Source organism: Triticum aestivum, chromosome 6D (assembly GCF_018294505.1).
Source record: "Triticum aestivum cultivar Chinese Spring chromosome 6D, IWGSC CS RefSeq v2.1, whole genome shotgun sequence".
Taxonomy (NCBI): domain Eukaryota; kingdom Viridiplantae; phylum Streptophyta; class Magnoliopsida; order Poales; family Poaceae; genus Triticum; species Triticum aestivum.
In genome coordinates this window covers 309,810,023-309,882,111 of record NC_057811.1, presented here as the reverse complement: position 1 = coordinate 309,882,111, position 72,089 = coordinate 309,810,023, and positions in this window count along the sequence as shown.

Sequence of the window (72,089 nt, the reverse complement as noted above, 5' to 3'; positions counted from 1 at the left end):
ACTGGATGTCATTTTAGGAATGGACTGGTTAACCACCAACAAAGGATTCATCGACTGTTTCAATCGGACAGTGATTCTCACTCACCATCACGGCAAGACAATAAGAGTTTCCGCTCAAGAAAGGCCACGATCACAGAAACCAAAACTGAACAAGATGGACATCGCAGAATTAAGAAAAGTGCCAGTGGTATGCGAGTTCCCTGATGTGTTCCCGGAAGAACTACCAGGTATGCCACCAGACCGAGAGATCGAATTCAGCATTGAATTAGCACCTGGCACCGCACCCATTTATAAGAAGCCGTATAGAATGGCACCCTCAGAATTGGTGGAGTTAAAGAAGCAGATAAAAGAATTATTGGACAAGGGGTTTATACGAGCCAGCTCCTCACCATGGGGTTCGCCCGTATTGTTCGCCAAGAAGAAGGATGGGACACTGAGACTATGCATAGACTATCGAGCCCTCAATATGGTCACCATCAAAAACAAATACCCGATGCCACGGATAAATGATTTGTTTGACCAGCTCGCACAAGCTAAAGTATTTTCAAAGATTGACTTGAGATCAGGATACCATCAACTGAAGGTACGAACAGAGGATATCCCCAAGACAGCATTCACTTCCAGATATGGGCTATACGAGTTCACAGTGATGCCTTTTGGTCTAACAAACGCCCCCGCATACTTCGTCCACCTCATGAACAAAGTGTTCATGAAATTCATGGACAAATTTGTGGTGGTATTCATTGACGATATTCTAGTTTACTCAAGGACACCCGAAGAGCATGCTGAGCACCTCAGAATTGTTTTGGGAGAATTGAGGAAACATCAGTTGTACGCCAAATTTAGCAAATGCGAATTTTGGCTAAGACAAGTTGGGTTCTTGGGCCATATTTTGAACCAAGAAGGCGTGGTCGTAGACCCAGAAAAAGTCAAGGCCATACTAGACTGGAAGCCACCCGCGAATGTTACAGATGTGCGGAGTTTCCTAGGAATGGCCGGGTATTACAGGAGGTTTATTGAAGGATTCTCCACTGTGGCAAAACCTATAACACAGTTACTCAAGAAGGACAAGAAATTTGTATGGACAGAAGCATGCGAGCAGAGCTTCCAAGAACTCAAGAAAAAGCTGACAACCGCACCAGTCTTAACTGTGCTAGACATACACAAGAGTTTTGAAGTATATTGTGACGCGTCCCGAAAAGGTCTCGGATGTGTACTAATGCAAGACGGCAAGGTTGTCGCATATGCCTCCGGGCAACTGCGAAAACACGAGGAAAATTACCCAACACATGACCTGGAGCTAGCAGCAGTTATACATGCACTCAAGGAGTGGAGGCACTTTCTGTTGGGAAATCGCTGTGAAATATATACGGACCATAAAAGCCTCAAATATATCTTCACACAGCCAGAGCTGAATTTACGCCAACGACGCTGGTTGGAACTGGTCAAAGACTATGACGTCGGCATCCACTACCACCCTGGAAAAGCAAATGTAGTAGCCGATGCCCTTAGTCGAAACCCCAGCCCGGACAGTGACGGTCAGCAAAACTTGAGGCCTGAGTTTCAGCGAGAGTTCACTCGGCTCAACATGATGTTAGTCTCCGAGGGCACCGTATCGAACCTGGAGATACAACCCACCCTAGTGGAACAAATCAAGAAGGCTCAACAGGGGCATCCCAGTATCGAAGGCATAAAGAAGAAAATGAACCGTAGTAAGACTTCAGAATTCGTCACGGACAGTGAAGGAACATTGTGGTACCGAAACAGACTTTGCGTACCTAACATTGAGGAACTCAAGCAACAGATCTTGACGGAAAGCCACACCGCTCCATACTCGATACATCCTGGAGGAACCAAAATGTACAAGGACATCCAGGAAAGATTTTGGTGGCACGGTATGAAAAGAGATATAGCCACATTTGTTGCTTGTTGCGATTCATGCCAGCGTATCAAGGCCGAGCATCAAAAGCCAGCAGGGCTACTCCAGCCAAACAGAATACCGGAGTGGAAATGGGATGAAATCGGAATGGACTTCATTGTCGGATTACCCCGATCACAGCGGGGAAATGACGCCATCTGGGTCATCACAGACCGACTAACCAAGGTTGCTCACTTCATTCCCGTAAAGACTACCTACTCCACACAAAGACTGGCAAAACTCTATCTCTCCCGTATAGTTTGCTTGCATGGAGTCCCGAAGACTATAATATCAGATCGAGGCACCCAATTCGTCTCCAAATTTTGGGAACACCTACAACAAGCTCTGGGCACACGACTGGCTTTCAGTACAGCATACCACCCTCAGACAGATGGACAAACAAAACGTGTAAACCAAATCCTAGAGGATATGCTAAGAGCCTGTGTGCTCACCTATGGATCCAGTTGGGAAGAGAGTTTGCCCTATGCCGAATTTGCGTACAACAACAGTTACCAAGCCAGCTTGCAAATGGCACCCTTTGAAGCATTGTACGGACGGAGGTGTCGTACCCCATTGAATTGGTCAGAAACAGGTGACAGCCGTATCTTCGGCCCAGATATGCTTAAGGAGGCCGAGGAAAAGGTTAAACAAATCAGGGACAGACTCAAGACAGCACAGAGCCGACAAAAGAGCTACTATGATCAGAAGCATCGTGAGGTCAGCTTTGAACCTGGTGATTCCGTATACCTCCGAGTATCTCCTATGAGGGGTCTGCAACGGTTCAAAATAAAGGGGAAACTAGCCCCAAGATTTATTGGACCATTTTGTGTGAAGGCACGAAGAGGCACGGTAGCCTACCAACTAGACCTGCCCAAAGAGCTGTCAGACGTCCATGACGTATTCCACGTCTCGCAGTTGAGGAAATGTGTGAGTAACCCGGAGAAACATGTACCTCATGAGGACATTGATATGCAACCAGATCTCACCTACAGAGAAAGGCCAGTAAAGATTTTAGAAGAGTCTGAACGGAGGACCCGTCAGAAAACGACAAAAATTTCAGGGTCCAGTGGAGCAACCACACTGAGGATGAAGCCACATGGGAAAGGGAGGATTTCCTCCGAGCAGAGTATCCATATCTATTTGAGGATCAGCAGAAATCTCGAGGACGAGATTTTTCCTAAGGGGGTAGGTGTTGTGACACCCAAGTTTTTATTGGATTTTTCAAAAGGTTTCATTTGACTTGAAGGGAGTGATTTAAAAATTTTCTTCAAGAGAACTCTCCCTCTCATATATTTTCTTTATGGCAAAAATTTTATTTGGATTCACCCAAGATCTGCCTTTGACCTTGGAGGTTCTTGCTCTCTTTTGGACTCAAGACAAAATGGTTTTTCATTTGGGAAAATAACCTTTGGTAAATCTTCTTGAATTATGCACTATGGCTTTTGGAAAGTCTTTTGCCACTTTCAACAATTCCTCCTTGCCATGGCATTAGTGCAAATGCTCTCTCCTAACCTTTCCCTCACCTTTGGACCATGATTTGCATCAAATCCAGCAAGTTGAACCTCCCCATGTGATCATTTCCATTCAAATTCTATTCAAATAAATTTCTGTCTTCTCTTCTAGCACTTGGAGGTTTACAAAGGAACTCCTCTTTCTGTTTTGATTTTTGGCCCCAAACTTCTTCCCCCTCCTAGTCCTTTGAACCCCCAACCTAGAACCATGAAGATCCACTGGTCTCCAGTTCAAAATTTTCAAACTACATCAGCTGCAAGTTTGGACCAGATTTGCCAAATTTGGTGAAATTCATTCAAAACCTTCTCCAAAAATTCCAAGTAAATTCATGCAGCCCCTGGGTGCTTTGAGTGATCATCTCACCAAGTTACAGCTCCAGAAAAATTTATCTCTTTACCAAAACCTACTGTCGAACACCTGCAGTGCATGGTCATGTCAAATTCAGATAAATTCAGAGATTCAGTTCAGTGGCTACTGTCGTTTTCTTCAGAACAGGGCATCGATCTCGCCAGTGCCATCGCGTCGCCTTGCTCCTCGTCCTCGCCCTCTTGTTCCTGCACCGCACGAGTGCCTGGCACCTTGCGGGCGTCGGCGACGAGCAGCAGAAGGTGCGCCGCCCCGTGACCGACGCCGGCGGCGGCTTTGCGGACGCCAGCGGGAGACACGGCGCCGCCGACTCCACCCAGCGCCGCCCAAACCACCGGAGCCCGCCGCGTGGCCGTCCACTCCCCCGAATGCGCTGCCGCACTCGTCGTGAACCCCAGGGCGCGGAGCGCGCTCTCTGCCGCCGTTGAGCCCGTGCGGTCACCTCACCGTGGACAGACGCCATTACACCCAGACCAGCCCCGTTCAGCTGCAAATCGAGTCCAGTAACAGCCACTGATGCTGCTCGACCGCTCAAACCCCCTGACAACCCACTGCTCCGCCGTAATCGCTCGCCGGAGATTCTCCGTTCACGGCCACCCCGTCGAGCTGCCTATAAATAGGGGCCCCGAGCTTCAACTCGAGCACCCACCAGCCCTACACTTCCCCTAGAGCACGCCCAGCCACTGGAAGAGCCGCGAGGGGGTCTCCTTCCTCGACTCCGGCCGCCGCGATCCGCCACGGGATCCAGCCCGATTCGCCCCCGTGTGTGCTCCGCAGTCTCCATTCTCTTGCCAGTAGCCTCTCCTTGCATCCCTCGTTCTGACCCGCGCCTCAATTCGTACTTTGCAGCCCTCCACCGGAGTTCCCCAACCTCACCCGAACCGCCGTCCGCCGGAGATAGTGTCGCCGTCGACGTGGTGCTCCCCGTTGGACGAGTCCACCACCCACCGACGCGGAAGAAGACACTGAAGCTCTTGGTACCCTCCGTTTCTCCTAACTCGCCGTGGTTCGACGCCGGCGTCCACCGCCGTCTTCGGGCGCCGGCGAGCTTTCAAACCTGACATGCGGGCCCCGCGTGTCAGCCTCTGTTTTATTTCCCCGAATCGTTTTCTGTTGGCGCCTTCGGGCAAAATACGTCTTCTCTCTTGCGCTTGCGCATTTCCAAACGAACCGTTTTCTGTTTTCTCAGTTAAAACCCTGGAACTTTTCTGTTTCATTACAGAAAGGTCCCTGGACAGAAACCTTTATAACTTTTTAATGAAAAGGTATTTTTGAGTGATTCTTTTTCTGTCAATCTCCAAATTTTGTCTAGTTTTTTATGGGATTTATTTGAAAAATATTTGGCAAAGTTTCTGTGCATGTGTTGGTTTTCACGTTAGTACCCCCGTTTCGTGATTGCCGTAGGTTCCGGGAGAGGGGACGGAGCCGCGAACTTCGCCGAGCTAGACTCCGACTTCTCCGAACCAGGCAAGCATGTTTGAACATTTGATATGGCAGATGTTTTGCATGTTCATGTGAAAGTTTGTGCGTGGCATGTGAGGGTCGATAAATACCTCGTTGCTTGTAAGGCAACGACCCGGTTGTTCCAAGGTTGCGATGACCTCTGATGAGAGGTGGCCTAATCATGTGGTGACATGAAGGGCAGCAAGGTGGTACTGTTGTAGCATGCCAGCCTTGCGTCATCCGACTTTCTTCGACGTTAACGTGGTTGGAGCCACGTTATCGATCTTTTCCCGCATGTTCCAAAGTTGCGATGACCTCTGATGAGAGGTGGCCTAATCATGTGGTGACATGAAGGGCAGCGAGGTGGTACTGTTGTAGCATGCCAGCCTTGTGTCATCCGACTTTCCCGACGTTAACATGGTTGGAGCCGTGTTATCGTCCCTTCCCCTTTCCGTGCTACCACATGTCTCATTGCCAGGATACGGTTTAGTAAGTTGGTAACCTCTTTCCGTGTACACACCAAACAGAGAGGCCGGGATGATGGTACCTTGGCCCAGGATTAAAGCCAGTCATTCGGTCAGGGGGCATGGGTGTTTCCGGTTGGGACCGAGAGGGGGGCACCCCCTTATAGCGCGCGTATAGAAATTTGATCCCATGCTACGCGAGGTTGTAGCCTCCCCGACTCAGGGTTTTTCCTGAATGTTGCCGAGGGTGATCCCTGGCTTCGGATGGTTGAATTGGGTGTGTACTGGTTAGACGTGTTCCTTCCAGAACACCGTAGACGGAACTAGTCCCCGTGACTACTGAAATCCGTTGGCAGTGGTTAAGTACAAACTCTGCAGAGTCAATTCTTTCCAAATCATCGTATCCATGATCAGTAATGTAGACTTTACATCCAAATCTATCCGTGTGAAAATCTTGCCCCCGGTAAACAAGCTCAAGCGGTAAAATCTCAGTTTTATTGTTATTCCAGTTGATGGACTAACTTTATTTTGTGTCTCATGCTTGTGATAAATTATGTCTCCGAGCTATTGTATTAATGAGTTGTGATATAAGCCCTTTAGGTGACGTCGCGCAGACGTCCGACTGTGGCGTGTACTCGTTTCTCACTTTCGATATAAGCCCTTTATGTGATGTCGCTCAGACGTCCGACTGCGGCATGCACTGTCTTTACTTTCTGTTATAAGCCCTTTATGTGGTGTCGCCCCGACGCCCGACTGCGGCATTGTATTTCCGCATTTTCCGCTCGAGGAGTCTTTCAGACACTCGTTTGGCACCTGTATTATTATTCCGCATTTTCCTCTCGAGGAGTCTTTCAGACACTCGTTTGGCACCAGTATTACTATTCTGCAGTTTCCGCTCGAGGCGTCATTCAGACCCTCGCTTGGCACCCAGTATTTATTATCTCTATGTCTGATCGCACTGGTTAACTTATTCATATGCTTCATGTTTACGTTTGTTATACCTTATGTCCGAACTGTCTTGCGAGTACTTCATAGTACTCACCTGGCTTGTTGATTTGGCCAGATGTTGACGAAGGCGATCTCTTGGATGAAGAGTTTGATAGCGCGTCCGACGCCTAGAGGAGTCCCAGTCAGTCCTGCGCGATCCCGGATATTGGTCACTTATGTTGTTTACGCTTCCGCCACCCGCAATAAGTCTTCTCGAGCCTCACTCCGACGCTCGAAGAGCTATAGTCTTCTGGAGTCATATCACTCGCCCTGCGGTGATATCTCCACCACCGTTTTTATCGTGAGTTAGTAGTTTGCCACCCTATCCGCCGTATTGTTTTATCGGCGTGCATGTAATAAATTGTTGGGCAGTCCCTGCTCAACCTTGTATTATATTTAGTACTCCTGGTATTTTTCTTCTGTGACCAATGTTTTGTCTATCAGTGAGAAGGAATTCTTCCTCACTGGTTCGTAAAAGGGATTGGTTTCTCAATAATTATTTTTATTGAAAAACCGGTCGTGACATGTATTTAAGTAGCCACCTTAAGTAAACCATTAATTAACAATCTCACATCTGTCATGGATGCACTCAAACCCAATCCACGTCTACTAGCATAGCATGGCAATATAAGCATAACGTAGAAGTAACTCCCAAGGGTTTGATAATAAAAGGGAAATAGGTTCTACCTCATCATCTACTTCCCAAACCCACATATTAAGCGATCCTACTCATGCAATGATTGAGGGGTGAAACTAATGCATAAAAACTGGGTATGAAAAGAGTATGATCAATGTGTTACTTGCTGACGATCTGAAACCCTAGAGACTCGTAGTAGCACGCTTCGCACTCCGGGAATTCTATCGCACACAAACAATAGCATGCATAAGCAATCAAGCAAAGATGCACAGGTAAAACTCGAATAAGGGGATCAAATCTGAAAGTTCAACTGAAGAGATTTGATCTGCAAAAAGAATCAATCAAATCGGAGCTACGGAAATGAAACTACGGTCAAAAGAACCTCAAATACAAATCTTGTTGAAACCAAACTTTAAATTGTCAAAACCTTGTTCAAGTTGATAAAACAGAAAGATGGGCTCGAGACGAAGATTTTGGCGTTGGTTTCAGTGGATTTGGACAAACGGTTTAGAAACGGCGAGGGTTTGAAGTCCAGGGGCTAATCTCTGATAAAAATAATCGCGGATAGGTCCCTGGCCGAATATAAAATAAAAAGAAAATACTAACGAACGAATGTTCACTGCCTGAACCTAACCGGCGAACAACGTTCGTTAAAACGAACGAACGGACGAATGCCCGCTAAATAAAATAAACCGACGAAAACCGATCTAAGAAATTAAACCGGAAAACTAAAAAAACAGGGTTAACCGAAGAAAAACCGACTGGTCAACGGGCGGGGTCAACGGCGGTGGTTCCGGCGAGATCCGGCGCGGCGGCGGCAACGCGAGGCGCGGGGCGGCGGGGTGGGATGGCGTCGGCGGCGTCAGCGGCGCGGGCGGCGGCGCGGCATGGGCGGCGGGAGGCTCGATAGCGGCGGCGGGAGGTGAAGCGGGCGGCGGCGGCTTCGGCTTGGGGTCCCAGGGGGCCCCGAGCTCGGCTTTTAAAGGGGAGGGGAGGCGGTGGCTTGTGGAAGGGGGCACTACCTCGGGAGGCGTGTCCGAGGTGGACACGGCCGGCGGCGGCGGCGGGGTGGACTCCCGCTGCGGGGGAAGGTGGTGGCGCGCATGGTTGGGCCGGCTCGGCTGGGCCTTCGTCCCAGTCGGGCGAAGAAACACTTTTTTTAAGATTCCGCCGAGGAAAAATCCTAAATAAATAAAAAATCTAAAAATGCTAAAACAAATTTTCACCGTCCAAATAAAATATTTAGAACTTAGTGAACATTTTCTTGGCCTAAAATGCAATTTTTGAAAAATGCATATTTTTCTACTTCAAATAAAATAACAATAAAATCCAGATGAAATTAGTTATTTGATTTTAACATTTTCCTCCAATATTTCATTTATTTTGGAGAAGTCATATTATCTCCTCTCATATATTTTTTAATATGAAATATTTTTGGAGAGAAAAATAATTAAAACCCAAAAATGATCCTTGTTTTGATAGTTGAGAAAATTCAAATATGAGAACGGTGAAATCCCCAAGTCTCCCCATGGGTCCTTGAGTTGCTTAGAATTTCGAGGATCGCAAAGCAAAAATGCAAATAAAATATGATATGCATATGATGACCTATGTATAACATTCCAAATTGGAAATTTGGGATGTTAGAAAAGTGAAATATTGCCTTCAATCAATATAAATAATAGTAGGAAAATATGATGCAAAATGGATGTATCAACTCCCCCAAGCTTAGACTTCGCTTGTCCTCAAGTGAATGCCGAACTCGATAATCATGATCACATGTTTATATAGAGTGGATCCTAAAAAAGAACAAATGTTGTTCATTTTTTGTAATAATGTGACATAAGGCTATAAAGATTGCAACATCAGATTTGTAATGGGTTGGAAAAGAGAGGAGAGGTGGGAGAAGATGAGTACGTTCTAGATTTGTAGCTAGCTAAAGTACATTTTCAAACAAATTTTGCAAGAGAATGGGTGGCCCAAACACTAATATGTATCTATGGTTAACTATTACTACTAGTAAGGTACATGTGCATTGCACGTGAGAACTTAGATAACTGAAGTACGAATATGCATCGCCATGCCACTTTATAACATGCAAAACATGTGCGTTTGGAGTCATATATACCTAACATATAAGATGTAGATTTAGTCCTCGTAATTCATCCCATCAAAACTCAAATTATAATTACAAAATATTTGGAAGGGAGGAGAAAATGACCACAAAAGGGATACCTTCAACAAGTGTCACACCAAGCTAGCAGGTTACGGGGAGTGTCATAGCGACGAGGGCGCCCCTAGCAGCGATCGGGCATGCACCGGACAACACCTGATCCCGGCAAGTCGGGGGCAGGTTCTGGGTGTTGCGGACGAGGAACCCGACTGAGATGATGAGGACGGCGACGGGCCATCACCGGAGTTTGCCGGCGTGGCCTCTCCGGTACCTTCCAACTTATTGTGCGAGTCCCTAGCAGTGGGCTACTTCGAGGAGGAAGTGGCGATGCTGGTGGAATAGATCATTACAGCCTCAGATCTAGCTAGAGACTGACTAGGAGAGGCGGATTAGGCGGAGGTTCTTCGTCAAGCGGCGGACTTCGTCAATGGCAATTCGACCATGGAAAGTGTACGTTTACCCAAGGTGAGTCTTCCTTCATGTACTCTTCATGATTTTGTTGGTACGGGGATCTGGAAGGTTGTAGCCCGAGGAATGAAGGCTTGACGTGTAGCGGCGCCGCTGGTGCCGGAGCCAGAGCGGATCTCGCCCCGAGCGGCGAGGAAAGGGCGTATGAGTTTTCTGTTGGGCCGAGATGAGCTGACACTACTGTAGGAATACCTAACACTAGCGGGTTTAAAAAGCCCAGCAGTGGCGGGCAAGCCTCTCAATGGTGTCTGCCACTGACTGCCCGCCACTGCTATTATGGCATCTGGCGGGCGTGCGCCCGCCACTGATCATATACTTGCTTGTGACAGGCGGCACCTGACGCCCGTCACTATTCTGATTCTTACCTGTGGTGGGCTTCACCTCGCGCCCGCCATAGTTGTATTATGGCAGCCAAATATTAAAAAAGTTGTCATGGCAGCGTTTTTATGTGTCGTGGCAACATTTTCGAGCTTAGCAATAATATTAGAAACCTAAAGACATAAATAGCACACTTCGAATACACACTTCAGTTCAACAACTCTCTAATGTTTAGTACCTACACACTACAATACAATAAGTCACTACTGCAGGATGCTGCTAACGCGACACTGCGATCAGAGACCCTTTGACGAAACTGTGTGCGATGTATTAATCGCAAACAGTGATGTAAAATGACCATAAAAAGATGTAAAACGTTTGCGATGAAGGATACATCAAACACGGTCCAGATTTTAGTTCCATGTGTGATGCCGAGCATACGGTTCAGTTCAATTATCTGTTTGCGATGAGGCAGAACAAAAGAAACGGGCAGGCAGATGAAGGCGTGTGCGATATATAGCATACAGTTCACTCAGATAAACTGTTTGTGATGAGGCGGAACAATAGAGATGAAGGTGTGTGCGATATAAGGCTTACAGTTCACTCGGATGAACTGTTTGCGTTGAGCCAAGAGAATAGAAACGATATAACTTAACAAGATGTGTGTGATACGTGGCAAACAGGTCTGTAATCGGAAATGTGTGGGAAGATCAATAACAACACAGACGATTCCTGTTAACAAGCCATGTGTGTTGTGAGCAAACGATTGCTGGTATACAATTGTGAGTGATTGATGAAAACATCACTGACGGGTTCCATTGTGTAGTCTGTGTGCGATGTGATTTTCTTTGTCCGCACAACATCTACACTCTGTCTATGGAGCATGAACATATATACTTAAAAAGGCAGCATTGCATAACAAAATTAAGCATACAATTACACCATAATAAAATTAAGCATACAATTACACAAGTGACTACACACCTAACATTTCCACACACCAAAGTAAGCAATTACATGCATACTAAACTAAAAGAAACGAGGATGTAATCATCTACTTCTTGTTGCGATGACGCTTGCCATTGCTCTGCTTCTGGCTAGAATCCTGGCTGTTTTGGGGAAGGAGGCACTTCCTCATGTCAATGATCCGCATGTACATGTCGTACCTTGTGTACGCCTCCTTGGCCGCGTACACGACGTGAGCTTTGTCGAGTTTCTCCATCCAGGCCAAGTGCCATGCACGCTTGTCCTTGTTGCAGGAATCCTTCATTTCTAAGTAGTAGGGGTCGATGATGGCCTCGGCGAGGTGAACCAGTGAGTCCTTCTCATGCTCCTTGTCGCCCCAGATCTTGTATTGGCCCTGGATGTCGACAAGATTCTGGCAGATGATGACCGAATTCTTGAGCACCTTTACATCGTTGGTGATGTCCACCGTAGCGAACATGTAGTGGGGGCTATTGACAAACCTGGCGAAATGCTCGCAGGGCCTTGTGGAAAGGTAGTAGTGATAGACGAGGACGTGGTTGCGCACGCACATCTGGGCGACGACAACCTTGGGACGAGACCCGACACGAGCGCGGGTGTACTCGAGGTCAAACCTGACCACCTTGTACTTCTCGGCAAGTAACACCTCCATGATGAGTGCTCCACCCAGACCGGGTTATTGGTGTACATCACCGAGAGGTCCATGAACTTTTTGTGGGTGTCCACTACGACATGCATGGCGAACTGCTGCTCGTCGTCGGCAGCCGCTCGGAGCGCCATTTGAGCCGCGTAGGATACCCTCTAAGAATTTTTCGTGGTGGGTGTGCTTCTTGCAATGGTAGGGCGCGATCGAAAGGTTGAAGAGACACAAGGGTTAAATGGCCGCTATAATAAATGGGGGCCGGCCGGCCTATAATCGTTACGTCTTGTCACGACGTTCATAGCGAAGGATTCCAGTGCACACTTGACAACACCGCACCGCACGCATTTCGTTCGACCACGCATGGGCTCGAAGAGGCGCCAAATGTATCGTCGGTGAGCATGTTCCTGCGCTACCGCGCAGTTTATCGTGCAAGCTTGCCGCCCGGCTAGTTTGGCCACACGTTAGCTAGAAGAGGGACAAATCATGGGCGTTTATTGGCAAAAAGCTTTGTAAAAACAAAGTGTGTGGAATGACTTTGGTCATAAGTTTACCCATGAGTGATGAGGTCAAAGTTACACAGAAGGGTGATGATGGACACTCGAGTGCGATAATGAATTCTATGCTCTCAAGGGCACACGGTTGAAGAAACCAAGTGCGTGCAATAATGTCGAAGATCGCAGTCGAGTTAGCTATATATATCGTGTGTTGTGAGATCGACAAGGTAAACAGATTCGAGAATGGTTAATAAGATCTAAGACCATTGCATATTAAGGTCAAAATGGCGCTACCAATATACGAGTCTCATACGATGCCATTTCAACGATTTTACCACCTCGGAATATTACAAGCTTCAAACTGATATTAGAAATGAAATTCAGTTCATCAGCTGCAAATGCTCGCGCTGACCCGTTGAACGTGGATATCAGAGAGGTTCAAACTAATATTACCACTTCTAAGTCTGGTTTCGAAACCTCATAATTTTTGCAAAGGGGTCGGCCACTGAGAAGTCATGTATGGGTTGACACGATGACTTCTCATTACTCTGCCATCTGAAGTTCCAAAATGAAATTCAGCATTTTCGGAGCCTATTCCATTCTACTGCAGGCGCCGGCACTAATCAAAAAACCATTCACTTTTGCGAAATAAATGTAGGGCAAACCTCATTACCTTCAGCACCCTTGCTCTGACAATAAAGAACGTGGCGAATATAATCTCCGGTTAGGTCCCTCGGTAGGAGTTCAAAGTAATTTATGAGAGATACAGATTTAGGCATTCGACGTGATTGTGATATTGTATCACATTATCCATCACTGGGCCTAATCTTATCTGCAAAAGAAGAAAACGTGTTAGTGCCTACATGCAGTTTTGAACACTACTACATGCCTATTTGGTTTGCAGGATTTGTAAAATGCACTAACATGCCATCTTCGAGCTGATATGATTAACATGGGCATTTGATTACATTCTAGAAAAATGTAGCCTGCTTCACAAGATGTTGGAGTGGATGAAAAGTTCCCTAAGAAAACTAGTACAGCTGAATCCAAAGGAGAAATGCTTATGGATTGTAACCATATGGATCAAGCAACCAATATGGGGGGAACATGTATGTACTGAAATTGTCCAAAAGAATCCTTCAGAAATCGTAGTACATTGTAATTGTAAACTTGGAAAAAGGTGTCACAAATTGAAATCCCTTATGGTTAACATTTAACAGTAAAGGAACATCACCTCGATATATAGCTTCTCCATGCATGGAAAGCATCTCAGGAAACTGACAACTTGCTACAGGTTGGGGCCGATAGATTCTAGTGCCAAGACCTTCACTGTGCGCCATTTCAGGGTCAAGATTGTCAGAATCATTTTATGGATGACAGAAAAACAAACATCTTCAAATAGAAATAATATTAATTTGTAGAAGGAGAGGTAGAAGGCGGCTGTTGTACCTGAACGGGTGTGGATCCAATAACAAGTTCGGAGTATTTGTCAGACGAGTAGCTCACCACTCTCAATTTCGGCGCAGAAATGACATTGATTCTTGTTGGACCTTCTTGATCAGCTACAAGTAATCTCTAGGGTGGAGGTTTGTCCTCAGTGACCGTACCATGGTACACATCTTGTGATGTCTTCCTGCCGCACCAGCAACACACATAAATAGTTTGGAGAGTCATGGAGGTGATGTGGAAGCTACTCAACCCATTGATTGCCTGAAGACGAAGGTACTCGAGTGAAGTACAACCACGGAGGAGGCGCTCCATGTCACCGTTTGGGAGGCAGATGGCGACGAGCTCGACGTGCTTCAGTCGTGGTAGAATAAGAGTGGGCGCGTCATTAAGGGGGGAATGGCAATTCCTGAACATGGTGACGCGCAGCGTGGGCGCGAGGTGGAGCGCGGACGTTCGTAGTGAGCGCATATGCCCATCATCGAAAGTGAGCTCCTCGGGCTGATCTAGGGCAGGGGATCGGAACCAGTCGTCAAGCTTGGCACGGTCCTTGTCGTTGGATTGGAACTTGCCCATTCTAAGGCCTCTGGTTGGGCCAAGGTGACCGCCCAGGATCTTGGAGAATGATACGTCCACGTCGTATCTACTTTTCCTAACGCTTTTCCTCTTGTTTTGTACTCTAATTTGCATGATTTGAATGAAACTAACCCAGACTGACACTGTTTTCGGTAGAACTACCATGGTATTACTTTTGTGCAGATATAAAAGTTCTCGGATTGGAACAAAACTTTGCGAGCTTTTTTTATACAATAAAAGAGAATTTCTGGAGCCGAGAACCACCGGAGGGGGCACCTGGGTGGGCACAACCCACCAGGGCGCGCCTGCACCCCTGGCGTGCCCAGGTGGGTTGTCCCCACCTGGTGGCCCCGCAGAGCCTGAAAACGACGCTATAAAATCCTATTTTTCCAGAAAAATTCAGGGAGAAAGAATTATCACGTTCCACGAGACGGAGCCGCCACCGTCTCCTGTTCTTCATTGGGAGGCGAGATTTGGACTCCGTTTTGGATCCGGAGAGGGGGATCTCCGATCTTCGTCATCACCAACCCTTCTCCATCGCCAATTCCATGATGCTCCCCACCGGGAGTGAGTAATTCCTTCATAGGCTCGCTGGTCGGTGAGGAGTTGGATGAGATTCATCATGTAATCTAGTTAGTTTTGTTAGGGCTTGATCCCTAGTATCCACTATGTTCTAAGATTGATGTTGCTATGACTTTGCCATGCTTAATGCTTGTCACTTTGGGCCCGGGTGCCATGATTTCAGATCGGAACCATTTATGTTATCACCATTATATCTATGTTCTAGATCCGGTCTTGCAAGTTATAGTCACCTACTACGTGTTATGATCTGGCAACCCCGGAGTGACAATAGTCGGGACCACTCTCGGTGATGACCGTAGTTTGAGGAGTTCATGTATTCACCGTGTGTTAATGCTTTGTTCTGGTTTTCTATTAAAAGGAGGCCTTAATATCCCTTAGTTTCCAATAGGACCCCGCTGCCATGGGAGGGTAGGACAAAAGATGTCATGCAAGTTCTTTCCATAAGCACGTATGACTATTTATGGAATACATGCCTACATTTTATTTATGAACTGGAGCTAGTGCCGTATCGCCCTAGGTTATGACTGTCACATGATGAATATCCTCCGACAAATCATTGATCCAATGCCTAGGATTTTCCTACATATTGATCTTGCTAAGTTACTATTGCTACCACTGTTACTTTTACTATTGTTGCTGCTACTACTATGAAAACCATCATATTACTTTGCTACTGATCACTTTGCTGAAGATAATTAATCTCCAGGTGTGGTTGAATTGACAACTCAGCTTCTAATACTTGCAAATATTCTTTGGCTCCCCTTGTGTCGAATCTATAAATTTGGGTTGAATACTCTACCCTCAAAAACTATTGCGATCCCCTATACTTGTGGGTTATCAAGACCTTTTTCTCGCGTCTTTGCCGGGGAGCATAGCTATTTTTGTCGAGTCACTTGGTATTATTATCAATTTATCACTATGAAGAATCTGAAGGATGCTAAGACTAAGATTTATCCCTCTAATATGAGGGGGGGTAAGGAACTGCCATCCAGCTCCGCTTTAGATTCACCTTCTGTTATAAGTAAACTTGCAACACCACCACATGCTATTAATCCTAATATGTCGCAAGTTATTGATGATGCTACTTCTGCTATGAATGATACTTATGATGATGCTAGTACCTTGCTTGATGATGGTGTGCCACTAGGTGAATTTCTTGATGAACAAATTGCTAGAGTAAGACAACATGGTATTGTTGAAACTGACGATGAGCTTGAAACTGAAAATCTTGAAACACCTACTAGAGCTAGCCCTCCTAGATATGAATTCCAAAAGTACCGGAAGGTTATGTTATGAATGAGGAGACAACTAGAGATATTCTTGCTTGTAAGGATAGAGATGATCTAGAGAAATTATTATGCAAGTAAAAAGAAAAATCTTTGAATGCTGAAATGAAATGTGATCCTAAGTTTGCTACTTCACCTATCTTAATTGATGATAAGGATTATGAATTATCTGTTGACCCAGAGTTAATTACTTTGGTTGAATCTAATCCCTTCCATGGTTATGAAACTGAAACTGTTGTGGCACATCTTCCTCAGTTGAATGATATAGCCACCCTTTTTGCTCATGATGAGAAAATTCGTTACAATTATATTCTCAAATTATTTCCGTTCTCATTAAAGGGTGATGCTAAAGCTTGGTACAATACTCTTGCTCCTGGTTGTGTGCGTAGTCCCCAGGATATGATTTATTACTTCTCTGAAAAATATGTTCCTGCTCATAAGAAACAAGCTGCCTTACAGGAAATATTTAACTTTGCCCAAATTGAAGAAGAGAGTCTCCCACAAGCTTGGGGGAGGCTTCTCCAATTGTTTAATGCTTTGCCTGATCATCCTCTTAAGAAAAATGAAATACTTGATATCTTCTATAATGGACTAACTGATGCTTCTAGGGATTTCCTAGATAGTTGTGTTGGTTGTGTTTTCATGGAACGAACTATTGGGCAAGCTAAAGAATTATTGAATAACATATTGAGAAATTATGATGATTGGACTCTTCCTGAACCACCGCTTAAACCCACTCAGAAGAAGAGGGGTATATTATATCTCAGTCCCGAAGATATGCAAGAGGCAAAGAAATCTATGAAGGAAAAAGGTATTAAAGCTGAGGATGTCAAACATTTACCTCCTATTGAACAAATACATGGGCTTGATAATCCACCACCACCTAAGGTGGTAGAGGTAAATTCTCTAATGAAATTCAATGATAATGATAATCCTCACAATATGCACCCTAGACAATGCCTTTATGAGTTTGAAAATTACATTAGAAAACAAGATCACTTCAATGCAAATGTTACGAAACAATTGAAATGTAATTCTGATATGATTGCTCGCTTGAGTAACTTGTTATTTAGAATTTCAAATGATGTTATAGGTGTGGGGAAGCATGCTTCTATGGTTCAAACTCAGTTAGAACAAGTTGCTAAATCTCAAAGAGAGTTGCTAGATGAAATGAACAATAATATCAATTATCATGTTGTTAGAGTAATGACTAGAGGAGGTAGAATGACTCAAGAACCACTTTATCCCGAGGGACAACCAAAAAGAATTGAACAAGACTCTCAAAGAGCTAACACTGATGCGCAGTCCTTCTAAAAAGAAAAAGAAGAAGAAAAAGATGGGACTTTGCATGCCTCCAGTGAACCTGCAGTAGAAAAACCTCCTAATAATGATAATGAAGTTTTTACCTCTGATGCTGAAACTCAATCTGGTAGTGAACACTCACCCTCTGATAATGAAAAAGATAATGATGAGGTTCATGAAAATACTCAAACAAATAATAAAAACCATACAATGATGTTGAGATAGAACCTACAGTTGATCTTGATAACCCACAACCCAAGAATAAAAGATATGATAAAAGAGACTTTGTTGCTAGAAAACACGATAAAGAAAGAGAACCATGGGTTCAAAATCCTATGCCTTTTCCACCTAACTCAACTAAAAAGAAAGACGATGAAGAATTTGAACGCTTTGCTGAAATGCTGAGGCCAGTCTTTTTGCGTACTCGCTTGACTGATATCCTTAAAATGCCTCCTTATGCAAAGTACATGAAAGACTTCATCACCAATAAGAGAAAAATACCGGAAGCTGAAATCTCCACCATGCTTGCTAATTATACTTTTAAAGATGGAGTACCTAAAAAACTTGGAGATCCGGGAATACCAACTATACCTTGCTCTATCAAAAGAAATTATGTGACAACTACTTTATGTGATTTGGGAGCTGGTGTTAGTGTTATGCCTTTCTATTTATATAAAAGACTTGATTTGAATATTCTCACACTTACTGAAATATCTTTGCAAATGGCTGACAAATCCACTGCCATACCTATCGGTATTTGTGAGAATGTGCCCGTTGTTGTTGCTAATGTTACTATTTTGACTGACTTTGTTATACTTGAGATGCCCGAGGACGATAACATGTCGATTATCCTTGGTATACCCTTCTTGAATAATACAGGGGATGTTATTGATTGCAATAAAAGCAAGGTCACTTTTCATATCAATGGTGATGAGAATATGGTGCACTTTCCGAAGAAACAATTCCAAGTGAATGGTATTAATGTTATTGAAAAATCTCCGACAATCACTATTGGAATTTTTCAACTACCTCTACCTACTGTTAAAAAGAAATACGAAATGCTTATTGTTGGGGACATGCATATCCCCGTTGAGGTAACTTAGTGATTTACGAAAGTTCTTTGGTTTCATGCCAATTGAAAGTGGTTGTTAATAAGACTCTATCAACCTTATTAATGGATCATTTTTTAGAGGTATGAAGTTGATAAATTTAGTGAGCACTACCTTCTGTCCCTACCATTTGTTTTCTGTTTTTATTAGTTAAATAAAATAAAATGCCATGTTTTGTCTGTTTTTGAATTTCCATGCAATAAAAAATGACCTAAAAAAGTTCTCAGAATGCTTTGAAAATTTAATACGATTGAATTTTTGGTGCAAATAATATCAGAGGGACGTGCACCAGGTGGGCACAACCCACCTAGGCGCGCCAGGACCCCCAGGCACGCCTTGGTGGGTTGTGGTCACCTAAAATTTTTCAGAAAATTGTACGCGAATATGATGAACCTCTTTGGAAGGAGTTCATCGAGGATGAGATCCTCAGAGGCATCTTCTAGTGACAGTTCGGTTCGCCGGTCTTATGTTGAACCAAGTGAAAGTTCCATATGAGATGCCGCCACCAAAACATGCTTATGGCGATGTGACGATTATATGGTGAGTGTGAGCATTAAGGAGGAATTTGAGCAATATGTTCACAATGCCGGCCACGGTGCCTACATTTTAGATAAGTGCAATCAACATCACACTCTCACTGAATCACTTGTCAAAGGATTTAAATCCCATCCCCGTGAGTCTAGGGTGTCATTTAAACTGTATGAAAACCCATTTACCATATCTTTAGAGAGATTTTCTCACCACTGCAAAATCCCATTCTGGGGTTCGCTTGATGAACCACCAAGATCTGAGTTCCAAACATTTTTCACTAGCCTATGCTATGGTGAGACTAGGGGAGTGACGCAAGGTAGAATAAAGAGCATTCATTTTCCAGCAATTCAGTACTTTGCATTATTTAATGGAAAATTTATTGTAGGCAAACAAGATTGTAGTACACTTTGTGCTCCAGACTTGAGCCTCATACGCACCGCTCTCACCGGTGACATAAGTTATAATCTTGGAGCGATTGTTGCACGCAGGCTGCAACACAACGCTAGTGGTGGTTATTTCTATGGTAGAAATTTATGCCACACGCTTAGCAAGAGAGCTGGGTGTTTCACCTTTGCCCTATGACCCTATTTTACCCACGCCGTATTTAGACTTTGATGCTATGAAACTTCATAAGATCGTTAAAGGTGATCCCCATAATTTCACATATAAATTGTTGTTTGATCAAAGTTCTGTGGTGTACACATATTTGCCTGCGCCTGCTCTCTTTGATTTTCACAGTAAGAGAAGATATTTTGTTCTTGAGAGCGAGGCCCGAGCTCATAACGCGGTGGTTATGGCCGCACGGCAGGCTAAGGCATCTGCATCGAGAGCCTCCGTGAGCTATCACCCCGACCACTATGCAGGCTACTGACTGATTACCAAGTTCAAAAGCCTAAGCTTGGGGGAGTACGTATTTCCACCGACATTACATTCATGTTTACACATTTCATTCCAGTTGTTGGCGTTCACACTTTTTCATTGTATTATCCATGCTAAATTTATTTTCGCGCTTTCTTCTTGTGTGTTTGAAAAACTTTGAGAAAATACGAAAATATTTCCTGTTTCTTTTTTATTTTTCTTTCTAGTGTAGTTAGCTGTAGTATCTAAAAAGCAAACCCAAAATTATTTCGTTGTTCTTCTTTTGCTTGTTAGGAGCTTTCCCATGTAAATAGTTTTTCTCGTTTTTGTTTTACCCCTTTTATTTGCTTTCTTTCAAGAAAACCAAAAACTCCAAAAGTATTTCAGTGTGTTTCTCTGAATTGCTTTTCTTTCTATTTGAGTCGTACCGAGGAGAAGACCACGATGAAAATGTTGAGTGGCTCTCATTTGCATAATTGTTGGTCTAACAAAGAGCCCATTTTACCTTGTCTTCCCCTGTTGAGTAAAATGTTTGTAGATTCCAGCTTAGTCCACGGCACTCTTGCACTATTATTATTTTCATATCGTTCGGTCGTGCAAGTGAAAGGCAATAATGACGATATTAGATGAACTGGCCGTGGCAGAGAGAAACGGGTATGAACTCGACTTGTTGTGTTTTTGTAAATATGTTTAACCTAGTATCCATGATTCAGCTCATTATGATTAAACATGTTTGCAATGACAATTAGATATTATAGTTTCTCATGCCATGCATATGTAGCTAGGAGTGGATAATAATTTATCTTGGATATCAACATTGCATTAAAATGATTGTGATATAGTATGATAATATGGTGTCCTCCTCTAAATGTTCGAGTGGCTTGACTTGGTACATGTTCATGCATGTAGTTGAATCGAAACCAACATAGCCTCTATGATATTTATGTTCATGGTGTTCATATCCTACTCATGCTAGTGTCCAATGTTACTTATGCATAATGCATGTTCATGACCGTTGTTGCTCTCTAGCTAGATGCTTCTCGACCTATTTGCTAGCCTTCGCCTGTACTAAGTGGGAATTCTGCTTGTACATCAAAAACCTTGAACCCAAGTTATTCCAGATGAGTCCACCATACCTACCTATATGCAGTATTACCCTACCATCCGAAGTAAATTTGCATGTGCCATCTCTAAAAACTTCAAATAAATATCCTTTTTGTGTGCCTGGATTGTTCAAAGAACGACAGGAGGTAGTCGGTATCTTCCATGCTAAGCGGATTATTCTCAGGTCGAGTGTTTATTCACTCGCCACTGCACGAGAAAGGGGCGGTAATAGGGATTCCCAGTCCCAAACTACAAACAGAAAAGAGCTTACAAATAATCAAACAAAAAATCCTACGGAGTCATAACCTTTACTTTATCCCTTGGGAACTGCCACTAATGTGTTTAGCATGGAAGATATTGATAACTGATGGTCGCGAAGTAAACAAGAAGGGTGCATTTCTCAAAATATCATTTACCTCTGTTTTAAAAACTTGAGCTCTGGCACCACTGCAAATCACTGCTTCCCTCTGCGAAGGGACTATCTATTTACTTTTATGTTGGGTCATCACCTTCTAAAATAAGCGCCAGAACCTGAGAGCACTGTTGTCATGCTTATGCATTGTGTGTAGCTAATATTGGGTGCATCATGACTGGATCTTTTCTACCATGAATTACAATGTTTAGTCGCTGCTTGAACTTTCACTACTAGGAAAAGGCCTACTAGTGGAGCACCAGTTTTGCCTACTAATGGCGCACTACTGCTGCGCCACTAGTACCACGCCACTAGTATTTTTTACTAATGGCGCACCACTGGTGCGCCATTAGGCAGTGCGCCATTAGTATAGGCCACGGTGCGCCATTAGTATATTTGAATTTAGAAGGCGGGAAAATAGTAGTGGCGCACCGTCTAACCCCCACCGTGCGCCATTGCTATTTTTGAATTTTGAATTTGGATCTGGATCGCGATTTTTTTGCCCATTTTTTGCTCGTTTTTTTACACGATATTTTTTCAAATTTTTTTCTCGTTTTTGTATCTTGTACGTTCTTTTGCCGTGTTCTTTTGCCGGAGAGGAGGACCGAGGTCACCGGAGAGGAGGAGGAGGAGGTCACCGGAGAGGCGCTCGCCTACATCGCCGGAGAGGAGGAGGAGATCACCGGAGAGGAGTTCACCGGAGCACCGGAGAGGAGGAAGGAGAAATCGTGAGGGGAGGGGAGGAGAGGAGGGAGGAGGAGCTCACCGGGGAGGAGGGAGGAGGAGATCACCGGAGAGGAGGGAGGAGGAGATCACCGAAGAGGAGGGAGGAGAAACCGTGAGGGGACGGGAGGAGGAGGTCGCCGGAGAGGAGGAGGGTAGTATGGTGGAGGAGAGAAGGGGAGATGGAGTGGAGGAGAGGAGGAGATGGAGTGGAGTAGAGGTGGAGTGGAGGAGAAGAATGAAGAGGTAAGGAGGAGAGGACGACGCCCAGCCATATATACGGCATAGTAATGGCGCACCGTGGGCAGGTGCGCCATTACTAACTTTTTTTTATCTTTTTGATTTATTTTGAATTTTGAAGGCGGGAAGATAGTAATGGCGCACCATGGGCAGGTACGCCATTAGTAAGTTTGAATTTTTTTGAATTTTTTTGCCTCTCCAGATCTTAAAAGCCCCGTATCTTTTTTCTGTTAGGTTTTTGAGGATTTTGAAAATGTTTAACAGGGTTCCCCCGGTTAAATTCGGATGTAACTTTTCGAGTAGATGATTTTCATATAAAAAACTTTTTCATCCGAGTTCGTATGCAAAAGTTATGCCCATTTTACAAATTCTCGAGAGATTTTGCAAAAAAGTTGAAAATTCATGTTTGTAAATTTTGCTAACAACTAGACCACATATCACATGGGAATCTTATTTTCTTTTATTTTTTGACATTTCTATCATTTTCTTTTATTTTTTTTGAAACTGAAAAGGCGGTCCATGGGGGGGTGCATTCGGGGGAATGTTTGGGCCAAATTACTAATGGCGCATGGTGGGAGTGGTGCGCCATTACTATTTCAACTAGTAATGGCGCACCACTCCCACGGTGCGCCATTAGTAGTTTATAAAATAAAATAAATAAAATTTGAATTTTTTTGAAACATAATTACTAATGGCGCACCGTGGGAGTGGTGCGCCATTACTAGTTTAACTAGTAATGGCGCACTATTCCCTGGTGCGCCATTACTAGTTTTGGAAAAAAAATTACTAATGGCGCACCGTGGATGTGGTGCGCCATTAGTATTTGCACTCTAATGGCACACCAACACATGGTGCGCCATTACTATTTAGTAATGGCACACCACATGCACAGTGCGCCATTAGTGTCCATATTGGCTATAGCTGTTTTTGTAGTAGTGTTTGGAGGTGCTCTACATTTATGTTTTGCGGTCTCAGAAAGGGCTAGCGAGATACCACTATTGTCATCTTAATATCATGGTTGTTTTGATAATGTGTTGCTATTTGAGATATCTTATTATTGCTCGCTAGCTGATTATGTCATCGATATGAGTTAATATAATTTTTAAGAGTTATTGTCGGCATGGTTAGTTATAATATTGGCTGAAAACCTGGGTACTGTTTAAGCTTATTTACACAAACAAGAGCAAAAGAGTTCGTAAAAGTTTTTATTTTTCACTTTCAGTTTATCAACAGAATTGCTTGAGGACAAGCAAAGGTTTAAGCTTGGGGGAGTTGATACGTCTCTCTCGTATATACTTTTCCTAACGCTTTTCCTCTTGTTTTGGACTCAAATTTGCATGATTTGAATGAAACTAACCCGGACTAATGCTGTTTTCAGCAGAACTACCATGGTGTTGTTTTTGTGCAGAAATAAAAGTTCTCGGATTGGAACGAAACTTTGCGAGGATTTTTTATACAATAAAAGAGAATTTCTGGAGCCGAGAACAACCGGAGGAGGGCACCTGGGTCGGCACAACCTATCAGGGCGCGCCTGCACCCCAGGCGCGCCCAGGTGGGTTGTCCCCACCTGGTGGCCCCGCATACCCTAAAACTGACGCTATAAAATCCTATTTTTTCTAGAAAAAAATCAGGGAGAAAGAATTATCGCGTTCCACGAGATAGAGCCGCCGCCGTCTCCTGTTCTTCATTGGGAGGCCAGATCTGGAGTCCGTTTTGGGCTCCAGAGAGGGGGATCTTCGATCTTCATCATCAGCAACCCTTCTCCATCGCCAATTCCATGATGCTCCCCACAGGGAGTGAGTAATTCCTTCGTAGGCTCGATGCTCGGTGAGGAGTTTGATGAGATTCTTCGTGTAATCTTGTTAGTTTTGTTAGGGCTTGATCCCTAGTATCCACTATGTTCTGAGATTGATGTTGCTATAACTTTGCCATGCTTAATGCTAGTCACTTTGGGCCCGGGTGCCATGATCTCAGATCTGAACCGTTTATGTTATCACCATTATATCTATGTTCTAGATCCGATCTTGCAAGTTATAGTCACCTACTACGTGTTATGATCCGACAACCCCGGAGTGACAATAGTCGGGACCACTCCCGGTGATGACCGTAGTTTGAGGAGTTCATGTATTCACCGTGTGTTAATGCTTTGCTCCGGTTCTCTATTAAAAGGAGGCCTTAGTTTCCAATAGGACCCCACTGCCACGGGTGGGTAGGACAAAAGATGTCATGCAAGTTCTTTCCATAAGCACGTATGACTATTTACGGAATAGATGCCTACATTATATTTATGAACTGGAGCTAGTGCCGTACCGCCCTAGGTTATGACTGTCACATGGTGAATATCATCCAAAAATCATCGCTTCAATGCCTACGATTTTCCTACATATTGATCTTGCTTAGTTACTATTGCTATCACTGTTACCATTACTATTGCTGCTGCTACTACTATCAAAACTATCATATTACTTTGTTACTGATCACTTTGCTGCAGATAATTAATCTCCAGGTGTGGTTGAATTGACAACTCAGCTGCTAATACTTGCAAATATTCTTTAGCTCCCCTTGTGTCGAATCTATAAATTTGGGTTGAATACTCTACCCTCGAATACTGTTGCGACCCCCTATACTTGTGGGTTATCAGAGAACGCATCCAAGCTTTTGCGATAGCCATGGCAGAGCTCGTGGGTGTCGATGAGGTCGAGAGGGGTGGAGTTCCACAGGGGCGCCACCGCTAGGAAAGGACGGTTGTCCGCGCCCCATATTTGATTGGGAGGAGGGAGATGATGACTGTCAACATATCATCGGGGAGCATGCTTATGAAGTCTAGGCCTGCTAGAGTCGCTTGCGGTTCTTGCTTGCCCCGCCTCCGCTTGTTGGCAGCCCCATTCTCCACCTCCGGAGTCTCCTTGTCAGCGACGCTTTCTGATAGAAATGGGAGTACATGGAATATTTAGTTAAAACAGGGCAATAGAAAAGTGTATTGGTAACTAGAAGTTATTAGGTAGGAATATAGTAAGAAAAGGGAATAACAATTGGTTGCTTAAATACTACACAATTCATTTGATATTGCTGGGTAAGTCAACATGCAGATACTTGAAAAGTAAGCTTACTTCAAACAAAGTCTAGACGGATGATATCATCGGGGAAGTTAGCATATATCTCATGACCAAGCTCTTTTATGTGGAGTGCAATTTTAGTGCCACCTTTCAGTACATAAAACTTAGATATTTCTTTCCAAAGGCCAGTGCCAAAATAGGAGTCGCCACGTTAATCAAGTCTTACAGTAGCAACGATTGTAAATCCATGGTTTGTGTTCAGTATGACATCCCGGCAGTCTTGATTGATGTAAAGGGAAAGATTGTGCACTACATATTCTGTTGCATAGCAAGGGACGCGCTGTAGAAAATGGTAGGAAGATTGTTAAAGAAAATATGGTAACATGCAAATATGGGCCCAAGTTGAAAGAAATGTACAACAGTTGGAATCGAAGGACAAAAATCTATAATTAAACAGATAGGGTAAACATGATGTCATGGAAATATGAGAGTAATCAAAAGAACAATACATCATTAATTTGTCTAATATAGAAAGAAGAGGGGGAAATCCCCTTTGACATATATGGTGCATGTGGCACCTTTCATCCAAACGTAGCAATATTTAGAATATGTTCAGGAAAGTAAGCCATGCCAACCGATTTAGGGTGAGATTGAACATATAGCGCGCATCCTCAAGTCATCTGATACAGTGAGATGGAATGTCTGGCGGAGGCCGCAAAGTCCTGATGTGTCCGTGCACTGTACACTCTATGAACGAAAGAAAACCCTCAAATCAGCTCGAATAAAAATGAATTCACGACGATTTTGCCCAGGTGATTAAGGAAGGCAGATGAACTGGCATAAGAGATGAGATAGTATCTGATTAAATTAGTTACCTTGTTGTCCATGAGAAAGAACCCTCAGTACGGAAGATTCCCAACTGAGCGGAGCTGGGTCGACCGCAAGCAGCGTCGAGAAAGTCGATGGCGATAGGCGGCGGCAAGCGGAAGTGGCGAAATGCGGTGGGGTTTGCCGGCAGCCTGGCGGCGGCGGCATGCGTCGAGCTAAGTGGTTACCGCCGCGATAGGCGGTCCCATGCATAGAGGCGGAGGAGCTTGTGCGGGTGTGAATGGGGACCGGAGGGGGTGGCGGGCGGGGTGAGGGTTTTTGTGACGTGGGGATGGTGAGGGTTTTCTTTTTTCTTTTTTGAATTGGCTGGTGAGGATTTTCTGTCCCACAAAGAATTTCGGAGGCAACGGTTTGCTAGAGCCAACCGTGTGTGATTGATGCAATAGGCAAAATGAAAGTAATTGCACACGGTTCCAATTTTGGGAACCATGTGTGATTGACGTATCCTTCATCCTGGTTTACTGGCCCCCTTTGTAATTTGTACCAAATTTCGACCAAATATTTAACTAAGAAGTGTTTATACATGTCACCAAAAAATATATCATTTAACATTATGTTCAAATACGCATCCAACGATATAATTTTTGCTGAGCTGCACTAACGTTTTGTCAGTTAAATCTTTGGTCAAAATTTAAAACAAATTACAAAGGGGACCAATAAACGAGGATGGTGGTAGATTCCATCAACCAAACTGATTGCATCCTGTCGGAGTAAATGGCCACGGGTAGCCTAACCGACTCCCCCTGGCTCTTCAAAAAATTACTAGGCCACTCGAGCCTTCAAGCATGCAAAGCATAGGGCCGCCTTCCCCCGGCCGACTATCCCTAGGGCCGACTCCCAGAAGGCGACCCAGTCTCGGAAACCTTCCCTAAGAGAGCTACGAGATGGCCGACTCCAGGAAGCCGGCCCCAAGAGGACCGACTCCCAGAAGCCGGCGATGAAGAATGCCGACTCCCAGAAGCCGGCCAAGACCGCACCCACCAAGACTGCATCCACATAATGGTGATAAGACAGGGCGTGACCGCAGTACAGCCCCTACCCCCGAATCCTGGAGCAGGCATGGCCACAGGGCGCCGTACGGGTCAGCCATCTCCCATCCGGCGCGGCACTGTAGCCATGTTGACCTCAACGTCACCCACGACAGACGCCAGTACGGCCCGCGGGCCCCTTTAGCCAGATAGACGCTCGAAGGCGGCTCGGCCTCCCCTAGTCGGCCGGGGGCATAGCCGGCTCCCAATAGCCGGCTACCTCCCTCCCTCGGAACATGTGCCTCATTAAGGAGACAAGACGAGGTGAGGCTACAGTGAGAGCCCGCAAGGCGGCAGCACCGTAGCCACGCTTACCTCGACAAAGCCCTCGTCATCAGGGGCGAGGCAACAGTAACCAGCCGCCGACAAGACCTCCCAGCGGTGGGGCCGGCCTGTCGACCAAGAGGCCGGCAGCCGGCGGGACCCACCAGTCGACGGGCCCCAATGGCTGCTGGAGAAGCCGGCGAACACGGACACTGACGGCTGGGACCTGCGCCCAGCCGGATTACCATTGTACCCCTGGGGGGTAGGCCTATGTAAACCCCCCGGGGCACCCATGCAAAGGGTTGGTCTCATCGAATTAGACACGCCACATAGAGAGAAAAGGAGAGCTAGCCTTGCCCTTCTTCTCCCTCTAACCAGACAGCTCAAGGAGCATTTGTAGCTACTTGTTTGATCTAGAGATCATGCGGAGACCCCGTAGAGCAGGACTAGGGGTGTTATCTCCACGGAGAGCCCCGAACCTGGGTAAGATTCGCCGGCGTGCATGTCTTCGCCTCATCCCGTTTCCAGGCACCGGCGACGTTTTACTGGCTCCCACAATGATAAGCCACCCGTTGGCATATGTCGCACCTACCACCCGACATTTGGCGCCTACCGTGGGGCCAGGTGCATCGTCGTCCGGAGACCTGTTCTGGACGGGAACCCTTTTTCTCCCCCGCGAGCGCAGCCAGCGTGCTGCGCCCGACGGCGCTTGCCCCGACGCGCTGCAAGGCGTCGACGGCGCCTGCGCAGCGAGCTGCCTCACCGATCTGCTCGGCGAGACTCGCCTCTCCGACGAGCCCGCGTCCGACGCAGGCACGGACTACCCCGAGAGCCGCGTCGTCAGCCTCCTCGACCAACTTCACGTCTCCAGCGAGCCTGCTGCAGACTTGGAGTCGGTCGGCTCCACCGACCCGATGCTTGTCGACTCCGACACGGCATCGCTCGACGCCTACCCCTCCGATGTGGTCGTCTTCGATGACCCTCTCCCTCGAGCTGACAGCGGCAGGAGCACTGTCACTGAGGTGCTGGTCATCAGCCACGTCGCCAACTCGGGCGAGATTGCCCACGACGCCCTACAAGCGGCGATGCATGACTTATCCGTCCCCATCCCGGCTGACGTCGACGCCGAGACCCTGAAGGCATGCCGCCTTGCCCTCATCGTGGAAGACCAAAACATAGCCTCCATGAGACGCCTCACCGAGGCTCACTAGCGCGAAGTTGACTGCGCCGCCTTTGGCACGCCGCCTCATGGCGGGCCGAGCCGAGCCGGCCTCGTCCAGAAGCGCGGCGCGGCCATCGCCAGCATGCTGGGGGCAGACCGCCCCGTCTACTCCACCCCGCTCGAGAATCTATGAGCCGCTCAGGCGGCCGTTGAAGAGCTAAATGGGCTGGGAGCCGATGAGCTCCCCTACATGACAAGGCGAATCCAGCAGCTGATCGACGCGGCCGCAGAACGGCACGAAGCCGGCGCCCGCGCTGAGAGTCCTCCCCCGCACCGAGAGCACGCCGCGACGTCCCGGTCGCCGACTGCGAGCGGCGCCCGCGCAAGGAAAGACAAGGAGCCGGCTGCTAGCCGCAGCCGGACTCGGATCACCATCGAGCGCGACGCGGAAGGCCGCCCTCGAGCACTGGAGCGCCAAGGAAATCCGCCTCCTCCCCCGCCTCGAGGGGAGAGATATCCCACCCCGCCGCCTGTCACGCATCCGACTCTTGGTGGCCGACTAGGCCACCGCGAAGGAGTCGGCGAGAACGACGCCCGCCACCGGATCGACCGCCTAACTCGATCCCTGGCGCTAGAAGAAGAAGACGATGTCGTCCCGCCATGCTTTGCCCCCCGCATCCGCGACGAGCCCTTCCCTAAAGGGTTCTCGCTCCCCAGAGACACGCCCAAGTACAACGGCTCTGTAAAGCTAGAAGATTTTCTCATCGACTATTCTACTGCTGTCAGCATAGCCAACGGCAACAGGCGCGTAGCCGTGAAGTACGTCCCCCTCATGCTGCAAGGCACGACGCGCACCTGGCTCAACAGCCTCAAGCCCTACAGCGTCAACAGCTGGCTGGACTTCACGGAAGTCTTTGTCCGCAACTTCACCAGCACGTACAAGCGGCCTCCCAAGCCCCGCCAGCTCTCCCTCTGCGTCCAGGGCCCACCGAGTCGACCCGCGATGACCTCACGCGGTGGGCCGAGCTCCGCAACTCTTGCCAGGGGGTGCACGAGGTTCAGGCCATCGAATACTTCACCGCCGGGTGCCGAGAGGGCACCCTCCTCAAGCACCGACTCCTCTGCGACGAGCCGGCTACCCTCGATGAGCTGTTGATCATCGCGGATAAGTATGCCATGGCCGACTCCTCGATGAAGACCGAGCTCCGAGTGGACGCCTCTGGGAAGGTGCTCGTTCCGGCTCCCAAGACACCGGCTGGCGACTCTAATCAGCGCCCCTAACAGAACGACCACAAGCGCAAGGCCCCTATGCCGCCTTCCACCAGTCGGCACGTGGCCACAGTTGAAGATGAGCAGCCCGAAGAACGGCCCGCTCCCAACAAGAAGGGCGGCAGGCAAGCTTGGCAGCCGGCCTTCTCCTACGAGCAGACTCTCGATGCCCCCTGCAAGTTCCACAGCGGCGCGAAGCCCTCCAACCACACGACCCGAAAGTGCCACTGGCTCACACGGATCTCCAAGGGCGAGGGGCTGGTGCCGCCTCCGCCTCCCGGCCCGCCACCTCCAGCCCCCCAGCCGCCGGCTGCTCGATCGGCAGTCGGAGCCATTCAAGATGAGTTCCCTGAAGAGCACGCCGCCTACGTCGTCTTCACGAGCCAAGTTGAAGACAAGCGCAGCCGGCACCGACAGCACCAAGAGGTCAACGCAGTCGCCTCCAGCAATCCCGAGTTCATGCACTGGTCCGAGAAGCCTATCAACTGGAGCTGGGCCGACCACCCAGAGGTGGTGCCGTCCCCTGGCTCCTACGCATTGGTATTGGATGTCACCCTCGCCACGGAGAGGCGAGCTGCCCGATTCTCCCACGTTTTGATCGATGGCGGAAGCAGTATCAACATACTATACCGCGATACCATGGAGAAGCTGAACATCAAGGCAAAGCAGCTCATGCCAAGCCGGACCGTGTTCCATGGCATGGTACCCGGCCTGTCCTGTTCCCCGATCGGCAAGATCAAGATTGATGTTCTCTTTGGAGACAAGGATCATTTTCGCCGAGAGGCAATCTGGTTCGAGGTAGTAGATCTGGAGAGCCCTTACCACGCCTTGCTTGGCCGACCTGCTCTGGCCAAGTTCATGGCTGTGCCCCACTACGCCTACCTGAAGATGAAGATGCCAAGCACGAAGGGGATCATCACCGTAGCCGGCTACTACAAGAAGTCCATCGAGTGCGCTGCAGCCAGCAGCCGGCTGGCTGAGTCCCTCGTAGTGGCAGAAGAGAAGAAGATGCTGGAGCGAGTTGTGGCCATGGACGGCAAGCAGCCGGCCTTGTCCCCCAACCCCAAGGATTATGATGCGCAGGGCTCCTTCCAGCCGGCCAAGGAGACGAAGAAGATACCTCTGGACCTGGAGAACCCGGAAAGGTTTGCAGTCATTGGTGCAAACCTGGACAGTAAATAGGAAGGCGAGCTCGTCGACTTCCTCCGTGAGAATCGAGACATCTTTGCATGGTCCCCAAAGGACATGCCGGGTGTTCCGAAGGATTTCGCCGAGCACAAATTGCACGTCCGAGCCGACGCAAAGCCGGTTAAGCAGCCCCTCCGCAGACTGTCAGAAGAGAAGCAAAGAATCGTAGGAGAAGAGATAGCCCGGCTCCTCGCCGCCGGCTTTATTATGGAAGTATTTTTCCCAGAGTGGCTTGCCAACCCAGTCTTGGTGTTGAAGAAGAACAACAAATGGCGTATGTGTATAGACTACACCAGCCTCAAGAAGGCCTGCCCCAAAGATCCGTTTGCTTTGCCACGGATTGACCAAGTGGTAGACTCCACGGCCGGATGCGAGCTGTTGAGTTTTTTGGATGCCTACTCAGGATACCACCAGATCAAGTTGGACCCAGCAGACCGCCTGAAGACTGCCTTCATCACACCATTCCGAGCTTTCTGTTACCTGACTATGACATTCGGCTTGAGGAATGCCGGTGCCACTTTTCAGCGTTGCATGCAGAAATGCCTCCTCAAGGAACTCGGCAGAAATTCCCACGTCTACGTAGACGATATTGTGGTGAAGACAGAGAAGCGCGGCACCCTGCTGGAGGACCTCAAAGAAACATTTGCCAACTTGCGCCGATTCCAGATCAAGCTCAACCCCGAGAAATGCGTGTTCGGAGTACCAGCCAGCCAGCTTCTAGGCTTTCTGGTCTCCGAACGCGGCATTGAGTCCAACCCTGTGAAGATCAAGGCCATTGAGAGAATGGAGATTCCCACCAAGTTGCGAGACGTGCAGAAGTTCACTGGGTGCCTGGCCTCCTTAAACCGCTTTATCAGCCGGCTAGGAGAGAAGGCTCTCCCCCTGTACCGACTCATGAAGAAATCCACTCATTTCGAGTGGAATGACCAAGCAGACCAAGCCTTCCATGAGTTGAAGAAGATGCTGACTACTCCACCTGTCCTGGCGGCGCCGACTGAGAAGGAGCCCATGCTCCTTTACATTGCCACGACTAGCCGAGTGGTCAGCACAGTTGTCGTGGTCCAGCGCCCGGAAGAAGGCCGAGCCCAGCTAGTCCAGGGGCGTCTGTATTATCTAAGCGAAGTACTATCCAGCTCAAAGCAAAACTATCCGCACTACCAGAAGATGTGCTATGGAGTGTACTTCGCCGCCAAGAAGCTGAAGCCGTACTTTCAAGAGCATCCCATCACGGTCGTGTGCACCGCCCCGCTTGCCGAGATCATAGGCAGCCGGGATGCATCCGGCCGAGTGGCTAAATGGGCCATTACGCTGGCACCTTACACAATCTTCTACCAGCCCCGCACCGCCATCAAGTCCCAAGCATTGGCCGACTTCCTCGTCGACTGGGCCGAGACCCAGTACCTACCGCCGGCTCCCGACTCTACCCATTTGGCGGATGCACTTCGACGGGTCCAAGATGCGCACCGGCTTGGGAGCCGGCATCGTCCTCACCTCTCCCGAAGGTGACAAACTCAGATACACGCTGCAAATCCACTTCGCCGCCTCCAACAACGTGGCCGAGTACGAGGCGCTCATACACGGGCTCCGGCTAGCCAAAGAGCTCGGCATACGCCGGATCCTGTGCTATGGCGACTCAGACTTGGTGGTCCAGCAGTCATCTGGCGACTGGGACGCCAAGGATGCAAACATGGCGAGCTATCGATTCCTCGTCCAGCAGATCAGTGGGTACTTCGAAGGGTGCGAGTTCCTTCATGTGCCACGGGCCGACAACGACCAAGCAGATGCCCTGACGCGGATCGGCTCCACCCGACAGGCTATACCAACCGGTGTCTCTCTCCAGCGCCTCCTGAAACCGTCCATCAAGCCGTCTCCAGAGTCGGACTCTATCTTCGTACAGCCTGCCACCGATGCAGCCGGATCCGACTGGAGGAACCCAGTAGGCGGCGTGGGGACTTCGACAACCGGCCCGGGGACTGCCGTAGTCGCACCCGGCTCGGGGACTTCAGAACCCGGCCCGGGGACTGCAGCGACACAAGAAGCGGTGGCCGACTCCAATTCCACGCCACCCAACCCACCCACCCGAGTCACAGTGGCCGTACTGACAGTAGAAGAAGTCACAGCTCCATCAGGAGCCCAGCCCATCCTCAACTTTCTAGTCAACAGAGAGCTGCCGGCTGATGAGATCTCAGCAAGACTAGTGCAACGTCGAGCCGGAGCATATGCAATAATAAACAGAGAACTTGTCAAGCGCAGCGTCACTGGAGTCTTCCAGCGATGCGTCGAGCCAGAGAAAGGAGTGGCAATCCTCAAGGATATCCATCAAGGCGAATGCGGCCACCACGCAGCCTCAAGATCACTTGTGGCCAAAGCTTTCCGCCACGATTTCTTTTGGCCGACTGCTTTGGAAGATGCCAAAGAGATAGTCAAAAGCTGCAAAGGATGTCAAGTCTTCAGTTCCAAGCAACACCTGCCGGCTTCTGCACTCAAGACCATCCCCCTCACCTGGCCCTTTGCCGTCTGGGGGCTGGACATGGTGGGCCCATTCAAGACAGCCCGCGGCGGCTTGACACATCTGCTTGTCGCCGTGGACAAATTTACCAAGTGGATCGAAGCAAAGCCGATCAAGAAGCTGAATGGGCCGACTGCCGTGACATTCATTGCCGACATCACTACTCGGTACGGCATGCCGCACAGCATCATCACCGACAACAGCACAAACTTTGCCAAAGGGGCACTGGCACGTTTCTGCGCGACGCAGGGTATCCGACTGGACTTAGCGTCCGTTGCCCACCCGCAGTCAAACTGCCAGGTCGAGCGAGCAAATGGACTCATCCTCTTCGGCATCAAGCCCCGACTGGTCGTACCACTGGAGTGATCGGCCGGCTGCTGGCTCGATGAGCTGCCGGCTGTCCTCTGGAGTCTGCGTACTACACCTAACAAGTCAACCGGCTTCACTCCGTTCTTCCTTGTATATGGTGCCGAGGCTGTCATCCCAACCGACATCGAGTTCGACTCGCCTCGGGTCACCATGTACACGGAGGCGGAGGCCAAGGAAGCGCGAGAAGACGGCGCGACCTGCTGGAAGAAGGCTGGCTGTTAGCACTCAGCCGGTCCGCCATCTACCAGCAGGGTTTGCGCCGTTACCACAACCGCAAGGTCAAGCCAAGATCTTTCCAAGAGGGCGACCTTGTGCTTCGGCTGATCCAGCGAACAGCCGGCCAGCACAAGCTCTCGGCCCCTTGGGAAGGCCCTTTCGTCATCAGCAAGGCACTAGGCAACGATTCCTACTACCTGATCGACGCACAAAAACCAAGAGCACGCAAGAGGGATGATTCCGGCAAGGAGTCGGAGCGACCATGGAACGCGAACCTCCTGAGAAGATTTTACAGTTGAAAGCAGTATGTATCATGCTACCCTTTTGTATTAAGTACGAAACAACGGGCCCCCCGAGGAGCACTCGAGGACTGCCTTCCTTTATCTATGAATGACGAGTGTCATATTCATGAATGTATTATTACATTTGATTTTCTGTCTGGCACCGGGTTCGACTAGTCGGCCCGGGGACTGGCCACCTTAAGTTATATTAAAGTTCTACATGAAGTCAGACAAGTAGTGTGCCGGCTCCCGAGCCCTCTCTTGTTGAAAGTCGCAGCTCGAAGAACTGACTGACCCACTAGCAAGAGCCAAAAGCAGAAAGGATGCCCACACGAAAAACGGCTAAGGACTAACGAACTTGTATAACGAAAAGACGGCCTCCAACCACGCTTGCCCGCTGTCAAAACAGCCGGCTGGCTGGCCTCCCAATCACTTCGCAATAATCCAACAAAGCTAGAGTACTTGCCCTCCCAACTGGCCAAGCACTTCTCCAGCCACAGATTGCAGAGCAACTGTCCGACTGGGGAGGCGGCAACCAAGGGAGGGCGGCAAAGGAAACAACAGAAGGATGAAAAGCAAAGAACAAGGGAAAGCCAAACACATGCGTATTCTTATTTACACATAAGGCCCCCAACAGGCCGGCAATCAACATAGTTCGAATACACCCCCAGTGGGTGGAATTGTGCAAACCTGACAAAACACTGTTCCAAGAGTGGTAAAACAGGAAAATAGAGGCAGTAGACTAGACTAAGGGCGCGGTGTGGGAGCCGGGTTGGTCGGTGGAGACGGCGCCAACAGCTGGAGGAGTGGCCGGCTGGCGGGTCTCGGCTTGATCATCGCCGGCTGTAGGCGGTGCACTCGCGCGTGCCTTGTTGCTAGAAGCACAGTCAAGCTGAGGCTGACCAGCCGCTCCACCATCTGGCCCGGCGTCTTCACCCTCCTCCTCCTCCTCCTCCTCGCCCTCGTCGCTGGAGTCGATCTCCTCCGCCGAGTCTTTGCCGTCTGCCGGGTTCAGCCCGAACCACTCCTCCGGCTGGGCAACACCGTTGTCGTCCACCTCAGGAGCGAAGGCGCTGGTGTCGGTGTAGTCGGCGATCGCCGAAGCCCGCCGGATGATAGCCGGCCGCGCCGGCTCCAGCTCCGTGTCGGCCTGCTGCCGCCAGGTGGCCAGCTGGTCCAGACTCAGCCCAGGATACAAGGCCTTGGCGAACTCCAGCGCCCGCCTGGCGCCGGACCGAGCCGCCGAAGCCTTCCAAGCCTCGAAGCGGCCGACCGCCACCTCCAGCCAGTCGGCAGTCCGACTGGGGGTGCGGGGAATCACTTCACCAGGCCAGAAGAGCGGCCAACACCCGCGCCCCAACACGCTGAAGCCGGCGGAGCAGGCGATGAGCTGGCTGGAGGCGGGCCTGGATCGCCAAGAGCTGCTCCTCCAGCGACCGGCGAGCGTTTGGTGTGATGTCGGCGCTAGCCTGGCTTTGTGCCTCGCGGTGGGCCTCGACGACCTGGTTGGCGGCGGTAGAGTAGCCAGGGAAGTACTCTGCGCAAGGAAGAAAGAGAAAGAGGAGAAAAACACCAAGTCAGAAAATGAGCCAAAACGGCAAGCGGCAAGAAAGGACGAAGAGGAAGGCGGCCTACCGTCAACCAAGTCTTCGATCTGGCCATAGCCGTTGATCAGCGTCGGCTTCGCTTCGGCCCAGCCGGCCGCCTCTGTTTCATACTCGGCTTGGAGAGCGGCCTCGCTGTCCCGCACCACCTTCAGGGCCGTCTTGTGGCTCTCCTCTTGGTCGGCCAACCTCTTGGCCAGGCGGTCACGCTCCTGTGCCAAGGTGGCAAACTCGGCCTCCTTAGCACGTAGGGCGGCCTGAGTCCCTCCCAGCTGCTCCCTTAGACTGGCATTGGCCGCTGCAGGGACGACATAAAAGGAAAGAAACAATAAGGTGAAGTCATCAAGGAAGATCTGACCCGACTGCTCAGCAGTCGGCCTGAATCTCGGGGACTACACCCAGTGGGTGCGCTGACGCGCCCCCACGTGAGATAAAAGACGAAGCACTTACCCCGGCTCTCAGATAGGTCAGCAGTCTTCTGGGTCAGCTCCCGAGCCTGGGAGTTGAAGGCAGCCGCGCGGAGGTTGTGGTAGTCCTACAAGTTAGGCAGAAGAGCGTATGAGAACACGAATAGCAAAACGAGGCCCGCTAGGAAGTTCCAAGCCGCCTGCTCAGCAGCCGACTCGGAACTCGGGGACTACACCCAGTGGGTGCGCTGACGCGCCCCCACGGAAGAAACCAAGTTCAAAAAAGCAAAGACAAGAAGACTAACCCGGATGGCCGCCCGCGTCGCAAGGAACTCGTCGTTGTACTTCCTCAGCGCCGCAGCCTGGGCTTGAAGCCGGTTCCGGACGTCTTGCGCGGCCACGTTCATCACTGCCGTCCCTCCACTCGGCGTCCACCCCGAGCTGGCGCTAGCCGCCTCCATCTTCTGGGCCGACGAGTTGGAGCCCGCAGCCGTCTACGGCTCCGATGCAGCCTTCCCCCGCGCGCCGGCGCGACGGAGTCTGGACCACCAGATCAGTCCTCGCGGCCGGCTCGTCCCTGGCCGATTGCGCAGGCGGCAAGTTGGGCCGGCCGCTTTGGGTCGCCCCAGTCGGCGGGGCCGGTGCTGCCTCCCTCTCCGTGACGACGATGTCGTCCTCCCTCTCCAGTCCCGGCTGGTCACCACCGGCTTCTTCTGGCGGGGGCTGTGGGGCCTCAGGCGCCGCGACGCGTAGATGGGTGACTAGCAAGGCCCCCTCCGCCATCGGCGCGGCCGCAGCCTCCGCTTGGGCCTTGGCCGCTGCATTGGCACGCACCTTCGCCGCCTCCTCCTCCTGCGCCGCCTTGGCGGCGGCCGCCTTCAATGCCTCCGCCTCCCGCACATTCCGCTCCGTCGCCGCCTGAAGCTCGGCACGGGGGTCCACGCGGCGAGTGGTGCTCCCAGATCCTCCCGGCGATCCCACGACGGAGGTGGCAGCAACCCGCTCGAGCGACAATGGAGCCCTGATTTTTTGAGAAAGGACAAGGATTCAGGAACTACCAGAGAAAAGAAAAAAGAACACACGAAGGAGTATATACTTACGCCGACACCGTCTGCGGCTGCTTCACCGCCTTGCGGAAGCGGGCCGCCTTCGCGGCCGCCTCTTCCTGCCTGGTCGCCGCTGCCCCACCCTTGGGCTTCTTCGGCCGACTGCCGAACAAGCCCGACGCGGCACGACGCTTCTGCCCGCCTCCCCGAGCAGGCGCCGCGGCGGAGGAACCCGCGCCGTGGCCAGACGCCGGCTGGCGGCGTGGGACGACTTCCGCCTCGTCGTCATCCGGCCAGTCGTCGAAGCTGACTCCAAGCCCGGAGCCGCCTGCCTTGCCGCCGGCTTAGCCGCCACCCGCCTCGGTGTCGTCATCCATGGCGGCAGCCCCCAAGTCGGGGTCCTCCAGGTCGTGCTCCGTCCGGTCGGGGACGAATCGGCGCTCCGCCTCCGACCCGCCTGCAGGCCGAAGGAGAGGACTCTGCAGAGACGCGCCGACTAGTCAGAGTCGGCCAAAAGGAACTCAGCGACAAAACTAAGAGAAGAAAGGGAAAAAGAGAACATACCGTGGGCGGCGGGTGAGCCCGGCAATATGGCTCCTTGCGAAACTGCCACTCTGCGGAGAGCCTGCAGTTCGCAAGGTAGTTCACCATGTGGGCCACTTCGTCGTGCGACATGTCCTTGGTGCACATCCGACTCGGATCGAGCTGGCCGCTCATCTGACAGATCAGATGAGGGCGGCTCTGGAGCAGAAGCACCCGGCGCGTGACGAAGGCGGCCAGCAAGTCGGGCCTAGTCAGGCCCTCCGACTGGATCATCACCGGCAGTCGGGCGACAGCCGCGGCTCCAGCCAGCATCAGCGTCACGGCCCGATAGGACCACTGGGGCTGCCTACCCGCCGGCGGGCTGGCTACGTAAGCCGGCAAATTGACGTAGTCGCCTTTCAGGGCGACGTTCTTCACGTAGAAGTATGACTTCTGCCAGAGCTTCACCGACTGGATTAGCATGATGACGGGGAAGGGATTGTCGGCTACCACCCTCCGCATCGCGATGAAGGAGCCACTCTGAGCCGGCACGCCCTGCATACACGTGCCCAGCTTGGACTGGAAGAACTCCCCCCAGAGCTCGAGGGTGGGGAGGACGCCGAGATAGCCTTCGCACAAGGTGACAAAGGCGGACAACAGCACCACCGTGTTCGGGGTGAGGTGATGCGGCTGGAGTTGGTAGAATTCAAGAAAAGAACGGAAGAAAGCGCTCGCTGGCAAGCCAATGCCGCGCAAGAAATGCGAGCGGAAGACCACCCGCTCGCCTTCCTCCGGCTCTGGCGTGATCTCCTCCTCAGGCGCGAGGTGGACCCGCACCTTATCCGCGCCGGGCAGCCGCCGCGTCTTGCGAAGGAACTCGACGTGGTCTGCATGGACGTTGGAGCCGTCCCAGTCCCCGCCGTGACGCTGCTGTGAGGGAGAGCGGGAGGAGGAAGATGGCGCAGGGGAGAGGAGCGTGCGAGCGTCTGCCGCTTCCCCTCCTCCCCCTACTGATAGCCTCGTGCGGCGAAGCCGAAGAGGCGAGGCGTGGGGTGGGACGTGGGATTAACTGCACCCACTCCCCCACGTCCCACGATTACTACGCCCTAAAGACATGCCGAAGCCGCCGCAGGAAGACGTGCGGACGGCTTTGGGCCGTAGAGAATCCGCGCCTGGGCCTGGGCGTAGGAGTGGTGGGGCCCCGACCTGCGGCGACGTCTTGTCGCGCACGTGGGCTGGCAGGCTTTTTCAGCCAAGGGATGCCACGTGGTTTGCAGGCGGCGAGCGGCCGGCCCGCAGCCCGGCGCGCGCGCCTGCAGACTCCCGCCCTCCGAATTTAATTTTTTTTCACCAAGACGGCGCGCCCAACCGAAGCCGGCTCCCAGCTGCCGGCTCGTCAAGATAAGAAGCTGCCCGAGCTTCTTTTCCACCACTCAACCTCGAAGCCCAACCAGCTTCGGGGACTACTATCGGAGTAAATGGCCACGGGTAGCCTAACCGACTCTCCCTGGCTCTTCAAAAAATTATCAGGCCATTCGAGCCTTCAAGCATGCAAAGCATAGGGCCGCCTTCCCCCGGCCGACTATCCCCAGGGCCGACTCCCAGAAGGCGACCCAGTCTCAAAAACCTTCTCTAAGAGAGCTACGAGATGGCCGACTCCAGGAAGCCGGCCCCAAGAGGACCGATTCCCAGAAGCCGGCCATGAAGAATGCCGACTCCCAGAAGCCGGCCAAGACCGCACCCACCAAGACTGCATCCACATAACGGTGATAAGACAGGGCGTGGCTGCGGTACAGCCCACTACCCTCGAATCCTGGAGCAGGCATGGCCACAGGGCGCCGTACGGGTCAGCCATCTCCCGTCCGGCGCGGCATTGTAGCCATGTTGACCTCAACGTCACCCACGACCGACGCCAGTACGACCCGTGGGCGGCGGGCCCCTTTAGCCAGAGAGATGCTCGAAGGCGGCCCGGCTTCCCCTAGTCGGCCGGGGGCGTAGCCGGCTCCCAATAGCCGGTTACCTCCCTCCCTCGAAACATGTGCCTCATTAAGGAGACAAGACGAGGTGAGGCTACAGTGAGAGCCCGCAAGGCGGCGGCACTGTAGCCACGCTTACCTCGACAAAGCCCTCGTCATCAGGGGCGAGGCAACAGTAACCAGCCGCCGACAAGACCTCCCAGCGGTGGGGCCGGCCTGTCGACCAAGAGGCCGGCAGCTGGCGGGACCCACCAGTCGGCGGGCCCCAATGGCCGGCGGAGAAGCCGGCGAACACGGACACTGACGACTGGGACCCGCGCCCAGCCGGATTACCATTGTACCCCTGGGGGGTAGGCCTATATAAACCCCCCGGGGCACCCATGCAAAGGGTTGGTCTCATAGAATTACACACACCACATAGAGAGAAAAGGAGAGCTAGCCTTGCCCTTCTTCTCCCTCTAACCAGACAGCTCAAGGAGCATTTGTAGCTACTTGTTTGATCTAGAGATCAAGCGGAGACCCCGCAGGGCAGGACTAGGGGTGTTATCTCCACGGAGAGCCCCGAACCTGGGTAAGATTCGCCGGCGTGCATGTCTTCGCCTCATCCCGTTTCCAGGCACCGGCGACGTTTTACTGGCTCCCACAACGATAAGCCACCCGTTGGCATATGTCGCACCTACCACCCGACACATCCATATGCCACTGTTAGACATAAGTAAACATAGATTAAACATACTCAGACATAGATAAAAAGCATACACGTACACAAGCAGAGTTTAACCATAAGTACATAGTTCAACCATCATTAAGCATTCTCAAGCGTACATAGTTCGATCCCACATCTCATCTCACATGCTGGCACGATCCTGAAGCTTCTCCAGGTACTCGGCGTACGTGTCGTGTGCCATCCTGCGAGAATACTTCTGCTTGAAGGAGCCAACGACCCGTCCTCTTGCATGCGCCAGAACACTTTGATACACATTATGATGCTTGTGGTTGCAAAATGGGCATCAATAGTCGCCGTCCCAGGTCCTAATACGTCTGTTATGCATTCCCACATAAAGCTCCCTCAGGATTTGACTCTTGTACCTCCTCTGGACATCTTCATCCTCGCTGTCCACATCGTGAGACAGCACCTATACAAATAGTAAAAAATGTGGCGTCAAATTAATGTTTACAAACTCATCTCTAGCGAACATTTGGCAGTTGGCAAATTTTGGGATCAAATCAATGATTACATGCCGTAAAGTAGGATTAGTAATTTATGGCTATTTATTTATACATATCCAGAGATTATGGTTCGACTTTTAAGCACAGTCGTCTATGTACAGACCAATCTTGACGAAAATATTGGCGCAAACATATGGAGGTCATTCAAAATCAATTGTCAAGTCATGGCTAGGCATTATTAGCACGAACACTAACCCTAGTCGGATTACTAGCAGATATCATTTGTACAGATGAAACAACTAATCACTTATCACTTGTACCATTCAACAATCAATACACTACACGGATCTAACAAAACTTGCTCAGATTTCATGGATTGGGAGAACATAACCATAGGATTTATATTCCAAAAGGGGGAGGCGGGAGTAACCAGCGAAACCCTAGGATCTATTTGACACATAAATGGGTTTAGATGACTAACCAGTTGTCCGTCGTTGTCGGAGTCGTAGCCGGAGTGGTCGCGGAGTCGTCGCTGGGGTCGTCGCCCGAGTCGTCACCAGAGTCGGTGTGGAACTCTGCCTCCGGCTGTGAAAGCTCGACGACGTCAGGGTGCAACGATAACTAGCCGGGGATGATGGCAACGTCTGTCTCCATCTCCACGCTGTGCTCCGGTGCTTCAGTAGCCCCGACGTTGCCACTCCCTCCGATGGGGCGCTTCGGCGGCATCCTCATATACAGACGGCTTTGAGGACTGAGAGCGGCGTTGAGGATGCAAGCGGAGAGAGTGGATTGTGTGTGTGGCAAGGATGAGGGTTGCGGCCGCTCGGGCGAACCATTAATATGGAGTAGTGGGAGTAGTGGGAGAGAGAGACGGGCAGCGGTCAAACCGCTGGTTCGCCTCCCGGTGAGGCTGCGCATCGGACTGCTGGCATGCCTACCGTCATTTCACACAGCTACTCGCACGCCTCCTGATGACACTGTGCAGCGAGCGCGCCTCCGTCAATTCACACACCTGCACGCATGCCTCCCAGTCTGCCTGCACGGCGGACTGCTCGCATGCGTCCCGTCAACTGATGCCTGCTCGCACGGCACACGGGTCGCGTGGCGGCACGTATATTTTTTTCTATTTGTATGATTAATGCCGTCGCTTTATTGGTTAAACGAAGCTTGGCACATATCCATTGTTGGTCTAATGCTCACGGTTCGAATAAATAATCCGTTTGGGATATTGGTTCCCAATTACTAATAATCTCCCGTTTGTAATTAGATAAAGATTACATCAAAATTGGTCTCAAATTTGACAAAAAAAGATTACAATGCCACTTTGTATAGGTGTCCATATGAAAACACGGTAAGTTTCATGAAGTTCAAATAAGTTTTGGATGTACTAGAATTTAAAAATCAAGATTCTCAATGTTTGAAATTTCTTGCACGGGGAGTAAACATGCACCCAGTGAGACACATGTTTTTTTTTGCAATCCATTTAGGTGCACTGTCACGTGTGCATGTAGCTCAAATTTGATTTTTGCACATTATACCCATAGAAAATCAATCAATTAATGTACTAAAATGACTTAATGATCTCTGTTTTTTTCAAAATTAAAACGTCCCTCCTTTGGTAACATATGTTCACCACGGGATAATTACACATGCATCGTAGTTGTGGTGGATTCGCGATGTGTCTGTGGGTGTGTGTGTCTGGGGGGTGGCGGGTGGCTCGCAGTACACTACGACTTGTGAGCCACCGTGTGGGTTGGACGTTTTGTTAGGCAGGTGCCACATCAGAGTCGTGAATTTGTTGTTTAAAACATTACAGAACCCTTTCATACATACATGTTTTGGCCACATGCAGTCGATGGTTGTCCTACACGACACTCGATACTCACGTGTGACGCTTTCTGTGGGCCCACGAGGTCATCGTCCATCGCTTTGACGAACAACCGGTAGTGAGGTTAATTTGACCAGCAAGGTAGAATCTATTTTGTTTGTGTTATGGTGGTATATAGTACGCGTCGAAGAGGTGGGAGGGGACTAGCATATATACTATACGTACGCGTCCATCAACAAGTACACCTCACTTAGTGTTGGGACTTTTTGGTTTCCGAGGCACGTGCCAAATCAATGTTGTGCAATTGGCTATTCAAACATCACACAACACCTCTTTGGGCCACATGCAGGTGGTGGTTATCCTAGCTAGGACACTCACGTGTGACGCTTCCATATGTGGGCCCACAAGGCCATCGTCGATGCATGCATCACTTTGACCTACACTGGGAGAGGTTAATCAATTTCACCATCGAGGAGAATTCTTTTTGGGTTGTATTACGGTAGGAGCATATAGTATGCGTCGAAGAGGGGGGACGCCCATCATATGTAGTATGCTTCATGAACCTCGCTCTGTGTGGGGGGTTTACGGTTTTTGAGGCATGTGGCACATGAAAGTTGTGCATTTTGGGTATTCAACATATGTTTGGCCCACATGCAAAGTGATGGTGGTTGTCCTCTCGCACCCACTTAAGCGGTTATCAGCGATATCGATACTTTCCATATGTGGGCCCGCTTGGTCCATCACTACTTTTTGCCTGACAACGAGAGAGGTTAATTTGACTTAGGACGGGATTATTTTTTTGCTTGTAATACGGTATATATATAGGTCATGCTCTGGGATGACATGATATAGTTTGAGCACACACACATGCATGTGTACGCATGAATCCCTCCCATCGAGTCGAAGTGGCTAGTACAACGACACGTCATGAACCGATCTCGCTCTGTGTGGGGACTATACGATTTTCAACACACGCGCCACATCAATGTTGTGAAATGGTATTCAAACATGCATGCACGCATCACCTCCATACATATGCATGTAGTGGTTGTCTTCGAACGGTACACTCGCGTGGTTATCGGCGACAAGCCTATATATTCGGGGCCCGCGTGGACATCCATGATCACCTTGACCGACAACAAGATAGGTTATCATGGCTGATTCTTCCTTTGGTTCGTGTTATGATAGTATAGGTCATGGTGAGATTCAGACCTAATTAAGTTTGAGTTCATATACTATGCACGGATGCATGCATGAATCCCCATCGTCGGCTTGAAGTGTGGTGTAACATTCATATCCATCGTCAACCTAACCCTCACTCAGTGTGGGGATTTCTTGTTTCAAATCACGGTGCCACATCAAAGTTGTTCCATTGTGTATTAAAAAACACACCTCTTCATACATATGTTTGGGCCACACGCATGAAGTGGTTGTCTTCTGGGACTAGCTACTTGCGTGATTATTGGCGAGCTAGCCTGATGTCGCTTGAGGCTACGTCGGTATTTCCCCAAAGAGGAAGGGATGATGCAGCACAACGGCGGTAGGTATTTCCCTCGGATATGAGACTAAGGTTATCAAACCAGTAGGAGAACCAAGCAACACAACATAAACAGCCCCTACACACAGATAGCAAATCCTCGAAACCCGACGTGTTAAAGGGGTTGTCAATCCCTTCTGGGGTATGGCACCTGAAGATAGGCAAACGGACGTGAGATAATTTTATAGTAAATTGATAGATCGATTGCGAAATACAATAAATAAATAAAAATTCCAGCAAGGTATTTTTGTACTTTTGGTTTAATAGATCTGAAAATAAATGCAAGAGAAAAGTAGATCGCAAAGGCAAATATATGAGAAAGAAGACCCGGGGGCCGTAGGTTTCACTAGTGGCTTTTCTCGAAAAAAATAGCAAACGGTGGGTAAACAAATTACTGTTGGGCAATTGACAGAAATTCAAATAATTATGACGATATCCAGGCAATGATCATTATATAGGCATCACGTCCAAGATTAGTAGACCAACTCCTGCCTGCATCTACTACTATTACTCCACACATCGACCGCTATGCAGCATGCATCTAGTGTATTAAGTTCATGGAGAAACAGAGTAATGTAATAAGAATGAGGACATGATGTAGACAAGATCTATCTATGTAGAGATAGACCCCCATCGTTTTATCCTTAGTAGCAATGATAAATACGTGTCGTTTCCCTTTCTGTCACTGGGATCAAGCACTGTAAGATCGAACCCACTACAAAGCACCTCTTCCCATTGCAAGATAAATAGATCAAGTTGGCCAAACAAACCCCAAATATCAGAGAAGAAATATGAGGCTATAAGCAATCATGCATATAAGAGATCAAAGAAACTCAAATAACTTTCATGGATATAAAAAGATAGATCTGATCATAAACTCAAAGTTCATCAGATCCCAACAAACACACCGCAAAAAGAGTTACATCATATGGATCTCCAAGAGACCATTGTATTGAGAATCCAACGAGAGCAAGAAAGCCATCTAGCTACTAACTACGGACCCCGAAGGTCTACAAAGAAATACTCACGCATCATCAGAGAGGCACCAATGGAGGTGGTGAACCCCATCCGAGATGGTGTCTAGATTGGATCTGGTGGTTCTGGACTCTGCGGCGGCTGGATGAATATTTCGTCCATGTATTTAGGGTTTCTGGAATATTGGGGTATTTGTAGAGCAAATAGGTGGTCCGGTGGGCACCCGAGGTGGGCACAACCCACCAGGGCGCGCCTGGGCCTCCTGGCGCCCCCTGGTGGGTTGTGCCCCCCTCGGGGCACCCCGAGGCGCAGCCAGGGCCCATTGTGTTCCTTCTGGCTCATAAAAAATCTCCGTAAAGTTTCGGGGCATTTGGAATCTGTCTGATATTGATTTTCTGCGATGTAAAAAACATGGAAAAAACAGCAACTGGCACATGGCACTATCTCAATAGGTTAGTACCAAAAAATGATATAAAATGACTATAAAATGATTATAAAACATCCAAGATTGATAATATAACAACATGGAACAATAAAAAATTATAGATACATTGGAGACGTATCAGCATCCCCAAGCTTAACTCCTACTCGTCCTCGAGTAGGGATGTGATAAAAACAAAAAAAAATTATGTGGAATGCTGCCTATCATGTCATATCATATTTCTTTTCTTTATAGCATGGACATTTGGACTTTTAGTTGTTCAAAGCAATAGTCTTGTTTTGACATGATAATTTAGGTACTCAAGCATATCAACAAGCAACCACGTCTTTCAAAATATCAATGCTAAAATAAGTTATCCCTAGCCCATCATGCTCAACCATTGATTCATTCATGAAACACACTCGAATATTAGCTACACCCAATACTTAAGTACGATCATATTGCCTCCTAGTTGGTGCTTTTATAAGAGAAGATGGAGACTCAAAATAAAAATGGCATAAAGTAAAAGAAAGGCCCTTCGCAGAGAGAAGTAGGAATTTATTTTTTGACAATATAAGGTAAATTCATTTTTTTGCATTTCGGGACTGGGCATCCCTAATACCTTTGCCTTACTCTAGTGCAATGACAAGTGAATAAACACTCATCGTGAGAATAACACATCTAGCATGGAAAATATTAGCCACCCCTCACCGCTCCGCGAGCGAAACAAACACACAAAAGAGAAGTTTATTTTGAAAATTAGAGATGGCACATACAAATTTGCTTAGAATGGCAAAAGAATACCGCATATAGGTAGATACAGTGGACTCATGTGGCAAAACTGGTTTAAGGGTTTTGGATGCACAAGTAGAGATCATACTTAGTACAAAATGAAGGCTAGCAAAAGATTGAGAAGCGACCAACCAAGAAACAAATAATCTCATAAGCAAGCATTAAGCATAAATAACACCGAATAATGCACCACAAGTAGGATATAATTTCATTGCATGACTATTAACTTTCGTACTTGCATAGGGAATCACAAACCTTAACACCAATATTCTTACTAAAGCATAATTACTCACCAACATAACTCACATATCACATCATCATATCTAAAACTATTACTAAGAATCAAGTTTATTTTGTCCAATGATCTTGATGAAAGTTTTTATTATATCCTTCTTGGATATCTATCACTTTAGGACTAATTTTCATATGTTGCTTTTCATAAGCTCAAACAAATATAAGTGAAGATCATGAGCATAAAATTTTTCTTTCCCTCAAATTAATTTAAGTGAAGCAAGAGAGAATTTGTTGAAAATTTTGCAAACTCTCAAATAAATCTAAGTGAAGCAAGAGAGCATTTCTTCAAAAATACTAAAGCACACCATGCTTAAAAAGATATAAGTGAAGCACTAGAGCAAGTCCATTGCTCATAAAAATTTAAGTGAAGCATAGAGAGCAATTCTAACAAGTCATGACATAATTTTGGCTCTGTAAAATAGGTGTGTCCAGCAAAGATTGATGACTTAAAATAACAAGTAAAACAAGCAAAGATTCATATCATAGAAGACGCTCCAAGCAAAACAAATATCATGTGATGAATAAAAATATAGTTTCCAATAAAATACCGATGGTCGTTAGAAGAAAGAGGGGATGCCACTCGGGGGCATCCCCAAGCTTAGTTGGTTGCTCATTTTTGGATATTAGCTTGGGATGCCAGGGCCTCCCCAAGCTTAGGATCTTCTATCCTTCCTTCATCCATCGTAAGATAACCCAATACTTGAAAACTTCAATCAAACAAAACTCAACAAAACCTTCGTGAGATCCCTTAGTGTAAGAAAGCAAACCACTACTTTAAGTACTGTATCAAACCAATTCATATTTTGTTTTTGTATTATATCTAATGTATTCCAATTTTTCTATGGCAAAAACTCATCAAAGAAAAACCATAGAGCCATCAAAATAAGCACACAACACAAAGAAAACAGGATCTGCCAAAACAGAACAGTCTGTAACAATCTGACTTAGACGAAAACTTCTGGAACTCCAAAAATCTGAAAAAATAGGACGACCTGAGCAATTTGTATATTAATCTTCTGCAGAAAGAATCAGGGCAAAAGAACTTTCTGATAAAACATGAGAATTATTTTCGTGAGCGCAAAGTTTCTATCTTTTTCAGCAAGATCAAACAACTATCACCCAAGAAGATCCTATCTGTTCTACTTGGCACAAACACTAATTAAAACACAAAAAACTAAATCATAATAGTAGCATAATTGTGCTAACACTCAAGAACAGAAAGCAAAAAGAAAAAAGAAAATTTATTCATTGGGTTGCCTCCCAACAAGCGCTATAGTTTTACGCCCTTAGCTAGGCATAAAGCAAGGATCTAAGTTTTGTCATCTTTCTCCAACTCTTCAATCAAACACTTAGGATCCTTCAGAGATTTAGCATAAAGATCTTCAATTACAATACTCCTGGGAATAAACTGAAAGATTTCATTCTTGCAAACATGATCTCTTATCACTTCAACAAAATCCGGGTGAATACTAATCATCTTAAGATCTCCTTTATTACTATTACTAGAAGTTGCACCCTTGTTCTTGGATCTACCACTCTTTACGGGAGTTTTCTCGATAGTTTTAGCGGAAGCAAAAGCCGTGCTTACATTACTAAAGATTTCTTCTAATTTATCAATCCGAGACGTACTTTCTTCTATTCTTTCATGGATTATGGTACCCTTCTATTTTAACAACTTAAAAATATCTCCCCCTTTTGACCCAATATTAGTTGCAAAATTATGCAACTTTTTATCTATAATTTCCATATGATCTTCGGTGAGCATTTTCTTCTCAATAGCATCTAGTCTTTCCATAACATGCTCAAGAGTCAAAGTTGTTTCATTAATCATGAGAGGTGGTGATCCCACTAAATTTCCCCTAGCATTAAAAGCATCAAGAGAGGGACACATCAAGAAATTTCCACCGGTAATTGTACCAAGGACGAATCTATACCAAGTGGTGATGCCAACATGAAAACAGCGAAGAAAAACAACGGTAGATTACTTATGGGTAGATATATTATGAACATTGCAAATTCTATACGAAGCATGTTTTAAATTTTCTCCTCCCCTTTGTTTAAAGTTGAGAACCTAGTTCTCCGGAGTGCAAGCGATAGAGGAAGAACTATCCATGGTAACGGCAAACAAGGTTGCACACCAAAACAGATAGGGAAAGAAAACGGCGAACGAAAAAGAGAGGCGAATAAAACGGAAATTTTTTGTGAAGTGGGGGAGAGGAAAACTCGAGGCAAATGGCAAAAAATGTAAATTGCAAGGAGATGAGATTTGTGATTAGGAACCTGGTATATGTTGAAGATTCTCCCCGGCAACGGTGCCAAAAATTCCTTTTGATGTCGCTTGACGCTACGTCGGTATTTCCCCAAAGAGGAAGGGATGATGCAGCAGAGCGGAGGTAGGTATTTCCCTCAGATATGAAACCAAGGTTATCGAACCAGTAGGAGAACCAAGCAACACAACGTAAACAGCCCCTGCACACAGATAACAAATCCTCGCAACCCGACGTGTTAAATGGGTTGTCAATCCCTTCCGGGGTAGGGCGCCTGAAGATAGGTAAACGGACGTGAGATAATTTTGTAGTAAATTGATAGATCGTATGCCAAATAAAATAACTAAAGAAAAATTGCAGCAAGGTATTTTTGTATCTTTGGTTTAATAGATCTGAAAATAAATGCAAGAGAAAAGTAGATCGCAAAGGCAAATATATGAGAAAGAAGACCCGGGGACCGTAGGTTTCACTAGTGGCTTCTATCGAGAAAAATAGCAAACGGTGGGTAAACAAATTATTGTTGGGCAATTGATAGAACATCAAATAATTATGACGATATCCAGGCAATGATCATTATATAGGCATCACGTCCAAGATTAGTAGATCGACTCCTGCCTGCATCTACTACTATTACTCCACACATCGACTGCTATCCAGCATGCATCTAGTGTATTAAGTTCATGGAGAAACGGAGTAATTCAATAAGACGATGACATGATGTAGACAAGATCTATCTATGTAGAGATAGAGCCCATCATTTTATACTTAGTAGCAACGATACATACGTGTCGTTTCCCTTTCTGTCACTAGGATCAAGCACCATAAGATCGAACCCACTACAAAGCACCTCTTCCCATTGCAAGATAAATAGATCAAGTTGGCCAAACAAGACCCAAATATCGGAGAAGAAATACGAGGCTATAAGCAATCATGCATATAAGAGATCAAAGAAACTCAAATAACTTTCATGGATATAAAAAGATAGATCTGAGTTTCATGGATATAAAAAGATAGATCTGAGTTACATCATAAACTCAAAGTTCATCAGATCCCAACAAACACACCGCAAAAAGAGTTACATCATATGGATCTCCAAGAGACCATTGTATTGAGAATCTAGCGAGAGAGAGAAAGCCATGTAGCTACTAACAACGGACCTGAAGGTCTACAGAGAACTACTCACGCATCATCGGAGAGGCACCAATGGAGGTGGTGAACCCCATCCGAGATGGTCTAGATTGGATCTGGTGGTTCTAGACTCTGCGGTGGCTGGATGAATATTTCGTCGATGCCTTTAGGGTTTCTGGAATATTGGGGTATTTATAGAGCAAAGAGGCGGTCCAGGGGGCACCCGAGGTGGGCACAACCCACCAGGGCGCGCATGGGCCTCCTGGCGCGCCCTGGTGAGTTGTGCCCCCCTCGGGGCACCCCCCAGGTGCAGCCAGGGCTCATTGTGTTCCTTCTGGCCCATAAAAATTCTCGGTAAAGTTTCGGGGCATTTGGACTCTGTCTGATATTGATTTTCTGCGATGTAAAAAACAGCAACTGACACTTGGCACTATGTCGATAGGTTTGTACACAAAAATTGATATAAAATGACTATAAAATGATTATAAAACATCCAAGATTGATAATATAACAGCATGGAACAATCAAAAATTATACATACGTTGGAGACGTATCATAACCCATCTCCGGGGTCGCATGGACGGCCATCACTTTGACCAACAACAAGAGAGAGGTTGTACGACCAAGGTGGATTATTCTTGGTATGTTTTACGATCCATCTTGGTGAGATGCCTCTCTGGCCCGCTGACTGAAAGTGTGTGTGGGGGGGGGGGCTGCTACTTCGCACTTTGCTAGGTGAATCTTGGTTGGGGGGCATGCATTCATAGGTTAGGATTCCCTTCATGTCGCCACGAGGGGGGCTGCTAGCTACTTCACACTTTGCTAGGAGAACCTCGGTTGGGGGGGCATGCATTCATAGCTTACGATTCCCTTCATGCCGACACGCGGGGGGGGGGGGGGCAAGCAATACCGTGCGCTTTGCAAGATAGGTGCCACATCGAAGTTGCACTTGGTATTTTAACATCAAACCACCCTTTTCATATATAAATTTGGTCCACATGCAAGCGTGTTCATGTTTTGACCCTCTCCCGCGTAATTTTTTTTGCCAAATTTATGAACATTAGACAAGTCGGATGACGCAACAGACATGGTTCACTCAAACTAACAGTGTGCCGCGCCGGTACCCCTGTCATGCACATATCCGCACAATACATTGGGCTCCACGAGGCTTCCCATCTCAAAAATATCTACCTGCCTACAGCTTTTTCTATTTGATAACACACAGTTATTGTGTTTCGACCATGTGTGATGTTTCTTGTTCCCAATCCCGCCTGCATCCCTCAAAAATATCTGCCCGCCTCGAGGGCTTTTCTGTTTCATAACACACGGTTGTTATCTCCGGACTGTGTGTGATGCACCATCATCAAAATTTTCAATAGCCACGGCATTTCACTCCCGCGTAGTAAAATTTTCAGTACCCGCATCATTTCCTCAAACACACCCCGCCCCCCCTCCACACACACACACCAAAACCTCCTCGGGCGTGCGCACACACACACCCCCTTCCTCGCTTGAAACCCTAGCAAGGTCCCTGCTGCCGCCGCCGCAAGTCCTCAATTGTCAACATCTGCCGGTTTGCTCGTGCGGCTTACCCACCGATCTCCATACCCAGACCGCCCTAAGTTTCTTAGATGCCGCCTGCCAAATGCCCCCTTTCCCACAGAGATCCCCATCCCCAACCCCATCCCCCAGTCCAGAGCATCGTAGCCTAAGCCCGGCTACACTTCCCATGGAGCTCGAGGAGCGACTGGCCTAAAAGAGGTATATCGCGGTCTCTTCGCCCGACGTCGCCGAGGAAGCTGACGACCATTACTGGCTACAGGCACTCAATCAGCGGGCTAGAGTATGCGGGTATGTTGCGGACGCCGGCTACGACATTGAGGTCGTCGACAGCGATGGCCTGAGGTGGGCTATATCACAGGTTAAGTGGCCCACCCCCAACCCCTCGGGTTCAACCATCGTCGATCTCATCCATGGCCCCGCCGCTGATCTCCTCTGGCTCACTATAAAGAATTTGCCATCCTACATCGCCATTGAGCCCCTTTTGTCATTTCTGAAGGACACGTTCTACGATGCTGGCTTGGAATCCACAGCTTCCAAGTCAGACCTCATCGACGGCGACCAGGAGGAGGGCACCCTCTCCGGCTCTTCCAAGGGGAAAGAGCCCATCTGCGACATCAGGGAGGACACCCTAAAGCCGTGCTCTTCCAAGGGGAAGGAGCCCATCTGCGACAACATGGAGTGCATCCAGGGTCCATGCTCTTCCCACGGGAACAAGCCCATCTGTGACAAGTGAGGAAACCCATGATTTGTTTTGTCGTGCCTCTTCACAGGGGGAAACCCATGATTTTTTTGTCGAGTCCCTTTTGTAGTGTAGTGAGAATATGTCCTGTTTTAATTGCTATATTTAATTGTTTGCAATTTGCCTTGTTTATTTCAGTTGTTCACAATGTGATGCTCTATATGTACAATTATTTACTGTGTAGCATATTTCATCAATCCAGTTCTAAACATACAGATAGGAATGCATATATTTGCTTATTGTTAAGCCTAATATAGCTAGCATATGCCTCTTTTAAAGTTTTTTGATTGTTCGGTTGTTTGTAGTTAGCATATGTCCAGTTTCAAATGCTATCTTTGGTTGTTCGTAGTATGCCTTGTTTATTCTAGTTATTCACAACGTGATGTTCTGTATGTGCAAGTATGAATTCTGAAGTTCAATTTCATCAATACCAGTTTCAACAATACCATTATGAATGACTACATTTGGTTGCTGCATCTTGTAGTTAACACGCCTTTCCATTTTTATTTAACAGTAACCAGTGTACTTAGACCGGCACAATACCAGTTTGTATGACTATGTTTGCTTGTTGTTAAATGTTAGGCATGTTGCAGTTAACACACCTTTCAACTTGTTTTGCTTTACTAGCATGCTTAAACCTACACACTGAAGCTATCTTTTGGAGATTATTTTGTCTGCCATGGATAATTTTGGTTGATGTTTAGCCTGTCGTGCTTAACAGGCCTCTCGATGTACCTACCACTACTACAGGTTGCTGCTAACGCGACACTACGATCAGAGACCCTTCGACGAAACTGTGTGCGATGCCATAATCGCAAATGATGGTGTAAAATAACCGTCAAAAAGGTGCAAAATGTTTGCGATGGAGGATGCATCAAACACGGTTCAGATTTTAGTTGTGTGTGCGATGCAGGGCACATGGTTCTGCTCAATTAACGGTTTGCGATGAGGAGGAACAAAAGAAAAGGGCAGCCAGATGAAGGTGTGTGCAATGTACAACATACGGTTCACTCGGATGAACTGTTTGTGATTAGGCAACACAAAGGAAACGGTCAGCCAGATCAAAGGTGTGTGTGATATACGGCATGCGGTTCACTCGGATGAACTGTTTGCGTTGAGACATGAGAACAAAAATGGTTCAAATGAACAAGATGTGTGTGATACGTGGTAAACAGGTCTGTAATCGGAAACGTGTGCGAAGACCGATAACAACACAGACGATTACTGCTAACAAGTCGTGTGTGTTGTGAGCAAACGATTGCTGGTATACAATTGTGAGTGATTGATGAAAACATCACCGACGGGTTCCATTGTTTAGTCCGTGTGCAATGTGATTTTCTTTGTCCGCACAACATCTACGCTCTGTCTACAGAGCATCAACGTATATATTGAAAAAGACAGCATTGCATAACCAAATTAAGCATACAATTACACAAGTGACTACACACATAACATTTGCACACACAAAAGTAAGCAATTGCGTGCATACTAAAGTAGGAGAAATAAGGATCTAATCATCTACTTATTATTGCCACGACGCTTTCCATTGCTCTGCTTCCGGCTGGATCCGCATGTCAACGATCCGCATGTACATGTCGTAGCTCGTGTACGCCTCCTTGGCCGCGTACACGAGGTGAGCTTTGTCGAGTTTCTCCATCCAGGCCGAGTGCCAGGCATGCTTGTCCTTGTTGCACGAATCCTTCATGTCTCTGTAGTAGGGCTCGATGATGGCCTCGGCGAGGTGAACCAGTGACTCCTTCTCAAGCTCCTTGCTGCCCCAGATCTTGTATTGGCCCTGGATATCGACAAGATTCTGGCAAGCGATGCCCGAACTCTCGAGCGCCTTTACATCGTTGGTGATGTCCATCGTAGCGAACATGTAGTGGGGGCTGGTGACAAACCTAGCAAAATGCTCGCAAGGCCTTGTGGCCAGGCGGTAGTGGTAGATGAGGACGTGGTGGCGCATGCACATCTGGGCGACGGCGACCTTGGGACGAGACCCGGCACAAGCGCGGGTGTACTCGAGGTCGAACTCGACCACCTTGTACTTCTCCGCAGCAAGCAACAGCTCCATTATGTGGATGGAGTGCTCCACCCAGACCGGGTCGTTGGTGTACACCATCGAGAGGTCCATGAACCTGCTGTGGGTGTCCACGATGGCACACATGGTGAACTGTTGCTCGTCGTCGGCAGCCGCTCGGAGCGCCATTGGAGCCGCGCGGGATACCCTCTAAGAATTTCTTGTGGTGGGTGTGCTTCTTGCAATGGTGGGGCGCGATCGAAAGTTTGAAGAGACACAAGGGTTAAATGGCCGCTGTAATAAATGGGGGCCGACCGGCCTGTAATCATCACGTCTTGTCACGACATTCATAGTGGAGGATTCCAGTGCATGCTTGACAACACCGCACCGCACGCGTGGGCTCGAAGAGGCGCCAAATGTATCGTCGGTGAGCCTGTTCCCGCGCTACCGCGCTATTTACCGTGCAAGCTTCCCGCCTGGCTAGTTTGGCCATGCGTCGGCTAGAAGAGGGACAAATCGTGGGCGTTTATTGGAAAAAATCTTTGTAAAAACAAAGTGTGTGGAATGACTTCGATCATAAGTTTACCCGTGGGTGATGAGGTCAAAGTTACACAGAAGGCTGATGATGGACACTCGAGTGCGATAATTAATTATGCGCTCTGCAGTGCACACGGTGGAAGAAACCAACTTTGTGCAATAATGTCGAAGATCGAAGCCGAGTTAGCTATACAGATCGTGTGCTGTGAGATCGACAAGGTAAACTAATTCGAGAATGGTTAACAAAATCTAAGACCATTGCATATTAAGGTCAAAATAGTGCTAGCAATGTACGAGTCTCATGCGATGCCATTTCAATGATTGTACCACAAAAGCTCGAAATGTTGCAAGGTTCAAATTCCAGAGTTATATGGCTCAAATTCGAAGGTTTCAAGGTTCAAACTGATATTAGAAATTAAATTCAGCTCGTCAGCTGCAAACGCTCGCGCTGATCTGCTGAACATGGAGATCAGAGAGGTTCAAACTAATATCACCGCTTCTAAGTCTGGTTTCGAAACCTCACAATTTCTGCAAAGGGGTAGCCACTGAGAAGTCATGTATGGGGTTGACACAATGACTTCCAACTACTCTGTCATATGAAGTTCCAAAAAGAAATTCAACATTTTTGGAGCCTACTCCATTCTGCCGCACGCGCCGGCGCTGATCAACAAACCATTCATTTTTGCGAAATAAATGTAGGGCAAACCTCATTTCCTTCAGCAACCTTGCTCTGAGAACAAAGAACCTGGTGATGAGGACATAGACCTGGGGTAGGGTAATAGGCCTGACCTATACGTCCTACCTAAGGTCCTTGTCCTAGAAGCAAATAAGTTCAAGAGTAAATAGAGGGGGCCCAACAAAGGTGTCGAGTGCAATCCACTCGACCAACCATTCACTCGGAGCCCCCTCCTTATTTAGGACACTCGACCACTAAACCACTCGACGTGTAGAAGACCTAAAGCCACTCCGCGCAGCAACGGTCGGGCGTTTACTCATATACTTAATGATCATTTATAGCACTTTATTACGGACGTTACCTGTAACGCTCTCTCTTTATGTACATTGAACCCTGTGTAATGGAGGGGAGATGGGGTCCTGGCGCACTCTATATAAGCCACCCCCATCCTTTGGGACAAGGGTTCGCACCCCTGTAAACACACGCATACATAATACAGTCGACCGCCTCCGGGCTCTGAGACGTAGGGCTGTTACTTCTTCCGAGAAGGGCCTGAACTCGTAAAACTCGTGTGTACGACTTTTCCATAGCTAGATCTTGCCTCTCCATACTTACCCCCCTATTCTACTGTCAGTCCTAGTACCACGACAGTTGGCGCCCACCATGGGGCAGGTGTCTTAGCGACTTATTGGAGAAGTTGCGATTTTTTCGATCCCATCATCATGGTTTCCGGCGGAGGATTGACCGAGGGCCGCGAGATCCGTCTCCGCGCGCTCGTGTTTGTCGCCGACGACTCCGCTTGGCTCGAAGAGGCTCCACTCGACGTCGAGGCGCTCCCCGTCCGCAGGGCGACACACTTTCGCGCATGCGTCCGTGGCGTCCTTCTTCGACAGCCGTCGACTCAGTATCGGTCGGCTCCTGTGGTGTCCTCGCTCCCCGCTGTTCACCGGCGCAAGCATTCCGGTCGGTCGCGGCTCCAACGATGGGTGAGGCACGCGGTGGCCCGCCAATCGGCCACCCCGCAAGTCGCGGCAATCGAGCCCGACGAAACACTCTACGGCCTGTTCGACTAGCTCCGTCGAGACTGCATCCGAGTGCGACAGTGATACGTCTCCAACGTATCTATAATTTTTGATTGTTCCATGCTATATTATATTCTGTTTTGGACATTAATGGGCTTTATTATACACTTTTATATTATTTTTGGGACTAACCTATTAACTGGAGGCCCAGCCCAGAATTGCTGTTTTTTGCCTATTTCAAAGTTTCGCAGAAAAAGAATATCAAACGGAGTCCAAACGGAATGAAACCTTCGGGAACATGATTTTCGGAATGAACGTGATCCAGAGGACTTGGACCCTACGTCAAGACATCAACCAGGAGGGCATGAGGTAGGGGGGCGCGCCTACCCCCCAGGGCGCGCCCTCCACCCTCGTGGGCCCCATGTTGCTCCACCGACGTACTTCTTCCTCCTATATATACCTACGTACACCCAAACTACCAAATACGGAGCCAAACACCTAATTCCACCGCCGCAACCTTCTGTACCCGTGAGATCCCATCTTGGGGCCTTTTCCGGAGCTCCGCCGGAGGGGGCATTGATCACGGAGGGCTTCTACATCAACACCATAGCCTCTCCGATGATGTGTGAGTAGTTTACCTCAGACCTTCGGGTCCATAGTTATTAGCTAGATGGCTTATTCTCTCTTTTTGGATCTCAATACAATGTTCTCCCCCTCTCTTGTGGAGATCTATTCGATGTAATCTTGTTTTGCGGTGTGTTTGTTGAGACCGATGAATTGTGGGTTTATGATCAAGTTTATCTATGAACAATATTTGAATCTTCTCTGAATTCTTTTATGTATGATTGGTTATCTTTGCAAGTCTCTTCGAATTATCAGTTTGGTTTGGCCTACTAGATTGATCTTTCTTGCAATGGGAGAAGTGCTTAGCTTTGGGTTCAATCTTGCAGTGTCCTTTCCCAGTGACAGTAGGGGCAGCAAGGCACGTATTGTATTGTTGCCATCGAGGATAACAAGATGGGGTTTATATCATGTTGCATGAGTTTATCCCTCTACATCATGTCATCTTGCTTAAAGCGTTACTCTGTTCTTTTGAACTTAATATTCTAGATGCATGCTGGATAGCGGTCGATGGGTGGAGTAATAGTAGTAAATGCAGGCAGGAGTCGGTCTACTTGTCTCGGACGTGATGCCTATATACATGATCACACCTAGATATTTTCATAACTATGCTCAATTTTGTCAATTGCTCAACAGTGTTTTGTTCACCCACCGTAATACTTATGCTCTCAAGAGAAGCCACTAGTGAAACCTATGGCCCCCGGGTCTATTTTCCATCATATTAATCTTCCAACAACAAGCTATTTCCATTGCCCTTTTATTTTGCTTTCTTTACTTTGCATCTTTATCATAAAAATACCAAAAATATTATCTTATCATATCTATCAGATCTCACTCTCGTAAGTGACCGTGAAGGGATTGACAACCCCTTTATTGCGTTGGTTGCGAGGATTTATTTGTTTGTGTAGGTGCGAGGGACTTGTGCGTGCCCTCCTACTGGATTGATACCTTGGTTTTCAAAAACTGAGGGAAATACTTACGCTACTTTGCTGCATCACCCTTTCCTCTTCAAGGGAAAACCAATGCAATGCTCAAGAGGTAGCTAGAAGGATTTCTGGCGCCGTTGCCGGGGAGTCTACGCAAAAGTCAACATACCAATTTTGTGTTGTGAAGTTTTCAAGTTTTGGGTAAAAGATTTGATGGATTATGGAACAAGGAGTGGAAAGAGCCTAATCTTGGGGATGCCCATGGCACCCCAAGATAATCTAAGGACACCAAAAAGCCAAAGCTTGGGGATGCCCCGGAAGGCATCCCCTCTTTCGTCTACTTCCATCGGTAACTTTACTTGGAGCTATATTTTTATTCACCACATGATATGTGTTTTGCTTGGAGTGTCTTGTATTATTTAAGTCTTTGCTTTTTAGTTTACCACAATCATCTTTGATGTACACACCTTTTGAGAGAGACACACTTGATTCAGAAATTATTAGAATACTCTATGTGCTTCACTTATATCTTTTGAGTTATATAGTTTTTGCTCTAGTGCTTCACTTATATTTTTTAGAGCACGGTGGTGATTTTGTTTTATAGAAACTATTGTTCTCTCATGCTTCACTTAGATTATTTTGGGATTCCTACAAAACAGCATGGTAATTTGCTTAAATTGAGAAATTAATCCTAAAGTGATAGGCATTCAAGATTAGTAATTTTTTTCTTATGAGTGTGTTGAATATTATGAGAAGTTAGATGCTTGATAATTGTTTTGAGATATGGAGATGATGATATTAGAGTCATGCTAGTTGAGTAGTTGTGAATTTGAGAAATACTTGTGTTGAAGTTTGTGATTCCCGTAGCATGCACGTATGGTGAACCGTTATGTGATGAAGTCGGAGCATGATTTATTTATTGATTGTCTTCCTTATGAGTGGCGGTCGGGGACGAGCGATGGTCTTTTCCTACCAATCTATCCTCCTAGGAGCATGCACATAATACTTTGCTTTGATAACTTGTAGCTTTTTGCAATAAGTATATGAGTTCTTTATGACTAATGTTGAGTCCATGGATTATACGCACTTTTCCTCCTTCCACCATTGCTAGCCTCTCTAATACCGCGCACATTTCGCCGGTATCATACACCCACCATATACCTTCCTCAAAACAGCCACCATACCTACCTATCATGGCATTTCCATAGCCATTCCGAGATATATTGCCATGCAACTTACCACCGTTCCGTTTATTATGACACCCTCCATCATTGTCATATTGCTTCGCATGATCATGTAGTTGACATCGTATTCGTGGCAAAGCAACCGTTCATAATTCTTTCATACATGTCACTCCTGATTCATTGCATATCCCGGTACACCGCCGGAGGCATTCACATAGAGTCATTTTTTGGTTCTAAGTATTGAGTTGTAAGTAAATAAAAGTGTGATGATCATCATTTTTTTAGAGCATTGTCCCAAGTGAGGAAAGGATGATGGAGACTATGATTCCCCCACAAGTCGGGATGAGACTCCGGACGAAAATAAATGAAAAAGAAAAGAGGGCATAAAAAAGAGAGAAGAAAAGGCCCAAATAAAAAAATAAAAACAATGAGAGAAAAAGAGAGAAGGGACAATGTTACTATCCTTTTACCACACTTGTGCTTCAAAGTAGCACCTGATCTTCATGATAGAGAGTCTCCTATGGTAACACTTTCATATACTAGTGGGAATTTTTCATTATAGAACTTGGCTTGTATATTCCAATGATGGGCTTCCTCAAAATGCCCTAGGGCTTCGTGAGCAAGCGAGTTGGATACACACCCACTTAGTTCCTTTTGTTCAGCTTGCATATACTTATAGCTCTAGTGCATCCGTTGCATGGCAATCCCTACTCGCTCACATTGATATCTATTAATGGTCATCTCCATAGCCCGTTGATACGCCTAGTTGATGTGAGACTATCTTGTCCCTTTTTTTTCTTCTCCACAACCACCATTCCATTCTACATATAGTGCTATGTCCATGGCTCACGCTCATGTATTGTGTGAAGATTGAAAAAGTTTGAGAACACTAAAAGTATGAAACAATTGCTTGGCTTTTCATCGGGGTTGTGCATGATTTCAATATTTTGTGTGGTGAAGATAGAGCATAGCCAGACTATATGATTTTGTAGGGATAACTTTCTTTGGCCATGTTATTTTGAGAAGACATGATTGCTTAGTTAGTATGCTTGAAGTATTATTATTTTTATGTCAATATTAAACTTTTGTCTTGAATCTTTAGGATCTAAATATTCATACCACAATTAAGAGAATTACATTAAAATTATGCCAAGTAGCATTCCACATCAAAAATTCTATGTTTATCATTTACCTACTTGAGGACGAGCAGGAATTAAGCTTGGGGATGCTTGATACGTCTCCAACGTATCTATAATTTTTGATTGTTCCATGCTATATTATATTCTGTTTTGGACATTAATGGGCTTTATTATACACTTTTATATTAGTTTTGGTACTAACCTATTAACCGGAGGCCCAGCCCAGAATTGTTGTTTTTATTCCTATTTCAGAGTTTCGCAGAAAAAGAATATCAAACGGAGTCCAAACGGAATGAAACCTTCGGGAACGTGATTTTCGGAACGAACATGCTCTAGAGGACTTGGACCCTACGTCAAGACATCAACCAGGAGGGCACGAGGTAGGGGGGCGCGCCTACCCCCCAGGGCGTACCCTCCACCCTCGTGGGCCCCATGTTGCTCCACCGACTTACTTCTTCCTCCTATATATACTTACGTACCCCCAAACTACCAGATATGGAGCCAAAAACCTAATTCCACCACCGCAACCTTCTGTACCCTTGAGATCCCATCTTGGGGCCTTTTCTGGAGCTCCGCCGGAGGGGGCATCAATCACGGAGGGCTTCTACATCAACACCATAGCCTCTCCGATGATGTGTGAGTAGTTTACCTCAGACCTTCGGGTCCATAGTTATTAGCTAGATGGCTTCTTCTCTCTTTTTGGATCTCAATACAATGTTCTCCCCCTCTCTTGTGGAGATCTATTCGATGTAATCTTCTTTTGCGGTGTGTTTGTTGAGACCGATGAATTGTGGGTTTATGATCAAGTTTATCTATGAACAATATTTGAATCTTCTCTCAATTCTTTTATTTATGATTGGTTATCTTTGCAAGTCTCTTCGAATTATCAGTTTGGTTTGGCATACTAGATTGATCTTTCTTGCAATGGGAGAAGTGCTTATCTTTGGGTTCAATCTTGCGGCGCCCTTTCCCAGTGACAGTAGTGGCAGCAAGGCACGTATTGTATTGTTGCCATCGAGGATAACAAGATGGGGTTTATATCATGTTGCATGAGTTTATCCCTCTACATCATGTCATCTTGCTTAAAGCGTTACTCTGTTCTTTTGAACTTAATACTCCAGATGCATGTTGGATAGCGGTCGATGTGTGGAGTACTAATAGTAGATGCAGGCAGGAGTCGGTCTACTTGTCTTGGACGTGATGCCTATATACATGATCATACCTACATATTCTCATAACTATGCTCAATTCTGTCAATTGCTCAACAGTAATTTGTTCACCCACCGTAATACTTATGCTCTCGAGAGAAGCCACTAGTGAAACCTATGGCCCCCAGGTCTATTTTCCATCATATTAATCTTCCAACAACAAGCTATTTCCATTGCCCTTTTATTTTTCTCTCTTTACTTTGCATCTTTATCATAAAAATACCAAAAATATTATCTTATCATATCTATCAGATCTCACTCTCGTAAGTGACCGTGAAGGGATTGACAACCCCTTTATTGCGTTGGTTGCGAGGATTTATTTGTTTGTGTAGGTGCGAGGGACTTGTGCGTGCCCTCCTACTGGATTGATACCTTGGTTTTCAAAAACTGAGGGAAATACTTACGCTACTTTGCTGCATCACCCTTTCCTCTTCAAGGGAAAACCAACGCAGTGCTCAAGAGGTAGCAGATAGCAGTGATCCCGCGGCGGAAGTCCTGATGGTCAACGGACCGCGCAGTCCTCCTGGCTTCCCCCATGACGACGGTGGCGATTGCGGCGGCGTTCCTTCGCGCGTTCATGTGGAGTACCACCCCGAGCCCCTCTCTTCGCAGCAGAGGGAAGAGGTTCGCCGCCGTAACATGGATGCACTTCACACTCCTATCATCGGAGAAACCCCTGAGGCTCGGGCCTTGGAGGAGGCGCGCCTGGCCAACTTGGCCGAGCGCACTCGACTGGAGAACCTCCAGCACGCAGTCGACGACCATGCTCGGCAACCGGATTCCTGAGTCCGGTCGACGACAACTTTTTCCGCCTCCAACTCAGGTATACTGAACTCCGATTCAGAATCTTACAGCTGCAGCCCGAATAGCAGTGTCGATTCAGCCTTCCCAGTCAGAAGCTGGCAGAGGTTTGATGCAGATCCGGGCTTTACTCCGAGCAGCGGGAGAGCAGAACACAGCAGTGTCTCAGTCGCGGAATAGGATTCATAGCAGATCTGTGATGGCAGACACAGTTCAGTCGGCTCATAGCCCAAGATCGCCTCCAAGGCGTGAGGGACGTGGAGATCGGCGAGATCAGTACAGAAACCGTGAGCAGTATGATCACCGACTCGACCACGATGATTGTCGTCTAGTGCCCACGCCTCCCACAAGGAGTGGGACATACGTGCCTTGGCAGCACGATGACAGACGCCCTCACAGTGGTGGGCGAAGGATTCTAGTCGACCCCCGAGAGCCGGACTTTGATGCGAGATCTATTCTCGTTCAGGGTCTGGTTGAGAGGAACAGAGCTCACAGAGAAGGTCGTGTCAGAGACTATCTGACTGGCAGCAGAGTGCATGTCTCAGGCCCAGAGTGTTTCAGCAGAGCCATCAGGGCTGCAGTGATTCCTCCCAACTTCAGGTTGGCGACTGGAGTCAGCAAGTTCACTAGTGAGTCCAAGCCTGACACTTGGCTTGAGGACTACCGAGTGGCTGTTCAGATTGGCGGCGGCAATGATGAAGTGGCCATGAAGCACCTTCCTCTGATGGGAGGGCTCGACCAGAGCATGGTTGAATCAGTTAGCACCTGGCAGCATATATAGTTGGGATGAACTCGCCCGAGTGTTTGTTAGAACCTTCGAAGGTACATGCAAACGGCCAGCAGGGTTAACAGAGTTGCAATCCTGTGTGCAGAAACCGAATGAAACCTTGAGGGATTATATCCAAAGATGGATCACGTTGCACCACACAGTGGAGAATGTGTCAGATCACCAAGCAGTTTGTGCCTTCAAGGAAGGTGTCAAGTATTGAGAATTGAACCTGAAGTTTGGTCGAACCGGGGATATGTCTCTGAGTCGGATGATGGAGATTGCCACCAAGTATGCTAATGGTGAAGAGGAGGATCGACTCCGGAGTGGCAAGCACAAAATAGTCGCCCAAGAAACCGGAGGAGGGAATTCCAGTCGGAATCAGAAGCGCAAAGCCGAGCCAGCTGCTCCTGGTGAAGCCTTAGCCGTGACTCAAGGAAAGTTCCAGGGGAAGCCCAAAGGGCCGTGGAACCCCAAGAAAGTGAAAGATCAAGATGGAAATGATGTGTTGGATTTACCATGCCACATTCACACCAAAAAAGATGAAGAGGGTAATTTCATTTACCCTAAACATACCACTCGACAGTGTCGGCTCCTGATCCAGCAGTTCCGAGAGAAACAACCCAAGGAGAAGGAAAAGGAGTCGGACAAGGGTGAGGATAAAGAAGAAGAAGATGATGGTTTCCCCAACGTCAGTTCCACTCTGATGATTTTTGCTGATGTTGAGAGCAAAAGTCGACTGAAAGTCATTAACAGAGAAGTGAACATGGTCGCTCCGGCGACACCCAGTTATTTGAAGTGGTCTCAGACTGCCATTACATTCGACCAATCTGATCACCCAGCGCTCATAGCCACCCCTGGGAGGCAAGCGTTGGTGGTCGACCCAGTTGTTAAAGGCACTCGGCTGACTAAGGTACTGAAGGATGGTGGCAGTGGCCTAAATATACTTTATGCTGAAACCTTGAAAGGGATGGGCATTCCGATGTCCAAACTCAGTGAAAGCAATATGAGTTTCCATGGGGTTATACCTGGCAAGAAGGCTGAATCACTCGGCCAGATCACCCTCGATGTGGTTTTCGGTGATTCCAAGAATTACCGCAAGGAAAAGTTGACATTTGAAGTTGTGGATTTCCAGAGTGATTATCATGCTATTTTGGGCAGGCCTGCTTATGCATGTTTTATGGCTTGACCATGTTACGTGTACCTCAAATTGAAGATGTCTGGTCCCAGAGGAGTGATCACTATCACTGGCAATCGGCAGAAGGCAGAAGAGTTCTTCCAGAAGGGCTCAAAGATCGCTGATGCACAAATGGCAGTAGTAGAATCGCAAAGGTATCAGAAAAATGCAGATCCGAGTGATTTGCTACGAGCCAAGAAGCCTGCCACAGACTCTGCATTTCAGCCGTTCGGTGAAACGAAGCCGATTCACATTCACCCGACCGATCCCAATACTGCTCCGACTCACATCTCAACAACGCTCAACAGCAAATAGGAAGAAGCGCTCATCCAGTTCCTCCGTGAGAACTGGGACATCTTTGCATGGAAACCTTCTGACATGCCAGGTGTTCCCAGGGGGCTGGCTGAGTACCGTTTGCGAGTCGACCCAAAAGTGAAACCAGTCAAGGAACATCTTCGACGGTCCGCCATACAGAAGAGAAAAGCAATTGGCGAAGAAGTGGCTCGGCTCCTGGCAGCTGAGTTCATCCGAGAGATTTACCACTTCGAGTGGCTCGCTAATGTTGTCATGGTCCCCAAGAAAGACGACTCACTTCGCATGTGCATCGACTTCAAGCATATCAATCGGGCTTGCCCGAAAGATCATTTTCCTCTCCCCCGCATCGACCAAATAGTCGACTCCACTTCGGGGTGTGAGCGCTTGTCCTTTTTGGACGCCTATTCCGGGTATCATCAGATCCGACTGTATGGACCCGATGAGATAAAAACAGCTCTCATCACTCCATTCGGGTGCTTCTGTTATGTCACCATGCCATTCGGCCTGAAGAACGCCGGAGCCACATTCATGAGGATGATTCAGAAGTGTTTGCTCACTCAAATTAGTCGGAATGTGGAAGCATACATGGATGACATTGTGGTCAAGTCAAGTAAGGGTTCTGACCTGCTGGCTGACCTTGCTGAAACTTTTGCCAACCTTAGAAGGTGTGATGTCAAGCTTAATCCATAAAAGTGCACATTCAGAGTTCCTGGCGGAAAATTACTCGGTTTCCTTGTTTCCGAACGAGGGATCGGCACTAACCCAGAGAAAGTTGGTGCTATACTCCGGATGAAACGCCCTGTGCGTGTGCACGATGTCCAGAAGCTTACTGGTTGTTTGGCCGCCTTGAGTCGATTCATTTCTCGCCTCGGTGAAAAGGCATTGCCTCTTTACCGACTGATGAAGAAGTCTGATAAGTTCGAGTGGACTCTTGAAGCTGATGCAGCGTTTGTAGAGCTCAAAGCCCTGCTTTCCACCCAGCCGGTGCTTGCTGCCCCAATCAGCAAAGAGCCTTTACTGCTTTACATTGCAGCCACTGGACAAGTTGTCAGTACAGTACTCACGGTCGAGCGAGAAGAAGAAGGAAAAGCCTATAAAGTTCAGCGCCCAGTATATTATGTTTCTGAAGTTCTGACTCCATCAAAGCAAAGATATCCACATTATCATAAGCTTGTTTATGGGATTTACATGACCACGAAGAAGGTTGCACACTATTTCTCTGACCACTCCATTACAGTCGTCAGCGACGCTCCATTATCAGAGATTCTGAACAACAGAGATGCAACTGGTCGAGTGGCTAAGTGGGCGATTGAACTCCTTCCCTTGGATATCAAGTTTGAGGCAAAGAAAGCTATCAAGTCCCAAGCAATAGCAGATTTCCTCGCCGAGAGGACCGAACAACAACTATCGACTCAAGTTCACTCGGAGCACTGGTCCATGTTCTTTGATGGCTCCAAGATGCTGAATGGTGTAACACCCACGATGCGGCTATATCTCCCACGTGTCGAGGCACGACTTAGAGGCATAACCGCATTGTAGGTATTGTCGCAAGAAGGGTCATCTTCACACAATCCCATGTAATGAACAAGAATGGGATAAAGAGTTGGCTTACAGTCGCCACTTCACACAATGCATAAATTAAACATACATCATTCAGAGTACAATCAAGGTCCGACTACGGAACCAAAATAAAAGAAGACAACCCGAAATGCTAGAACCCCGATTGTCCCAACTGGGATCCACTACTAATCAACAGGAAACGAAACATAGTAACGACCACGGTCCTCGTCGAACTCCCACTTGAGCTCGGTTCCATCACCTGCACTGGTATCGTCGGCACCTGCAACTGTTTTGGAAGTATCTGTGAGTCACGAGGACTCAGCAATGTCACACCCGCGAGATGAAGACTATTTAAGCTTATAGGAAAGGATGGTGTAATGAGGTGGAGCTGCAGCAAGCACTAAGCAGATATAGTGGCTAACATACGCAAATGAGAGCGAGAAGAGAAGCAACGCAACGGTCGCGAAGCTAGAAATGATCAAGAAGTGATCCTGAAACTACTTACGTTCATGTATAACTCAAACCGTGTTCACTTCCCGGACTCCGTCGAAAAGAGACCATCACGGCTACACACACGGTTGCTGCGTTTTAATTAAGTCGAGTGTCAAGTTCTCTACAACCGGACATTAACAAATTCCCATCTGCCACATAACCGCGGGCACGGCTCTCGAAAGTTTATACCCTGCAGGGGTGTCCCAACTTAGCCCATCATAAGCTCTCACGGTCAACGAAGGATATTCCTTCTCCCGGGAAGACCCGATCAGTCTCGGAATCCCGGTTTACAAGACATTTCGACAATGGTAAAACAAGACCAGCAAAGCCGCCCAAATGTGCCGACAAATCCTGTTAGGAGCTGCACATATCTCGTTCTCAGGGCACATTGGATTGTCCAAACTTCCGGTAGGCGAGCCCAGAGTTGCCCCTGGTGGCCACCGGCGGCTGACAGGTTGGACCAACACTCAGAGGAGCACTGGCCCGGGGGGTTTAAAATAAAGATGACCCTTGAGTCTGCAGAACCCAAGGGAAAAAGGCTTAGGTGGCAAATGTTAAAACCAAGGTTGGGCCTTGCTGGAGGAGTTTTATTCAAAGCGAACTGTCAAGGGGGTCCCATAAATCACCCAACCGCGTAAGGAACGCAAAATCAAGGAACATAACACCGGTATAACGGAAACTAGGGCGGCAAGAGTGGAACAAAACACCAGGCATAAGGTCGAGCCTTCCACCCTTTACCAAGTATATAGATTCATTAATTAAGATAAGAGATATTCTGATATCCCAACATAAACATGTTCCAACATGGAGCAATCTTCAACTTCACCTGCAACTAGCAACGCTATAAGAGGGGCTGAGCAAAATCGGTAACATAGCCAAACAACGGTTTGCAAGGAAGGGTGAAATGGTTAGAGGCTGACATGGCAATTTGGGAGGCTTGATATAGCAAGTGGTAGGTAGCGCGGTATAGCAATAGAGCGAATAACTAGCAAGCAAAGATAGATGTGATTTCGAGGGTATGGTCATCTTGCCAGAAATCCCGCTAGGAAGAAGAACGAGTCCATGAAGAAGACAAGCGAACGTAGTCGAACGAATCCTCACAACTCCGGAATGAAACCGAAGCTAACGAGAGAAGCAACCCGGAAAGAAACAAACAACATAGTAAACAACCACCACATACACATGGCATGATGCACACTCAAGTATGATGCATGTCCGGTTTAAATGAAGCATGGCATGGCAAAATGCAACAAACAATACTACAAATTCAATGGAGCTCAATATGTAACAAGTTGCATATTGACAAAACACCACATCAAATATTTAGTTCTCTCTCGTTTCTGTACCCAACAATATTAAATGTTGATTAACATGGCAAGAGGTGAAGCATAAGTAAACTAACTATTTAAGCAAGTTAAATGAGGCCGGAAGCAATCAATAACAATTCCGAAAAATCCTCATATGCATATTTTGGAATTGGTACTGTTCTGCCCTAAACCATATTTTAAAGTTGTCAAACATCAAAATAAAGTGAACCAAGTTATTCTATGCATTTTTCCACCCCATTTACATATAAAGTTTATTAAATTCGAAGATACGGTTATTTAGTTATGAAATAAATCATTTAATATGACATTTATGCAAAATTAAACAAACAGCAAGTTTAAACAGTTTAAGCATGGATGAGAGTTGCAAATTATTAATCTAGACAAAATTCTAAGCATTTTGCATATATAAAGCATTTTAAACCCATGCATGGTTGGTGATTTATTATATGCATGAACAACAGGGGGCAAATTGTAAACATGCAATTTTTCTGGATAATGAACAGATTCGCAGCGCTGGAAAAAACATAAGCGGGCCGAATCTGCTAGGCACTGGGGAGCTCACCATGGGCCCGGGCCCAGTCGATGCAGAGGCTGGAGGAGACCGGTTGGGCTGCTAGGTGCGCATCTGGACCGAGCGAGAATGGGAGGCGCGGTCAAGCGAGGCAGCGCGCGGGTCAACGTAGGGATGAGGCGAGCGAGCTGCTACTGCTCGTTTCTGAAGAACAGAAACAGCAGCAGGTTCAAACGCCGGCGGCTGGGCGCGATGGACTTCGGTGATGTGGGCGCAAGGAACGGAGGGAGTGCGGCGAGATGGGGTCTACAGGCGGCGGACGGCAGCGAGGATCCATCAGATCTGACGAGGGGAGCCGGTTCCTGATGGTGGGAGTCAAACAGGATGACGGCGACTCGGCTCCTATGAACAAATCAGAGAGAGAACGAATTCAGAGAGGAGAGACAGGGAGAGGAAACGGGAAAGAAAAGGAGGAGCCAGGGCGACCTAGTAGCTCCCATGCGACAGCGGCGCCGTCCTCCGGTGACCACGCAGCAGTGGTCGTTGGAACCAGGAGGTGGGCAAGCTCGGAGGCCTTCGCGCGCCATGTTTCCTGCAGGTCAAGAGAGAGGGGCGCGTGAAGGAAGGAGGAAGTGGAGCAGGGGAAGAAGAAGGAAGAGAGGGGCGTGGCGCTGGTGACCTGCTGGTCGCCGGCGATTGTTTGAGCAGCAGCAACGAGGTGCTCGGGGACGCGGGGTGCACGGCGGCGCAAGGGGGAGCTCGGCGCCAACGGCTTCGGGAACGAGGCAGAGGAGGCGGCTCGGGGATCGGGCGCGCGAGGCGGTGGTCGAGGAGCTCGGGGCCCTCCTAGTCCAGATCGAGCGAGGGTGTTGGAGAGAGACACGAGATCGAGGGAATCAGGAGCAGCGCTCGTTGGCTCGGGCTCGATTCCCAGGAATGAGGAGGCTGGTCGGGGAGGATTTGGACCATGGGTGCGGGCTCTAGTTTGTGGGGATCGATGGATTTGGAAGTTTTGGTGGTGGCTGGTTGGTGCGAAGGGGATCCCGAGGTGGGAGAATGACAGTGGCGGCGCCGACGGAGGATTTGATGGATGGGACAACTAGGGCTAGGGTTTCATCTGAATATATAGCAGTGGGCTAGGCATATGGTCACTTGGTCCCTCCGATCGTAATCGGACGGTCCGAGATAAATAGGTCAGGAGAGTCTAAGTAAGAAACGGAGATGTTTTATAGATGTTTGGGGATGATCCGGACCAAACGGTCACGATTGAGCGGTTCGGATTGGGGGAAGTTTCGGACACGGGCGAGGGGTCGATGCACTGTGCAAAGAGACTTCGGTTTAGGCAAGAGGGGAAAACAAAGAACAAGGTTGGTCTTGGAATGGTCAACAAAAGCGAGTGGGGACAGGGCAACCACGAGCGAAAGCAAGTTTTAAAACAATGACGACAACGAGTGCCGATGCAATGCGTATGATGACATGATGAATGCAACAAATAAATAAATACACACAACGACAACGAAGAACATTGAAGGCTTCTGGAGCATCGGTCTCGGGGTGTTACAACACTCCACCACTACAAGAGGATCTCGTCCCGAGATCTAAGGACGACACCGGAAAAAAGCGGGAGAGGAAGAGAAGAGGTAAAGCTAAGTTGCTTCTTTGACAAACGAGTGAAACCACGAACCTTGAGAGATTGAACGATCGAAAAGAGAGAATACAAGGGAGATGAACGAGATTGAAAACACTCCGTTATCAAGGAGGAACAAGGAACATTTGAGAACCTTGTAGGTTGAAAGACATGAAATAAGAGCTTCAAGAACCAAAAGAATATGACCACACCGGTAGAAAAGAGAAACAAGGAACACCATGTGAACCTTGGAGTTTGCAAAGCTATGAATGACGAGAACAATGGACGAGAAGTACATGCGAGCACTCCGGTTGAAACGAGATGTACAAGGAACGATAATGATCAATTACGATAACGCTCCGGTTGGAAATGAAAAGAATAGAATTTGAACTTGGCAAAATGAAAGCACTTGGATGAGACTCCGGTTAAAAGCGGAATGATAGACACAACACTCCGGTTAAATGGATTAGTAAGAAAAGAACACGATCCTCACAATTCGAGATGATGAGCGAAGAGAGCAACATCACCATGCCTCCAGAAGAAAAAATAGAAGATAGATCATTGGAATAAGGAATGGAGAAGAAAATGCCAACTTCTGCCACCAATGATCTTTGAAAACACCCTTCCAAGAAGGTTAGAACGGAGTTGTTGGGAAAACCAACAACAAAACGAATAAGCTTGTAGTGGGCTTATGGAAAACTTCTCAAGATAGAGGCGAAATTCTGCCACTACGGAAACAGTTGATTGGATTGAGATCAACAAGGAGAAGAAAACTTCTTCACCAAGATGAGAAGGAGAAAATTTGATCATTGATAAACACCACAAATAGCTACATTCCTTAGGGAAGGCTATAGGTGAAATCTATACCAAGATAACATCAACAAAGAAATTGTTGGGTTGAAACAACTCATGGACGAAGAAAATATGATGGGTTTAAATATCTCATTCTTGACAACTTGTGAATCATGAAACATGAATGTAAATTGTCAAGAATGATATAACACCATCTCAAACGATAAGGTAGAAAGAATTGCACTTCAGAATGCAAGATGAAGAATACTTGAACTCCCCAAAACAAAACATGTGTTGAACACCAATCATAACTTC